Below are 70310 nucleotides of genomic sequence, written 5' to 3'. Positions count from 1 at the left end.
TGAAGCACCACAGCTCGCACTAGAATCAAAAGGAAGAAGTGCAGGAGCAAGTCCTAGCAAAGTCACTGTTCTCCCATGCCGAGTCAAAGAGAAAAGACATTTTCTGCCACTTCAATTACTCAGTTAATTCCAGTGAGCTTTTCCTGGAACAGATATCTGTGTCACCATTACTCAAGAAACACAAGTCTATTAAGATATTTTCCAAACAAAACTCTTCATAACAGCATGACTTGAAATAAATGCCCATTGTCAGCACAGCTCTACCAGAGCTCCCTCACCAGGACATTTGCCACTATCCTGAGTGTGCCTCCTCATAGACTTAAGTCCAGAGCCAGCTCCAGGTAACTCCTGCATTTGGTGGCAAATGAAGACATAATTTCTTTCAGTGCAGAGGGAAAATGCTTGATGTTTCTTGGCAGATCAGAAGTCCAAACTTGAAATGACTGCAACACTTCATTGAGCACAAGTCTGAGTACTTTTGCTTTCACAAAGAGGGGAATTTTTTTTCTCCTAATGTCCTATAATTCACTGTAATCCTAAAGTAGCAAAAAAAGAAGTGCGTTACTTAGAAAGTGGACCTTTTCTGCTTCCTTGGATTTTTGCTCCAAGTTCTCATTTAGTGGAGAAAATGTAAAATTTATCCTCCCAAATTTCTCTGAATCTTCCTTCCAAGCTTCCCCTGGTCTCATTAGGTTGCAGTAACAATCAAGTTTATAATTTCACAAGGACATCTGTTAGGCCTGTGCTCTCCTTACGACATCACATTTTCACTGAGGAGAAACACAGACACTTTAGGACCACTGCTAACACTTCAACTAATCTTTTCCACATATTTCTAACCTTTTAGATACTCTGATTTCGCAATTTAAGTCTTTGGGAGCATGCATTATTTTATGTCTTGATTTTCTCATGTTTTCTGCATGTTTTGCAGGGTTAAAATAAGAGTCCTTTCAAATCCTATCCAAGAACCCCATACTGTGCGCATGTCTTCTTTTTCAATCGTGAAGTCTGCGGGTTTAGGCCTATTCATTCTGGGACTTCAGCTTCTCTCTCCTTCAGCTGCTCCTGCAGACACCAACTTTGCTCTTCTTAGTAGTCACTTATTTTCACTATTCCCTTGAACAACCTTAAGAAGTTTCTCCACGTGGTTTTTCATTCTGCAATTTTTTTTAGGTATCTGCCCCCCCAATCTTTGCAGTGGGATAGTAACCACCTGAGTGTGCAGAGGTGCTCCACTGGAATGTATGAACATGCACATCTGATAGGCCCTGGCAGGTGTATTTTCAAAACTAGAGAAGTCATTATATGTTTTCACACATAATAGAGTTCACATCCTGACACCAAGACACCTCTTGGCTAAATCAAGTACAACTGCACCAGGCTGACAGACCAGGAGTGGATTTCTGGTATGTCAAAATTACACCATGTCTAAATTCACATTGGAGGTATGTTTATGTATGTACAGGTGAGACAGGACTGCTGATGTGTCAGGACACATGTCCTTCCAGGAGTTTCCTTTGAATGAGGGGTCCTGCTGGGGTGCAGAGCCTCAGCTGGGATGTCGTGCCACCACTCCAGCCTGGGATCCCCTAGCAGCCAAGAGGATGTCACCTGGCACAGGTGCTTGAGTCATATGTTGGGGAGGCACTCAGGGGGGACCAGCTCAGTGAACTGTAACACGACAGGGCTTGTGTGAGCAGGAGAGCCATGGACAGGCAGCAGCCTGCCCCAGTATGTCACATATACCCACCGTGAAATAAGCGTTGAGGATGCATGTCTGCATCCTCTGGACTTGGCAATGCTGTCATTTAACTCACACCTTCACTTTTTGTGTTCCCCCTTGTTCTGGTCCCAGAAAGCACTCCCTTGTGCCTTACTAGCCTTTTTCTCTTCCCTTCTGCCCATATTTCTTACCCAGAGCGCTGATTCTCACTCTCTGCCCTCTCCCGCAGCCCTCGGTCCCCCCACACGGCTCCCGGGCCATGCAGCCGCCCCGCTCGCCCCCGGTGTGCGGGCCTCTCCCGCAGCCCTCGGTCCCCCCACACGGCTCCCGGGCCATGCAGCCGCCCCGCTCGCCCCCGGTGTGCGGGCCTCTCCCGCAGCCCTCGGTCCCCCCACACGGCTCCCGGGCCATGCAGCCGCCCCGCTCGCCCCCGGTGTGCGGGCCTCTCCGGCGCCGCTGGCCAACACCTCCATCTCCCGGACACAGCGCACACGGTACCAGCCACACTCCTCTGCCCTCCCCTGCTCACTAACGTTATCGACACCTTATGCTCGACCCATGGGCTTCAGGGTCTCTAAGTTGTTAACTGAGGGGTTTTTAGACAGGAGACAAGACCTGTGGATTAAACTTAGAAGGGATCTTCACAAGACTGCTGGAACACAGAGACGGCAGTTCGCTTAAGAGGTTTGTGCTTGCCATGCTGAGGTCTTCACCTGCACAGGGAATATTTTGAAAATCTGTAAATAAATTTATAAAACCTTTGATTTTTGACCAGTGAATTCTGAAAATTTCATTTGCTAGCAGTCATACGCCTCTGTCTTCCTATCTGTCCATCTGTTCCTAGCTATAGTCTACCCGAGTCTGTTTCAAAGAAATCCTCTGTGCAGCTGACCATTGCTGAGCTAATTCAATACATCAGTACATTCTTGATTTCTTTTTCCTGCCTCAGTGCTGAACTATGTACCAAAACCACGTGCTGGGAACCAAAACCAGAGTTTGATACAGGCTGGAAGAGAGCAGCCAGCTCATAATACGGACATTTCCTATCTTCCGCCTCAGTTTTCCCATCAGTTTCAACTGGACGTTTGAAGCCTTTGTCAGCGAAACCGCCTCCTGATATCTGATACTAACGGAGAGCTTTGCGCCGTAGTAACACAAAGCAAACTGATCTGCATTAAAAAGAAGAGAGGAAAAAATTTCCACTAGGACCGCCCCGCGCCCCGCCCCGAGGGGAGGGAGCCGCGCCCCTCACAGCCCCGGCCCCGCCCCGCGGCGCCTGCGCCCTGCTCCCGCGCACGCGCTCTGCGGGAGCTCTCCCTCGCGTACTTCCCGTTCCCCGGTCCCGCTCCCCCGTTCCCGTCCCGTTCCCCTCATTCCCACCCCGCCGCACTGCCCGCGGGCGATGCGGTGCTCCCGGCGCAGGGCAGGCGGGCTGCGCCTGAGCTCCTGAGCGCTCGCAGCCGTTCCCCGCGGGAGCTCCCTCCCTCCGTCCCGCCATGGAGCAGCCGTACGGCGGGCAGGCCCTAGCCGGCGGCGGCGCGCTGGGGCCTGTGGATGTGCCCAGCGCCCGGTAACGGCGGCGGGGGGGAGCGGCCGCCCTGCTGGCTCCGGCCCGTCGCCGTCCCTTGCTCTGGGGGCGGCGGGCATCGCCCCGCGGCCTCCCGGGGGCTGAGGGGCCGGCGGCCTTCTCTGAGGCGCCGGGCCGGGGCCGGGCCCAGGCTGCGGCGTGGCAGGTGCGAACCGGCCTCTCTCCTTCTGCAGGCTGACTCGCTACATCGTGCTGCTGTGCTTCGCCAAGGTTTTGAAAGCCGTGGGGCTGTTTGAATCCTATGATCTCCTGAAAGTGGTCCACCTCGTGCAGTTTATCTTCGTAGTGCAGCTGGGGTGAGTGTGCAGGGGATGGAGCCTTGTCCCCCGTGCGTAATACTTTGGGTGTTCTTTGACAGCGTCAGGGTTGTAACCCTGCGTTGTTGCTATCGTTTACTCGAGAAGGAGAAGGCATAATAGTAAATCCAGGAAGCGCTTTATTCATACAGTGTTTTTGCTTCACATTTCTGTTCACTGTAATTTCAGTATTTTGGAATATCTCAAATTGGAAGTGACCCATAAGATCCATTGAGTTCAACTCTCTGCATCTCACACAGCTACCTGAAACTGAAAAATAAGATCAAGAGTGTTGTCCAGATACTCTTTGAGCTCTGGCAGACTTGGAGCTGTGACAGTCCTAGGGAGCCAGTTGCAGTAGCTGCCCACCCTCTTAGTGAAGAACCTTTCCATAATGCACAGTGTGAATCTACCCTGATGCAGTGTCATTCCATCTCATACCCTGTCACTGGTCACCAGATATTATATCTACTCCTCCCCTGCTCCTTCACTGTAGAAGGTGCCACGAGGTCATCCCTCAGCCTTCTCTAAGCTGAGCAAACTAAGCAACCTCAGATGCTCCTCTTGCCCTTGAGACCTAACACCATCTTGGCTGCCTGCCCCAGACACAGTCTAACAGTTTGATATCCTCCTGATACAGAGGCACCCAAAACTGCACACAGGACCTGAGCTGAGGCTGCATCAGTGCATTGCAGGGCAGGACAGTCGCTTTTCTTGATCAGCTGGTGATGCTGTGCTGGAATGCAAATGCACCCCAGGACACAGCTGGCCCTTTTTGTTGACCCATATTCAACTTGCCATCAACCCAGATTTCCAGATTTCTTTCTGTGGGGCTGCCATCCAACTTTTTGTCCCCTGCTTTGTGCCTATAAACAGGGTTACCCCACAACATGTGGAGAATCCAGCACTTGTTCTTTTCATATCATTGGCGGTTGTCCAGCTCTATAGTCTTTCCACGTGTCTCTATAAGGCCTCTCTGCCCTCGAGAAACTTCAGTGTTTTTCCAGCTTCAAAGCTGGGCCTGTTCTGACAGTGCTGTTGGTCATGGTGTGACTCTTGCTCCAGATGGCAATCCAATACCACACAAATGTGCTCTCACCTTCCCCCACCCCAGGGGCTGGGGAGGAGAACAAGGAGGAAAACAAAAAATAAAACTCACAGGCTAAGATAAGAAGAGTTTAATAATTTAAATTAATAAGCTAATAAATTATTAATCAGTTAATAAGCAAACTATAATAATAAAGGGAAGGGTGAGAGAGAACGCAATAAAAACAAGTGATGTACAGAGCAGCTGCTTAACACATGATGATACTTGGCCCATCCCCAAACTACAATCTGTCCCCTTCTGGGTAGCTCACCCAGTTTATATACTGAGTATATGTTATTTTGGTATGGATCATCCCTTTGGCCTCTTCAGGCCAGGTCTTCTGGCCATTCTGCTTCCCAGCTTCTTCTGCACCTGCTTGCTGCCAGAGCATGGGAAACTGAAAAGTCCTTGACATTGTGTAAGTGCCACTAAGGAACGGCCAAAACTGTGTTATCAACGTTGTTCTCACTCTGAATCCACAACAGCCCTGCACTAGCAGCAGCACTGAAGTAGCAACTACTGAGAAAAATTTATCTAATTTCAAGCTGCAACCAGGATGCTCAGAAATGTCCAAATTTTGTTAACAAGGGTGTAGAAGATAAGCTTTCTTTAGTTTCTACAGTTTCTGTTCCTGGAGTTCTTGTGTGATTCAGCTGCTGTTTTTCCCAGATTGAGGGGTGAGTTACAAAAAGGGATAGCAAATACACAGAAACAATCTTTGCAAGCAAAATCTTTCTTTCTGTTTACCTGATGAGATGTGGAAGAGCATTTATTTAATAAACTTGACAGAGTTGAACATTTGGAATTTCATTTTTTTGTTTTATTTCATATTTATGTACATTTATGGGCTTCTCTCTTGCATGTTCCCAAGCACAATAGTTTTTTTTTGCCCATCACTTTTGATCTCATTTGAAGAAGTTGTGTGCTATGTCTTCTATTCCTACAGGACTGTGTATTCAGTATTCTATATATGAATAAGCATTTTTGTATACCTATCTTGCTAATAAAAATCAGATATTATATCTCTTCAAAACTTCTGAGGTTATCTATTTTGATTTTTGTAAATTACCAGTTGACTTACCATTAGCGATTCTCTCAAGTACTGGCATTTGAAGTACACCAGAACTGAAGTTCACTTGTCATCACTGTAGTATTGTTATCTGACACGGGTAATGCAGCAGGAAAAATAAAACCAGTGACTGTTGTCAGTGTGGCCTGTTAATGGATAAAGTGTATAGGAAGCCATTAAGCTGAACCAGATATGAGATACCTAATTGTTTAGACCTGGTTTGAATAAAAAGCTGTCTGCTAATAAACTAATAGAGAAAACTTTCTCCTTTTGACAGGTCTGCTTTTTTTATGGTTTTGTTTCAAAAACCATTTTCGTCTGGAAAAGTGGTAACCAAGCGTCAGGTGAGTCGACATAGGTAAAGAGTGACTCACATCCTTGTAAATATTATTGGCAATATGGTTCTTGCCAGAATTGAAAGGCAAACGAAGATTATGCCAATTAGAAGATTCTAGAAGGTATGCAGCTAACTCAGTGTCTTGTGGGCTAAAACATTCAGTGTTCTTAGTTTTTCTCAGCTTCTTCTGAGAGTATAGTGAAGAGGCTTGTCCTTATTGCCATGCAAGCGTCTGCTCTAAGGAGTGGATTTTCGAAAACAGCTTAGTCTACTTAGCTGACTTGGACAGTTAGATGGTCAATTTCTGGACTGCCAAAATGGCGAAATGCTCCAGTCTTGTCCCTCAGAACGGAATAGTCCCTTCTGCACCTAATGAGGGCCTAAGCTAACTGCTCATCAGACCTTTGTGAGTTTCCAGTATCCCAGGGAGTTTAGAGTAGGGCCAGGTTGGAACCTGCTGATTTGTAAGAAATAAATTTTATTCACCTGCTTCCTACTTATCTTGGGTTTATGTAATTGTGTGCACAAAAACTTGATCCAGTGCATGCGCTAAGTAGACAGAATCTGAAGGATAGCCTCAAAGTATTCCTTCATGACCTAGATGTCTGCAGCAGAATTTTAAAAATGTGAACAGGAATAAATGGCATATTTGATTTGAATTCAGAAAAATCTGTGCATGTGTGTGGTTTTACTTTTGCTAAAAAATTTCACATTCTGGATTTTGAAGATGTTTGTTGTAGGTGCTGCATCTTGTTTAGCATATTTCCAGAAATAATTTCTTCCAAAACTTGCATCTGAAGTTAATAATGGATTGAATATCTGAGTTAAAGCCTGCTTCCTGAAAAAATAATATAACACGTAAATATTTGTAGACATAAGTCTTTACCTGAATTTGTACATTTTATCCAGTTCCTTTTATGTTTATCCAATATATACAATAGATTACAAAATAGGTAAATGGACACCAGATTTTTTCAACCATTTTCAGGCTTTTTGTTGAAGAGAACTCATACGATGTTACAGAATCTAGTACTATGATATAAGAAATTCTGGTTCATAGTATGTCCAAATAAATCTTAGTTGCCTGGCAAAGTATCTAGAAAGATAATCATACTTTAAGTTATAATTATAGGACTTGCAAAGCACATGCTTTCCTCTCAGTTTCTTCAGCTATTGCACTAAAACAATGCTAGTAATAGAGTGTTTATTTTGAAACTCCGTAGAAAATTATAATGAAATACCTTTCTTTTGTAGTGGATCAAAATTTTTAAGCATGCTGTTGTTGGATGTATCATTTCACTCTTGTGGTTTTTTGGCCTTACTCTTTGTGGACCACTGAGGTAAATATGTATCTACTGTAAATACTGTTTTTCTTTTGTGATCCTTCCCTGTCTTGCTCCTTTGTTTTTTGTTTTCTGTCTGTCAGACAATCCTGCTAGCCACTTGATGTGTATATCCAAAAACTCATTGAATTTTTATGAATTTACCTGTGAAATCTTTAGTGCTTGAGAAAATGTACATATAATTTCTCTAGAAGTAGTAATTTTCTTCTATCAGAAGAACTACTTTTATGAGATGCCAGTGAAATTCTTGATAGTGCTTAAAGACTTCATGTGAGTGATACATCAGGGTTGCTTAGGGCGGTTTTTTTGCTTCCCTACTCTCATTAATGTCATGCCAACTGTTTGTTTACCTGCTTGAAGTCCATGGCATGATGGCTAATGGTAGCAGCTGGTATTCCTCTGACAGGTGACTAGAACCAATTTCTGCACTTGTTACAGAGTACTTTTTTATCTGGTTGGCTGTGTGCTCTGTGTTGAAATTGAGTAATGTTAGTGCATATCCGGGTAAAACCATTTGTGCTGTGTGTTAGTATTAGTGACTAATAACAGAGTACCTGGACTTACAGAAATGAAGGTTAATATATTGGAAAGCATGTTTCACTAGAGAGAGGAAAGTAAAGCCTTAAATGATACATTTTATGAAGGTGAATTTTAATCACCTACACAGGAGAAGGCATACCTGAGAGTAATAATACTGTGATTAATTATATTAATGTAGTTAATACTCTCGTGTCTTTCTGGATGCTGGCAGTCCTCCCTAACAGAACCAGTTACATGGGTCCTAGCATGTTGTATTGCTATGCAAAGATTGCAAAAGCATTTGGTAAACTTGAGAGCAATAATTACTTTCATGTTCTGCTCAGGAAAGCTCTCAATATAGCTTGTTAGTTAGCCTTTGCTGTCTGAAGGAGGTAGTATATAAGCTCTAATTTTTTGTTTTCAGCAATTAAGAGGTTTTGAAATGTCATAAGCTACTTGGTCATCAGCATCTCAGTGAACAGGATGCTGTAGTACAGAACAGGACATCTTTTTTTCTCTAAGAGCAGAAACTGGTTTGGAAGAGGTATTGTAGTGGGAATAACTCCATCTTGAGCAAGTTGGTATCAACTTAAAGTTATCTATAAATGAATAGTTTTAAGCTGTTCCTTGAATTAGGAAATTCTTGTTTTATAACATATAGTTGTCTGCAGCTAGATCTATCCTGGTGAAGGCAAATTGATTTGTATTTTCTCTTTTAAATTGTTTAACTCTGGTGTTATAATCACAGGATAAATCTTTGTTGTGTCATTAGTTTTTGCTGAAATAGTGTATATCAAGGTTGTAGGTAAACTCATTGTAAATGGAGTATTTATTTCATTTTTTATAGGACCTTGTTACTGTTTGAGCACAGTGATGTGGTTGTGCTGTCACTCCTTAGTGTCTTGTTCACAAGCTCAGGTGGAGGACCAGCAAAGGTATTTAAAAATCTGTTTTACCAAATGTAAAACATACTGAATCCTATAAATTCAAGTACTTCTTTGCCTGGAACAAACTGTGTTTTGGATCCACATTCAGAGAAAATGTGGTTTTTTAGTTTAATTAGTGGTAAAATTGAAGCTGTACAACTAGAGATGATAAATATGGCATTGAGAGAGAGAAACAGTAGATGAAGCTCTTGGATATCCACAGCAGATACCTGAGAAGTTTTTCTGTTTATAGGCATAAAATAACCTTGAGAGTTATTTTTGCACTTCAGCATTCTTTGTAATGGGATTTTGGGTTCAAACTGGAAAAAGAGCGTCTGTGCATGTAGTGGTTCGGACCTCAGGTATGGAAGTCCAGCAACACTGTCTCCAGTTCCTGGCCTAGAATCTTCAATGCATTTAGCTTTTCATATACATTGTTTCTTTCTGCCAGAAAGTCGTCTAAGTACTTCTATGTCTGCATGAATCCCGTGTGTGCTAAATAATTAGGCTCTTTTATTTAATTAATTAATACTTGAGGCATGCTCTGTCTCAAGTCCCATTGCACATACTTTTGTAAGATGTTCTCTAAATGTGCCCAATCTGCCCTGTGTGGAATGAGCTCATCCCAATACCTAGTACTCTTGAGCACTTTCACTCAAAAAGAGTAACAGATAGAGGAAAATGCCTCCTGTTAAATGCCTCAGGCTAGAAGGGAAGTCCCACTTTGGTGCCATCTCAGGCTGGGAGTTCTGAAATCTGTGTCTCATCACTGCACTGGAGTCCTCTAAGCACTTTCAGGCAGCCCTTGAAGTAAAGTCACAGTCAGTCATCTGTACTGATACTCTGTGCTCACGCCCTGCAAACTGAGAAGCTTAAGGCTTCCAGCATGAACATCATGCTGAAGAAGACAAGATACTTTCTCCAGCAGGTTTCCAAAAGGATAGAAAAAAAAAAGCTTCAGAGAGATTCTTTGTCAGTCTGTATCTTAGTGGGCCACATTTGGCAATTAAGCTGCATATCTTAAAGCAGCAGAAATAAGGGAGCAATAATGCTTTCCTCTGAATGTTTAAGCTTTATGAAATGAACTGGTCAGCTGACTTTCTGCAACAAGAATGTGATAGGTCTATTTGGCTTTAAAAGATCAATTGTGATAGTATTTTTCAGACATAGAACTCAGTATCTAGCTAAGATGATGGATACCAAAAATTGCAGTCTAGGTAGTGAAAGCTCTAGGAGCTGGGATTTCATAGCTACCTCTGTCCTTTCCCCACAAAAGCACAGGTGTTCTTTCTCATATCTTTGCATAGTTCTTTAGCCTTTAGGGTCCTGTAAGACAAAATTAAACAGTTTGTACAGATCTTGTTTGTGGCTCATTGATGCTACAAAATGTTAAATCATGAGGCTGAAGTAGCAGTGCATTCTGGCAGGCAGAAAGACACCATGAAGAAAATAATCGCACCTTTCATAAGATACTGGCATCTAGCTTGCTACAGTGGTGATATGTCCTGAGTTACGTGGTAAGTCTGAAAACCAGAAAAAATATGAAATTATATTTTCAAGGTTACATTCTTTAAAATAATGGGGGTTTCTTTCATGATTTTCTTACTGAACTATGCTGATCAGGAAGCAGGGGAGGAGGGGAATGATTTCCTGGATTTTTTTACAGTAATCTGTTGTAGTAGTTTAGTAATACTTGGGGGTTTTTGCTGTTTCGCTGTTTATTGTTTGTTTGTTTGTTTGGGTTTCTTTTACAGACAAGAGGTGCTGCATTTTTCATCATAGCTATCATCTGCTTACTGCTTTTTGATAATGACGACCTAATGGCTAAAGTAGCAGAACATCGTATCCTTTCTTGTTATGTGAAAGAGCAAGTGACTCTTAGTACTGGAGCAGAGAAAATGTGAAATTGAGTGTACTGAATAAAATTATAATTAGAAGTCATTTTGAAGTAAGTTTTCAGTTGATCACCTCATCATAGTGTACTGACAAAAAGTGGTACATTTACAGATGGGCAGTAAAAATTAACCAGGTAAAAGTAAACTTTTCAAAGGAAGAATAAAAACATGGAATTACAGATGCAAATAGTATATTCTGGAACCTTATTGATGAATTTACTTAGTTTTCAATGAGTAGAACCCTAAAATAGAATCGTAGAATGGTCTGGGTTGGAAGGCACCGTAAGATAATCAAGTCCAGCTGTTTACCCAGTACTGCCAAGCCCACCACTAAATCACATCCCTAAGTGCTACATCTGTATGTCTTTTATGAACCACCAGGGATGTTCAGCCACTTCCTTGGGTGGCCTGTTTCAATGCTTGATAATCCTTTCTGAAGAAATTCTTCCTAATATTCAATCTACTGAGTGCTAATTCTAATATCTGATGCGAATTAAGGCCATTTCTTCTTGTCCAGAAAGAACTGACCCCTACCTGGGTTCAGCATCCTGTCAGATAGTTGTAGAGAGTGATAAGGTATGCCCTGAGCCTCCTTTTTGCCAGACTAAACACCCACCTCCATCAGCTGCTCTCTGTAAGTGTTCCCCAGCTCTGTTGCCCTTCTATGAACACAGCTCAGCACCTCAGTGTCTTCTTGTACTTAGGGCCCCAAAACTGAACAGGGTTTGAGATGTGGCCTCAGCAGTGCCCAGGACAGGGGGACAATCCCTGCCCTGCTCCTGCTGCCCACACCATTGCTGATCCAGGCCAGGATGCCATTGGCCTTCTTGGCCACCTGGGCACTGCTGGCTCATGTTCAGCTGCTGGCACCAGCACCCCCAGGTCCTTTCCAGCCTCTCTGTCCCAGCCTGTGGAACTGCCTGGAGGTGTTGTGACCCAAGGGCAGGACCCAGCACTGGGCCTTGTTGAACTTCACACCACTGGCCTCAGCCATGATCCAGCCTGTGCAGGTCCCTCTGCAGAGCCTTCCTGGCCTCCAGCACATCAATAACCCACACAGCCTGGTGTCACCTGTGGACTGACTGAGGATGCATTTGATCCCCTCATTCCAATCACTGATAAAGATATTAAACAGCCCTGGAGTCCATGCATGCACAGCTTTTCCTTCATTCACTAGGCAGGTCACTCCATCATAGAAGATCAGGTTGGTCAGTCAGAGCCTGCCTTTCTCAAATCCATGCTTAGGGCTGGGCCTGATACCCTGGTTGTCCTGCATATGCCAACACACCATAAAGCTCAGTTTGCTTACCTCTGCTTTCTGTGTTCTGCTACCTTTGCCTGTTCTTGTTCTTGGTTAAAAAAATAAAAGAATATTTATTGAAACTCTTCCTTAATTTTTAATTTAGCTGAGGGGCATCATGACAGTGCTCTTACTCATGTTCTGTATACAATCATTGCTTTCCTGGGAGTTGCAGATCATAAGGTAAATAACATATATTTTAGAATCTTTATCTTAAGTTTTGCAGGTAAGAACACCAATTCACCACCTCAGAGCTAATCCAGGCCTGAATCAAAACCAAAAGGTTGAACATCCCCACCCCATATTGGAACTGAACTAGCACTGTAATTTTTGCACACTGATTGGAGTGTGAGGAATTTCAATACAGCAAGCCAAACCATACAATATTCAACCTCTATAGCTGATAAGGACTTTGCTGTAATGCATAGCTTAACAAATCTCATTAAAATTGCCATTAAATACTCTGTCATCAGTGTTCTGGGTGTTTGTAATGCTTTGCCTACAATCGCTTCTTACTTCTGGGGCTGATGTTTAGTTACTGCATCTTTAGCTTTCCCCAGTCTCTCCTTTACCTTAGACTTGCATTTGAAGACACAGATTTTGATACTTCTCAGAGAAGTAGTCCCATTGCAATTTTGTTTCCAGTTTAAGAAAATCACATTAATATTTTCTCCTTTTAAGTGTCATTGTGTTTGGAGTTAGGTTTTCGGTACTTAAGAAGTGCTAATGGAATCGCTTTCTATCTCCAGGGTGGAGTACTGCTTCTGGTACTGGCACTGTGCTGCAAGGTTGGCTTCCACATGGCATCCCGAAAACTATCTGTAGATGTAGGTGGAGCCAAGCGTCTTCAAGCTTTGTCTCATCTTGTTTCCGTCCTTCTGTTGTGCCCTTGGGTTATTGTTCTCTCTCTGACAACAGAGGTAAGATAATAAGATAAATCGTTTTCTGTAATGCCTGTGAATTGCAGTTTAAATATTGCCTTTGAAATATCTCTAAAATTGCCAATGTTGCTGTCATAATTTTTGTAAATAGTAGTAAGCTTTGTTTGAAATTTATTTCTCATGCTTTTCTTCTATATTTTTTTATCTGTGTGATATTTAATTTCGTCTTCTGTATGATAACTGTATTTCATCCTTCTAGCTCAGATGTTATATCTTGGATTCATCTACTAACATTGCACAAGGGTTAATGACTACATAAATACAGTTCTCTTTTATCCCTAAGAAGTAGATAATTTATTGTAATTTTTTAAAATGCTCTTTATGCTTGTGTGCATAGGGGTAGTAGGCCATTGCAACCATGGCATTGTATATGGAATTCCTTTTACAAACGTGAAAGTTTTTAAAATAGAGTATTTTAGTGCATTTTAGATATATGTTTCTTTATATCTGGAATGATGTGTTTATATGATAAATTGAAAGTATAAAAGTATTTAGGTTTTATAGATTAGTGAAAACACTTATAATCCAAGTGAACTACATTTAATGCTGTAAATGCAATCACTGTTTTAGTAAGCAGTCCTGTTTAAAATCTGTTTTTTGTTGCAGAGTAAAGTGGAGTCTTGGTCTTCTCTCATCATGCCTTTCGTAACAGTCATCTTTTTTGTTGTGATCCTGGATTTCTATGTGGAGTCCATATGCTCTGTGAAGATGGAGGCTTCCACATGTGCTCGATACGGATCCTTTCTTATTTTCATTAGCGCACTGCTTTTTGGAAACTTTTGGACACATCCAATAACAGACCAGCTTCGAGCTATGAACAAGCCACCACACCATGAAAGCACAGAGCATGTTCTTTCTGGAGGGGTGGTAGTGAGTGCGGTCTTCTTCGTTTTATGTACGTATTCTTGTCTAAACGGTAGTAAATCTGTGGTCTGTGTGACTGGTAGGCCAATCAGAAAATTGGGGTGTGTGGAATTCTTTTGGATGAGCTTTTATGGATTATTTTGAGTAAGGCAGCCTGTAGGTTTTTGCTTTTCTACTGTTTATTTACAGAAAAAAAAACCGAATGTGATCTATTGTGGAAGGGATGATCTAATTTTATGTAGCAATGAAATCTAATAATAAACCTCAAGATGAAGTTGGCAATCAATTTGCTGCCTGAAAATTTCATGTAAACCTTGACTGCTGATTAAACACATTTTAAAATAGCTGTGAAGCTTAGAAACAGCAACAAAAACTTCAATACTTTCCTTGCAGCTGCCAATATCCTGTCCTCCCCCTCCAGGAAAGGGCAGAAGGGTACCCTTATTGGCTATTCCCCTGAAGGCACTCCTCTCTATAACTTCATGGGTGATGCATTACAGCAAAGCTCCCAGTCATTGCCCCGGTTTATCAAGGAGTCACTGAAACAAATCCTTGAGGAGTATGATTCTCGGCAGATCTTCTATTTCTTGTGCTTAAATCTGGTAAGTGCATGCTTTTTTTTTCTTCAAACCCAATCACAATAGTGCATATATAATACAGAAAGAAGAGATACTCTTTAAAAGATTCCTATAATCAATTGGTTTGGAAGTGACCTTTGCCAGAGCAATTGAAGTAGTCACTGATTTGTTGTCACAGTGCAGTACTGGTTCTATGTGTAAGGGTTATACTAAGAACTGAATACTTGTATGATAGTATGTTTAAGGTTGAGATACCTCAATGTTGCCAGCAGATAAGGTGAAACTGATAATGCCTCAGTTAAACTGATAAGGACTGGGACAACAAAATAGAAGATGTGGGATTGATTAGTGTTATATTGGAGCAGACTAGTTTTATTTTTTTTAGCTTCTCTCTTTCTTGAATAGGAAAAGGTGATGCAGTAAGCAAAATTGATAGAACCTCATTTGCAAATATCTCCAGGAAAATAAGGGGAGAAACTTGAAGTATCTATGTGAATTGTAAAGAATTCCATGATGGAATATGAAAGATTGGAAAAAATTTTTTAGGCAGATGGATTAATAATAGTAAGATGTACAGCGTACATGCAGATATTAAAAATGTTTCCATGTGTACCTTTCTCAGAGCCAATTCCTAAGATTTAAACACTCAGCTTACTGGTGAAGAAAATGTTGGCATAACAGATTTATAGACAGCATTGCTTTTACACTAATAATGTATCAGATCAGAGCTCTTACATTTTTAATGATAAAATGCCTGGAATTTTGTCTGCAGAATGTCAGTTCAAAATTCAAAACAAAAATTTTCTCCTGTAAAAAGTTGGTTTTTTATGTGTGAAGCTTTAAAGCAGTAGGTTCAAAAATGTCTCTTTATAGACTTGGAATGCATCACCAAAGAACAGAGAGAAAAAATGTCTAGAAATACGTAAAACAATATCCTTGAAAACTGTTTAGTGTTCTATGAAAAGAGTATCCTTCTGGCTACCAAAATATTAGTACACAAGTTGATATTTAAGGAAAATTTGAAACTCTGTTTTGTTTTAGGCTTTCACTTTTGTGGAGCTTTTTTATGGAGTATGGACCAATAGCCTTGGTCTTATTTCTGATGGATTTCACATGCTTTTTGATTGTTCTGCGTTAGTGATGGGGCTTTTTGCAGCTCTGATGACAAGATGGAAAGCAACTCGCATATTTTCATATGGGTATGTATCTTAGGTTCCTTAAGGACCATTTAGAGCTTAACTCTTGCTCATTTTCAGAATATCCTGGTATGTGTGGGATATTTTATTAATGCATTTTTCTGTAGGTTTTTTGCTGTGTCTCTTCTGTTCCATTTGTGCTCATGCTGTTCTTTGCTTACCTATGCAAAAAATGTGTCTGCTAGGCATTTATGTCAAACAAAAATCTGTGTTAAAAATCAGTGTTCATATGAACATTTAGATTTGGCTGATACAATTAAACTTTATATGCTTGTTTAGCAGTTTGAAGCCCTGAATGGGCAGTATATATAAGAGAATACTTCTATATTGTTTTATTATAATGGAGTTTGGAGCTTGGACAGTTGGAAAGTGGCAACCTCTTGATCTGAAAAAAATAACTCAGAAATTGAGGCATGATTCTGTGACATTGAGGAGAAAAATCACAACAATCTTAATACTGTATTGAAAGAATTACAAATTTATTTATTATTACTTTGATATTTGTTCAGAGAACCATTCTTCATTCTTAAAAATATATATTATTATTTTCAGGTATGGACGTGTAGAAATTCTCTCTGGATTTATTAATGGCCTCTTTCTGATGGTGATTGCTTTCTTTGTCTTCATGGAGTCAGTGGCAAGACTGGTAGATCCTCCAGACATAGATACAAACATGCTCACTGTAAGTTTTGTCCTGTTTCAGTGTAGTTTTACAGCTAATGGTTAATTTATGTTTTTTGCCAGGGCATTTAGTGGACAAGGGGAAATGGCTTCAAACTGAAGCAGGGTAGGTATAGGTTAGATATTAGGAATTGATTAGATATTAGGAAAGAATTCTTTACTGTAAAGGTGTAAGGCAGTGGAGCATGTTGGCCAGAGAAACTGTGTGCTTCCACAGTTTTCCTTAATTACGTGCATGGTATTTTTGGTTACCATGTTCTAGAAAATAAGTTTGAATACGTGTGAGGATGCAGTGAAGTTAAAGACTTTTCTCCCTGTCACAGCCGGTCTCTGTTGGAGGGCTGATTGTAAACCTTGTTGGTATCTGTGCCTTCAGCCACGCGCACTCGCACGGGGCTTCTCGGGGAGGCTGTCCCACACATGATCACAGCCATTCTCACCACGGCCACGGCCATGGCCACGGCCACGGCCATTCGCACACCGACCATGGCCACAGCCATGGACATTCCCATGGATCTTCTGGAGGAGGCATGAACACCAACATGAGAGGCAAGTACAGACTGTTGAATCACAAGTGATGTATGTGATTTCTAGGAGACTGAAGATTTTCAGGACCAGATTTATGCAGTATTATGCCTCAATCTAAAAATGCTCTCAGGGAGTAGTCTGACAAACATTAAATGCCCTTTACAGGAATTGCTCAAACCATTTATGAATTTAACTTGAAGAAACATTAAATGTTTCTGTGCATATGTGCGTAATGCATAAGGAACAATAAAAAGTAGTAATCTATAGTACTCAGTAACATTAATAAAGGTCACTGTAAACCTTACTCAAAAAGCTTTAAGTCCTTGTTTCGAAGTTCAAACTGGAAGTGAAAGTACAAGGTCTCTGTCTATAAAGATACTACCATGCTTCTAGCTATCATGTCACAACAGATTGTAAAAACACTAGGAAGGGGATAAGAATCAGGAGAACAAATACAGACCAGCAATAAAATATGCTTTTATTTGTGATTCAGAAGATAAAGTGGTAAAGAAAACCTTTCAAATCTGAAATAATAAGCTGAGAAGGGCACTGTATATGAAAGTTCAGCATAGAGTCTTTTCTCCAGTAGTTAAAAAGCAATTATTTACCAGCTGTCTGGATTACAAAAAAAATCCTTTAAAAGAGTGTTTTCTATGTAAGCTTGTCAGAATATGGTGAATAGTCTCATATTTCATAGGTTATTTTATATCTTAATTCAGTTGGTTATCCTGGTTTTCCATATTAATTACGTCTGTAATTTTTTTAAGTCTGCCTATACTTATGTTTCAATATTCTTTAAAATCCTTAATTAGCACTAATCACTTAACTAGCACTATCTTAAAGTTGGAGAGTGTTTTTCTATGCCCACTGAGAATGAACCCACAGTTAAAGCAATAGAAAGTAAAAAATTCATAGCAGTAGAACAAAGGTGATTCTCTTGTAAAATTGGAGTAGAATTGGCATACAGAAGAACAACCGGTACATTCATGTGTGTCCACATTAGCAAGTCAGTGCATGTACACTGATCTTCTAACTCTCTGTTGGGGATCAGTGAGTCTTTATATACAGAGTTAAATGATTATGCTATTTTGTACAAATCCCACTAACAATTTAAAGACTATTCACATATACTTTAGTCTGTGGATGTCTACCTAGATCATTGCCCCATAGTTTAATTTTTTTTTTACATGAATTTGCAATTAAACATTAGAAGAGCTAAATACTTACTGGGCAGAGAGTCATCTCTGTTTAGCTTGAGGATTTAGTAAGCCTCACTTAAGTTTCTGCTATTGAATATATACATACATTTTAGATAGAACTGTTAATCACTCTGTTTGTTTTGATTTTAGGTGTGTTTCTGCATGTGTTAGCAGACACTCTTGGCAGCGTTGGTGTTATCGTATCCACGATATTTATTCAGCAATTTGGATGGCTCATAGCTGATCCACTCTGCTCTCTCTTCATTGCTACACTGATTTTTCTTAGTGTTATCCCACTGTTGAAAGATGCCTGTCAAGTGCTTTTGTTGAGGATACCTCCAGAACAGGAGAAAGATCTGCATGCTGCTTTAGAAAAGGTACAATTATAAATGGTTTTGTATGCAAACATACAAAGCTGTAACAGTTTTTAGTGATTATTAGACTCAAGAAGTTCAGTCAGCTTCTGTTGTCTTAGACAACTTCATGTCTCAAGTTGTTTAAAATCTATATTGAGAGAAGTAACAGGACGACTAGCTCTAACTACAAAAGTTGGTTTGCAGCTAAAAAGACTTCCACTGGTTTTTTGCTTTTATGGGTAGCCCATAATTTCAGACACATATGGTAACAGTTTGGTAAATGTACTACACTGTGGTACTGAGAAAGTAATATGGCAGTTCCCCAAACTTGCAGCCCTTCTAAACTTGTTACAAACATTCAGGCTACAGGATTATATCATGAGCTTATGAATTCAAGTTTTCTGATTTATCCATATCATGAAGGGTATACCGGTTCACAGTAGGTGGGATGGAAAACTTAAGATTTTTTTTCTGATTATTTTCTCATTCTAGACTGTTCTCTTCCTGTCTGGTGCAGTATGGCATCTGCTTTGAGGCTGTACCTAGTCTTTGCTGTTGCCTCATTTTAAGTTCCTGCCCAGAATCATGGACCTCCATATGGAGAACTCCTCTCTATAAAAGAATGGGTTAAAAGTTCTTTGAGGGTGCCATCAACTAGAGGCTTCAAGGACGACTATACTTATGGTGTCCTGTCAGATACTAGTTGGGAAAATGTGTTCTTGTCTGCGTGAGAAAGAACAGAAAAAGTGAGAATTGTCTGGGAGAGATTCCTGTAGTGAAAGGAAAGTGACATGTGGAGTGTGGTTTCACTTTTTGATGGAAGAATACAGTACTTCTGAGAGACTGGGGGAAAAGAAAGTATTTTTTGAGAACAATCCAAGACAAATTGATTAAAATAGCAAAAGCACTTTAAAAATTACATTGCAATACAACAATATGCTTGCTGTAGGTTGACCCCATCCAGCAGCCAGGCATCCATACAGCCACTTGCTTCCTCCCTTTAGCACCATCACCACTGCCAGTGGGATGGGAGCACAACCAAGAAAACTCTGGGAGTAATATAACAGGTGAAGGAAGAGCGGTGGAAAAAAGAAAAAAAAAAAAAAAAAAAAAGCAGTGTACCACCTCCCACAAGCAAACTGATAGCCAGGCAGCCCCCAAACAACGGCCAGCCTGGAAGCCAAAATCCTCCCTTCATTCTCTACCCCAGTTTTTGCTGCTGAGCAAGGTGTTACAATGGCATGCAGTATTCCTCTGTAGAGCTTGGATCAGTTGCCCTAGCTGTGTCACCTCCCTGCTTCTTGGCCATTCCCAGCCTACCCACCCAGGCAAGTGGGAAAAACAGAAAACTTGCCACTGCCTGGTAGAAAAGAGAAAGCCTGAACAGTTCAGCAACAGCCAAATCATTGGTGTGTTATCAAAATGGTTTCAGACAGAAGTCCAAAACACAGCGCCTTATCAGCTGCTCTAAAAACCATCACAGCTAACCCAGAACAAAGATCAGTTTGAAAAAATTATATATTATGAAAAGAAATTGTATCTCTGAATAAAGTTCAGGTATGATAACTAAATATAGCTGCTAAACAATGGGGTAAAAAGTGCCCTGGTAGGTGCCAGAACAGTATTCTGATTAATCTATCCATTTATGTTTCTGTGATCTGTTCCTTAAATCAGACGATTTTTTCCTCATCCTATTTAGCACTGATCTTCTGAGGTCTTCATTTAGTTTGACTTTTACCTTCTAGAATTTTATAGTAGTAGCAAGGTAATATTTCAGTACAAGATATTTCTGAATATAGCTTAGTTGGAAAGCTGCTGTGCTACAGTTTTTTTTCCGTGTGAAATATTATCCACCAATAGCCATGTACATGAACAAGTTTAAAATTACTTAATTTTTGTTAATGAAATTTCTTCACAGATTCAAAAAATAGAGGGAGTTATATCCTACAGAGATCCTCATTTTTGGTGTCACTCAGCAACTGTTGTGGCAGGCACAATACATGTGCAAGTGGTATCCGATGTGATGGAACAGAGAATTGTACAGCAGGTAAAATGCAAGGTTTTTAGACTCTTAATTTCTTAATTTCCTACTCAGCATCTCCCTTTTGGTCACAGACTGAAGTTTCAAGCTGACATGTATGATTGTTTTTTTGTAGCTGTCCGTTATTGTCTCAGCTCTGTAGAGCTCAGAGCTTGTCTCTAACGCTGTACTGCCCCTTGCCTGCTAGCTTGAAAAGAGTGTAAAGTGTAAAGAATTGTTTGCTAGAACATCTGCCAAAACACTGACTGAAAGTGCCACTACATCTGCTTTTAGAAAAGGAGAGGTGTAAAAACAGGCCTGCAAAACAGGGAATAAACAGTAGAGGTATCTGGATGCAAATCACATACCTTAAAATTGGATTACCACTACTTATCTGCCGTGAGTTTTTCTTTTCCTCAAAAAGGTACATATTTCCTTATGTTAGACACTGAGAATCACCCAGTGTGCAGAAGTTGCAAGGCCATACCCTCTTAAGCTACCCTTTGTTTTCCAGAGAATTGAATTCTTCACAATGATATGTGGGGGTTTTTTACAGCATTGCAGAGCCAGCATGCGGCAAGTTACTGTGAGATACGTGTGAAGTGCAGTACTAATTTTACTTGTACCATTCTGTTCAGGTCACAGCAATTCTGAAAGATGCTGGTGTAAACAACTTAACTGTCCAAGTGGAGAAGGAAGCTTATTTTCAGCACATGTCTGGACTCAGTACAGGATTTCAGGATGTCCTTGCAATGACTCAGCAGCTAGAATCCATGAAATACTACAAAGATGGTACTTACATCATGTAATACAAAGTTGTATTTGCCAAAGGAGATGTAAATGGTCAAGCTGTTGTATTCCATATGTGTATTTTTGCCGGGAGATCTTGCACATACATGTACAGAAACAAATGTACTATATATTTGAATTTTTTTAAGTGTACTATCTTAGTTAATTGGATTGAGATGCTTTTATAAAGGAAATAAGGACTTGAGTACTTACTGTAAATGTGAAAATAATCAAAATCTTATATACTAGGTGTTTATTAAAGAGAAGTCTTGAAACCTGTAGATGAGCACAGATATATTCCACAGTTTCTCTAAAGTGGGGAACATCGGTATTGTAATTTCTTGTTAGCAGTGGGAAATAGAAGTAGTTTATATTGGAATGCAAACATAATCAACTGGGCAGTATTTTTCTTTCTTTCAAGGATAGCTTGCAGATTCTTGGAATGAAAAAAACCACTTTATTATGGGGAGTAAAAAACATCAAGTCCTGTGTTTTGCATACTTTGTTAGATAATAGAAATATACAGTTTTATATTATGTCTCAGCATACAAATCTGATTTTACATTTAATGCACCAGAAAAAATACATGTTACCATTTTACATATGTATTAAAGTACTTTTTTTAAAAAGCAAAATCCACAGATCTAACAGTGCGAAATAGGGAAGGGGTGAAAAATGAAAACACCTCTTCCTGGAAAGCCTCAGAATCGTAACTCAAACCACTCTGTAAAATAAAACTTTTTGTACTTTTTGTATGAATAACTGCAAATGCAGTGTTTGAAGTCTAGAAATAAATCAGTAAGCATCCTAGCACTCAACTAAACTTCATTTCTTCAAGATATGTTATCCTGTACTTTTCTCAGTTTTTTTAGTAATACCATGACAGCTGTAGGTACACTGTAGCCAACTACCTCCATGTATTACCTGGGGAAGAAGCTTAGGTTTAGAATGATAAACTGTGACAGTAGTCTTGGACTTGACAAATTGCTGAAATGAACAGTAAATTGAGACTTCTTGACTGGAAAGTGAAAGAGTGCCTTTTTGTAAGAATTATGGATGTTGAGGACTTAATACTGCAAAGGAAACAAATCTCTGTGTTTAGTGAAAATCTATCAATGAGGTAATAAAATACATCTTCAGAGGTAGTTGTGCTTGCATCTGTTTACAGGCTTCTAGTGCCCCCTCTTCTTGTCTGTAACATGTCAATTTTTTCCTTGAAATTTAAGAAATTAATTCAATGGTTAACAAGAACAAATACATCTTTGATCATCCCTTGTATCATAGCAGTATTGTTTTGTCGTACTGGTCTCTCTTTTTCTGGTATTCAGTGGTTCTTGAATACCATAATAATAATAATAACAGAGTTGGTATTAATGAAATTGAAGGACAGAACAGTAATAAAGGAATTATATGATAGGAAGAGATTTACCAGGAATGCAGTTGGGGCTGTCCTTGAACCATTCTACTTGTCTTGTGATCAGATTGTTTATACAACTTCTCTGGTTTGTTTTGTTACTCTTGAAGGAGTTCCTCTCATGCTATGTTAAAACACTATCTGCAGTACAAGAGTGACTTGGTAAAATCTGGTCAGAAAGTGTATAGAAGTTGCATTGCATTTCTGTAAAGTGATGAAGATTTAGTGCATAGATTGCAATCCCTCATGTCATGGGACAGCACTGGAGAGTCAGCCGCCTCCTCAAAGCTGGATCCTCTTTTCTGTCCATTTACACATTTGGTTTTCTTACCTTGCCTCCTCCAGAAGGCTCATCACTTGACGAGCTACAGTTATGCTCAATCTAGAACTAGGGTGATATTTTGGGTTTGAAACCAATTTCAAACAAAAAGCTTCAGTTAATGTTTACATGTGCCACTCCTGTTTTGAGCTGCTTGTTCTAGGCTTGACAGTATTTCAGCAAACCCAATTGTGAGATGAAGATGATGAGAAGGGGAGTGATTCTGTCCTTTAAATCATTATCCTAACATAAGTGTAAAGCTTTTGTGCTTGCCACAGCTTCCTCTGAGTAAATGGCAATTTCCTACTTCAGCTGGTAGCAGCAGAACCCAGAACAAATCGAGGTGGCTGGCACTGTGATAATGGCAGTGAAGATGAGCCCATACCTGGACACTTCACTGGCAAGTGCAAACCTGCATCATAGCTTGCATTTGACAGGTTTTTGCATGTTACCCAGCACACGCACAGTGTTCTTTCTGGCTCTCCTGGCAGGAAGACAATGGCAATAAGCATTGTCTATCTTACAATATCCATCTTAAACTTGTTTAGTCTGACAATAGTCCACCACAGAAGGGTTCACAAATTTCCCACAAGATCTAATGGAACTGTGCTGTGTGGGCAGGTTTTCAAACCACAGGTGCAGGCCAGTTGAGTCATATCTTAATACGGGGCGAGGACGTCGGAAGGTTCAATGTAGTTACCTGGTCTGTATGCAGAGTTGCAACAAAGCACTTTGAAAGATTAAACAGGTTTAAAAGGAACTCCGAGCGAGCGGTGCGTGTGTACCTAAGGAGGAAAATGCTAGTGTTTTCCAGTAATGTTTTATTCCCTAGTGCAGAAGCCACGGGGACGCGAGCAGGGCCCGAGTTGCGCGGCGCGGCGCGGCGAGCAGTGGGCGGGCGGTGGGCGGCCGGCAGCGGCGGCGGCTGGAGGCTTTAATGGAGCTGCTCTGTCCTGGCCGCCGGGCTCCCCTCGTACGGGTGCAATGGGGCCGGCGGGGGTGCGGAGCGGGGCGTTGCTGTGGCTCGCGGGGAGAAACTGCGCGGCCTTTCGTGTCCTGCTCATTCCTTCCCTTTCCCTCCATTGAGTTTGGCGGGCAGTGCGGGGTACAGCCCAGGGGCAGCCCGGTCTTCGCTGGCCGGGGAGGGTGGTGCGTGTGTGCCCGTTTCACTTTCTCCACCGGTTCCTTCACTCTCCTCCTCATCAACCCTCTAGAACGAAGCAGAGCAGACCTGAAGCCCCTCAGCTCCGCATCTACAGCCCTTCGGCTCCGGACCCGTGCGGTCCTGCCCCGGCTCCGCTCCTCCAGCCCGCCGGCGCTGCCTACAGGGCTGACCCGGTTTCCCCGATTCCGGGCGCGGCGGTGCAGCGCACACCCGCTGCCGTCCCGCTGACCGCCCTGCTGTCGCCTTCCTTCCCCGGCAGTCCTGCTCCGCAGCCGATCCCTCGAAAGAGGAGCGGGCCGCTCGTCCCCAAGAATGGGACGGCGACCGCCCCCACGATGAGGGGACATCGGCAGCTGCATGGCTGAGCCTAAAGCGCACCTGGCTGCCAAGAAGTCGCCAAGTTGAAAGAGGACCACAGGCAGCCGAGTGTCAAGTACGCCCCTGCTCTGGGGAGGATGGTTACCAGGACGTTGCTGAAGCTTTTGCCAAGGAAAACGTGCCTCCGGCAGCCCGGGACGCCAAGCTAAAACCCTCCAGGGGCAATGTCTGGGGCATTCTTGTGCCGTGTGCCCCTTACCCGCCCAGTTTGGCTGCCTCTGCATCAGAGTCGTGCCTTCCTCTGGTGCCCTGAAATAGGGCATAAGCCCCTGCAGTGCTTTCTGTGCATTGCAGCTTGGCTTACACTGGGCTGTGGAAGGACGTGCTGTCTGCACTGATTTTCTAAATTTTCTTGTAGTCAGAGCATCAGTCTCCAAACACTATGGAAAAATGTGATCCAGAAGAAGACACATACTGTGTCAGGCTTCTTCTCATATCTTATTTAAGTCTGAAGACCCAGACATGGAAGATAGTAATGAGCCAAACCTGTGTAGAAACTGTGTGAAGGGCATCTACAACTATCTGAGACACCTGGAGATCGGTAGGCATCTAATGACATTTGCAGTAAACCTGTCCTTGTAGGTATGGCTTGCTTTGGAATTTATATTCACTTTCACCAGTGATTTCTCCAGAGGCATTAGTAAGCTTCCTTCAACTTTAAAATACAGGATTGAACTCAGCTGATAAGGTGAAGATATGCTAGTTGTTAGACTAATCAACTAGTAATACTAGTTGGGCTCTTTCTAGCCCATGTCTAGAAAACTTTGCGCCCTGTAGTCTACACCCAAGGGCTATGTCTGTACCAAACTCCCAGATAAGTTCAGGAGAAGAGGAAATAGCCACAAGCTGTGCCAGAGGAGGTTCAGGTTTGACACCGGGAAAAATTTCTTTACTGAAAGGGTGGTCAGACACTGGAATGGGCCGCCCAGGGAAGAGATAGAGTCACTCCCTGGAAGTGTTCAAGAAATGACTGGATGTGTAGTTGACAAGAGGCTTTTACCCTGGCTAAAGCATGAATGCTGGTCAGTAACACCCTACGTGGCTGGATGCACCTTTAACAATACAGATGACCAACAGGGGACATTTGATTCTCAGCTGGATGTACTACATAAAGCTCTTGGGTATGAACAGTGAGTTGATGTATCAAAACTGCTTATTCTTCTCTCTGGTTTGAAATCAAGGCCTTCTAATACTCCGGCAGGTGCCAGCAGAGGTAACAGAGGATGTGTAGTTATTCTGTGTGAGTGGGTATGAATATCCTGCCATGTAACAAACCTTACACTGACTATCTTGAAATGCTGTGCTCTGAGCCACATCATTTAGATAAATCTCTACTACTGCTTTCTACAGGACAATGTTGTTTCCAAGATGAAGGTGCAGCTGGTCCATATCATAGCTATATACACTGCCAGCAAATATGAAGAGATTCTTCACCCATATATTGGAGACTTTAGCTATGTAACTGACCACACTTGCTCAAACATCCATATCCATCAGACGGAGATAAAGATCCTGAAAGCCCATGACTTCTCTCTTGTTGCAATTATTATGCAAGATGGACATGGCTGGTATCACCACCAGTCCTTTAGTAGCAAACTCTACATTCCTTCTTCTCTTAACAAACTTATTTCCTTATAACTCTTAGTCCTTCTTCCATAGACCTCTCTCATGTAACTGACTCCTCTTTTTATATAGGCAGCTTCACACAGTACTGGTTCCTTGTCTTACAGGCAGTTCCACATAGCTCTGACTCCTCTTTTCACTCTGCGTGACTGACTAAACTCAAGCCGTCCCTTTCCTGCCATGTAACCCTGACTGTCCTTCACACATCTTCTCACCATATCTGCCCTTGCACGACCACATGTCGTGCTCCTCCCAGCACAGCCAGCAGCCTCCTTCTTACTCCAGCAGACTCTCAGCCTCATACTCCAACTGCAAGTGCCTGTCAACAAGTGTCATCTACAAGTGGTCAGTAATCTCACTCCTTTATATCCTCCAAACTGATTGGCCAGACACAGATGTTTCCACTCCTTGGTAATCAGTACAGCGTCAGGTCATTGGGAAATATTCCCTCCCGCACTATCCTTTCAGCCTAGCTGCCCACACTCTCTGGGTTGCCCTCTCTCTCTGCTCTGCCTAAGAAGAGCTTCAAAGACTGCAGAAGTGTTGAGAATAGATGTTACTGTAAATTGTATCTGGAAAAGGCAGTACTTAACTGTGGCAACATGTTAAAATGGCTCAAAATTTTTGAGTGCAATTGAGCCCGCCTGAGACCTGTCTCCCATGTAGAAATTAGTTTTATTTATATGTTTCTGTGACATGAGTCTAACTTGTCAAAATTCAGAGTTAAATTTCAGCATGCCTGATTGTGACGAGCCATTTAGTTTTGATTTCGCTCAACAACAGTTGTCAGAGGCATGTGGAGAAGGGATATACCTATAGGAGGCAACTAGGAGAAGCCTTGTCTCTGGGAGGATTTGGCATGGCAACACCTCACATGGGATAGGCAGTAGGAGACACTGAACTCCCCAGAAGGGCTTCTCCAACCAGATGGCGAAAGGTTGGACTGGGCTAATGGTCTTCTGCCAGCAGACAGGCTTTGGGAGGAGCCAGGGGCATAAAAAGTAGCTGTAACAAGAGCCACAAACTTTTTTTGGTTTGGGGCTTTTCTGAGGCTGTGTTTTTGAGGCTTTGTTATTTAAGGAGTTTTTTGAACAGGACTGGGCCCAACACAGATCCCTGAGGAATACCACTGGTGACTGATCCCCAACTGGATGCAGCACCATTCACCACCACTCTCTGGGCCCAGACATCCAGCCAGTTCTTAACCCAGCAGTGCTCCTGTCCAAGCTGTGGGCTGCAGCTTTTCCAGGGAATGCTGTGGGAGACAGTGTCAAAGGCCTTGCTGGAGTCCAAATAGACAAAACCCACAGCCCTTTCCGCATCCCCCAGGTGGGTTACCTGGCACCTGTGGGTCAGGCGAGGCCTCTGGGGAGCGTGGCGACCCGGAGCGGGCGAACAGGGGCGCGGCACGTCCTTGGGGGCATGGCACAGCAGTTTGCGCAGGCAGGTCGAGCAGGAAGGGCCGCAGGTGTTCTTGCTAGTAAGATCTGCTGTGTGTTGTCTATGGTGTTTCTGTTGGCCGGTTGGTGTTAGGGTTTCTGTTAGTAATGGTTTTTACAGAATCAAAAGCTGTGTGCGTAACTGAGTGGAACCCTCATAAAAGGATGTGTCTGTACAGACCCATTCCTGTCCGGAGTGTTTGAGCTGATCAGTGGTTTCAGGGTATGTCGTGGAGGAAGCCTGCCTGCAGTGTGAACAGGTGAACGATCTCCTTTCACTGGTGGCCGAGCTTAGGAAGGAAGTTGAAAGACTAAGAAGTATCAGGGAAAGTGAAAGGGAAATAGACTGGTGGAGTTCAGCCCTTCCATCCTTGAGGGAGGCCTACCAGAAATCAGAGGACTCCCGTGGCTCCCACTGTCAGGAAATAGAACAGCACCTAATGGATGAAAATTCCACCTCCAAGCCAGGTGTCACTTCAGAATAGGTATGAGACCTTGGATCTAGAGAGTCAGCCAGATGATTTAGATGTTTTAGAAGAAAATTATCTGCCCAGTGAGCCTCCTCATTACAGTTTATCTGTCAGAGAGATCACCACCTCTTACATCAAAAAGAAAAGAAGGGTAGTAGTAGTGGGTGACTCCCTTCTGAGAGGAACAGAGAGCCCTGTATGTCAACAGGACTCACCCACAGGGAGGTGTGCTGCCTCCCTGGGGCCTGGGTATGGGATTTCACTGGGAGACTCGCCGGACTGATCCAGCACTCTGATTGTTACCCACTACTGATACTCCAGGCTGGCATTGATGAGATTGAAAAGAAGAGTGTCAGGGCAATTAAAAGGTACTTTAGGGCACTGGGTCAAGTGGTTGATAGGACAGGGGCACAGGTAGTCTTTTCCTCAGTCCCCTTGGTGGCTGAAATAAACAGTGAAAGGAATAGGAGAACTCCTATCATTAGCAAGTGGCTCAGGGGTGGGTGTCATCGGCAGAATTTTGGATTTTTTGATCATGGGGCAATATTGATGGCACCTGCCCTGCTGGAACTCAATGGGCTCCATCTCTCAGTTAAGGGCAAAAGGTTTTTAGCTCATGAACTGGCAGACTTTGTTGAGAGGGCTTTAAACTAGGTTTGAAGGGGGAAGGGGATGCAGCTGGGCTGTCTGGAAGCAGGCCCAAGGGTTAGGGGTGAAATCAGTACCTGATCAGGTAGATCAGGTTGGTCAAACACAACCTACCCCTCCTACACCCATGCTGGCTGGATCTGATGCCCCAGCCATCCTGTGAGGGCTGTGTGATGGCACTCAGTATAAACTGTTCCATTACCTTGCCCAGTACTGGGGTCAGGCTGACTGGCCTGTAATTACCAGAATCCTCCTTCCTACCCTTCTAGTGAATGGGAGTCACATTGGCCAGCTTCCAGTCACCTGGAACCTCTCCAGTGAGCCAGGGCTGTTGGTAAATGATGGAGAGTGGCTTCACAAGCTCATCTGCCAGCTCCCTCATCACCCTGGGATGGATCCCACACGGTCCCATAGATTAATGAAAATTCAAGCGGCTCAGCAGTTCTGTGACTGCCTCCTCCTGGATAACAGGGGGACCATTCTGCTCCCTGACATCATCTACAAGCAGGAGGACAGTTGTCCTGAGGACAACTTGTCTTTCTAATGAAAACTGCGGCAGAAGAAGGTCTTAAGCGCCTCTGCCTTTTCCTCATTTTTAATTACTAAATTCCTTCCCTCATCTAATAGAGAATGGCTGTTGTACTTGCTCGCCTTTTGCCATTAATGTATTTATAAAAATATTTTGTGTGGTCCTTTACAGAAGTGGCCAGACTGAGTTCTAACTGGGCTTTGGCCTCTCTAATTTTTTTCCTACATGACCTAGCAACTTCCTTAAGCATTTCCTGAGATACCTGACCCTCCTTCCAAGGGTGATACACCCTTGCTTTTTTCCTTAGTTCTTTCAAAAGCTTCTTGCCCATCCAGGCCAGTCATTTTCTTCATAGGCTCATCATTTGGCACAGAGGGACAGTCTGTTCCTGTGCCCTCAAGATCTCTGTTTTGAAGCATTCTCATCCTTCCTGGGCTCCTGTGTCTTTAAGTGTTGCTTCCAAGCTACCCTCTGAATAAGTCTCTTGAATAGGCCAAAATCTGCCTTCCAGAAGTCCAGTATGGAAGTTTTATTGATGCCTGTCTTTGTTTCACCAAATACCAAGAAGTCTATACACTGTGCCCCAGATGGCATCCAGCCACCACATCTTCCACCAGCCTGTCTGTGTTTGCAAACAGCAGATCTAGTGCAGTTCCTCCCCTGGCTCACTCACGAGCTATGACAAAAAGTTGTCCTCCACACTCTCTGAACCTCCTAGACAGCCTCTTTTCTGCTGTATTAAGTTCTCAGCAGATAGCTGGCAAGTTAAATTCACCTACAAGAACAAGGGCTGGTGATATTAAAACATTCTCCAGCAGCTTTTAGAGTAAGTTATCTACTACTTCATCCTGGTTGGGTGATCTGTAACAGACTCCCACCAGAATGTCAGCCTTGCTGGCCTTCCCCTGATTCTTTGCCCTGACCCCATCCAACCTTCTGGCTCTCCTGTCCTCACTGGCTCTTGCTCACCCTCGTGTCTGTTCTGCCTCTCTGTGTCCCTGCTGAGCCACCGGGGTCCAACCCTGCCCACCTCGAAGCCAGCCCACAGAGATCCTCACAGGGACCCTGTCCAGTCCTGGCCTTGCTGCCCCATCCCCTCACCCGTGTCCAGTCCCAGCCCTTGGCCCCATCCCCTCACCCGTGTCCAGTCCAGTCCCTCCTGCCCCACCCCCTCACCTGTGTCCAGCCCCGGCCCTCCTGCCCCATCCCTTCACTCATGTCCCGTTCAGTCCCTCCTGCCCCCTCCCCTCACCCTGTCCTGCCGCCTGTCGTGCAGCGGGCACCGCCCGGCACCGTGGACGACGATGGCACTCCCCGACCTCCAGTGGTATCTTTTTGTCTCGGCCTCCTCTCTTTCTCTCTCTCTCTCACTCTTTCTTCCCTCCGCCCCACCCCATTCCTTTCTCATTTTTCTTCCTCTTGTTCTATTTTTTCTAGCCCTCTTTAGCAGAATCACTCCCTTTGATTTTGTTTTTCATTATGAATAAATGGTTCTTAGATTCAGTGTTTGTCTTAATTTTGACTTAATTTTGTTCCTGACCATCCAATTTTAAAAGAACTCCTTGCAGTTTCCCACAGTGGAAGGTGTCACTGATACTGCAGGTAACTGCTAGATGGCCATTGGAAGGGCGGTCCTAGACTATGTGCAGCCCAATATGACACAGAAGAGTTCTGTGATTAAGCCACTTGAATTTCAACCCTGTACTCTGAAAGTGTTCTCTAAGGAACTATTTCTTCAAGGCTTGACAGGATGCTCTTGCCCTGGAGATAGCCAATATTCAACTCTGACTTACTGCAGATAAACTGAACAAAACATTCTGGCCTGATGGAGCTGTGCATTGTGAATTATGGCATGGTTCACTTCCCTCCATCCATGATTGCAGCAGCTGCCTTCTGTTTGTCCCTGAAACTCCTTGATGGATATTCTTGTCTCCCTGTGGACCACTAAAAGGGCACAGCAGTAGGGCAGTACCTTTGAAAGCCTCCCACTGTGAGACAAGAGGCCATAACTGTCCAAGCAAAACTCAAGATGAAGAAGAGCCCATTATACTTGGATTATTATAATAGGCTTATCTAATGGATTCCCTTCCTTTCAGTTACCACTTCTGCAATGCTACAAATCTTACACTGAGAGTGACATTCTCTCAATTATATGGTATATGGCAAAGAATGTCATCAATATGGACAAGTGTGCTGCTGAGAAAATGTAAGAATCTCAGGGTGCAGGGATGTGGGGGGGATATGCATGGTTATGTGGCACACTGGCTGGCTGGTTCAATTGAGTCACTGCAGACAAACTTAAATAAGAACTGCTCACTTCTGAGCTGAAGACCTTTATCTTGCTCAGGTGACATGGACCATCCATGAACGGGCTTTGTGTACTAGGATGGGCCTGGCTTGATCGTCAAGCCTTAAATGTGCTGAAACTGTGTTAGTGAACACAGTAAAGATAATCAACCTTATTTCTCTGCAGGCAGTCATGAAGAAATATGCCACTGTTGCCAGAATTATTTTTGCAATTATACTTCCTCCATATATATTCATAGCTCTGTAGATTATTGTTGTACACGGTTCCTAGCTAGCCCCAGTACTTCTCCCTACCTTTTCCCTACCTTGATAGACAGAAAGACAAAACACATTCCAGAGGCTCCAAATCCTGGGGGTCCAAGGCCCCTATCCTAACTTGGTTTTTCCTGGGAGCTGAGGTTGAAACCAGCTCTTTGAGACACATTTTCAATCACAAAGTTTAGCTCCTGTCTAAGAGTAGGGAGTGGGAGAGGATTTAGAGAGGTTTGAAGAGGTGGGAATTACTTCATCACTTGTGCTTCTAATTGAGAATTCTTGTCAATTATGTTAATTTGCTAAACTTTTAAAACTGTGTACACCTGGGACAGGGGGGAGGCACGTTTTTCCATGTCTGCCCCTGGAGGCCTCCAATAAAGATCAGCCTTTATATTATGTCCTTTATATTATTAATATTATGCTAATATCGCCTCAAAAGTGCGTTGATTAATTTCTAGGTCTTTAAGGCATCACCACCAACAGCACCAAGATAGCACCATTATACTCCCCTATTATATAGGATCTGGTTAAAATTTTTTAACTCCTATAAGAACTTAAGCAGAATGCTGCTCACTGTACATACAAAGTACCTTATTTGTATTAAACTTATTAAAGCTGTTATAATTTTTTGGTTTGTTTTTTTTGGTGGGGAGGCCAGCACAGTTACTTTCCTCCCACAGCTGAGGCATCTTCCTGGAGCCTGTGACTAGTTGGAATATGCTGTCCAGAGTATTGCGGGATTCAGTGTTTGTCTTAATTTTGACTTAATTTTGTTCCTGACCATCCAATTTTAATTTTTGGACCATCCCTGGGCACGTCCAAAAAAACCTGTGACTATTTTGAGGTCATGGTTTAATGGTGAACAGAATCCTTGTGCTGGACTGACAGCTGCTCTTGCTTTTAAACCCAAATAAGTCTCTGGTCCATGCAGTGGCTCTCTTCATTTAGTGTTTCCATTTTGCCGTCTGTTTTTTACTCCCGTTAGTAGATTGCACCTATTGTTTCTATCTCCACGCGAGCACTTGGTCAGAGGGAAGGATTATTGCGCTTTACCTAGTATTCTGCCAATGTTTTTTTTTGTTGTTGTTGTTGTTGTTGTTTTTTTTTCCCTGCACGTCCTGGAGCAGAGCCGCTGAGGGCTGCACTTCACCGCCCAGGGCCGCTGCTCTGCGCAGGCGCGGGGCGCGCGGGCCGCCGGGATCCGCGCAGTTTGAAGTGAGGCGATGGCGACAGCGGAGGCGGCGGCGGCTCGGGTCCCTGCTCAGACTCGGACCCCGGCCCCGGCCCCAGCCCCGGCCCGGGAGCTCGAGCCGACTCCGGCTCGGGCGGGGGCCCATGGGGGCGGCGGCGGCGGCGGCGGTGACTGTAACGTGGATATCCTCACTGTGCTCCGGTTAGTGCCGGCGGGACGGGACGGAAAGCAGCTGAGGGGTGGATGAAGGGATGCGCAGTCTCTGACCATTGTCTCTTTACTCCCACCACAGCACGAGGGACAAATTGAAGGAGCAGTTAATGGAGTGCAAGACTGCCGTTCTTTCCGGTAAGCATATCCCTCCTCGGAGTGGGATGTTGCACTAGCAAAGAATGCGAAGTCGCATATACATGTATATACGTATATATATATAGATGTATATGTATATTTAAATATTTTTTAAATTATTTATCGAAAGCTCTCCTTACAATGATGATGTTTTCTTTCCTGGCTGTACATTTTAGCGTGTTTTCTAGGCAGCTTTTGAGATTTATTTGAATGTTTACAAAGATGTCATATGGTTGTTGACCACTGCCCTTTCCCTTCTTTTCTTTTTTATGTCTGAACTTTAGACTCCAATGACATGTGGTGTTGGTTTTCAGAAATCTGGTCATTTGTGAGAGTCCAGAGTATTCCTCTGGCTTCCCTGGGAGGTTTAAGACCCCCCTGGCGGGGTCCCCAAAGACCCTCGAATGAGACCCAGGTGTCTCAGGGGCTGGATTTAGCTCCTTGGAACAATTTACCAACATTGAGAGAAGAAATGCAAGCTGCAAAAATAAATAGAGTGTAAATTAGACGGTTAGAATGTAGAATAAGTAGATTTCTAGAATGTTTATATTAAGGGGCTCGTGGCCAAGATGGAGAATTTGGGGCGTGGATACTTCTTCCTCCTTCTTCTTCATGTCATCCATGCTGGGTGACATGCTGGCACTTTTAGATTGGATGTGAACAAAGCTGGACCATGTTACAAGACTGAAGTGTATTGGGAGTCAAGTGTAAATACAGTACATAATTTAGACTATAAAAGATAAGTCCTTCCTTTCTCAGGCAGATTCTGCCCTGGACGTCTGGCGAGCAGACCGCTGTTTGCTGGATAAAGCATTCCTGAGATAAGGAAGAATAAACAACCATGAAAACCTCTGTTCAACCATGAACAGCCTCCTGCAGTCTCTCATTGGTGGGCATTGGAAAGAGCTGGGTTCCAAACCACCTGCATGTCCTCCAGAGGTGATCTCAGGTCTAAGGAGACACCTCGGGTTGTGACAGTCATCAGTGCGGAATTTTTGCCAAAAGCCTGCCAGTATTGCTCCTGTTAAGGAGCAATACTGATTTAAGGTGTTGCCATTACCTGTAGTCACGAGATGATTTGGGTTGGAAGGGACTTTAAACACATCTGGTTCCAAACCCCCCACTATGCACAGTGACACATTTCACTAGACAATTTTGCTCAGAGCCCTTTCCAACCTGACAACCTGATCTTGAACACTTCCAGGGATGAGACATCCACAGCATCTCTGGGCAATCTCTCTACCAGTGCCTCACCACCCTACAGTATATCTAATCTAAACCTACCCCCTTTCAAGTACAAGCCATTCCCTCTTGTCCTGTCATTACATACTCTTGTGAAAAGTTCTCCAGCTCTCTCATAAGCTCCATTCAGGGACTGGAAGGACTCAGCAAGATCACTGTGCAACCTTTTCCAAGGTGAACAGCCACTATGTCAGCCTTTTCCTCATAGGAGAGGTGCTCCAGCCCTCTGATCATCTTCATTGCCCTCCTCTGGACCTGCTCTAACAGATCCATGTCCTTATGCTGGGAATCCCAGGCCTGGATGCAGCACACCAGGCGGGGTCTGCCAGGAGCAGAGGAGAGGAGTAGAATCACCTCCCTTGACCTGCTGGCCACATTTCTGATACAGCCCAGTGTGCAGTTGGGTACATGATCTTCCACTGAACCATCCAGTGGCATATATAGACAAATGTAATGAACCAGCTCTAGCTCATCTAAAAAGTGCTAAATTAAAATATTTTAAAGCCTAATTATTTCTCTGATACAGCTGTAATAATTAACAGTAAAAGATAATAAAGCTTGGACATAGGAGTAAGAAATAACTTGTTCACACAAAAAATGCTAATCCTTTATCCTTATAGTTGGTATTTAAAAGTCTGTTATGCTTGTTTTAGTGACATTCTCTTTTGCAGAGAAAGAAAAATTCCTTGATTATCCAGCTGAAGAAAATTTTATCCAGAGGTATGTCACTGGATAACTTCAAAATTCTCTTCTAATTTTTCTTTCTTAGTGAATTGCTGAATTAACAATCAGTACTTTGGAGAAGATTGGTTAAAATAATGGAAAGTAAAAGAAAATGTGGGGAAGAAATGCTTTATTCATTCTCCCAATGTACTTCTGTATCTGATGTGTCTTTTAAATTTGCAGTTCATTATGTGATGGCTAGAATTCACTAATATAGTTCCAATGCTGAATTACTCCTGGCCCTAGTTATTTGTGGCTCACGTGAAAAATTCTTGTATTAGATATGTAGAAATCAAGTTAAAATGTGACGCTTTTAAACTCGGTTATCCTCACACTCAGGTTGTCTGTCTTACTGCTTTTTGTCTTTCAGTGCCACAGAAGATTTGCAAAAAAATATAGAGGAAGTAAAAGTCTCTTTCCAGAACAAGACATTGGCCTTGCAAAGGTAGAATTTTCTTCACCCTTTATTTGGAGGTTTCCTCTCTGTATGTGCATACATAGATGCATACATACATAGGTCTGATTAAAACAGGGTTTTAAAATTATATGGAAGATTGGGTAGATTATAAGTACCATTGAATGATAGGAATGCAGATGGATATGCTGTAGAAAATGAAACAAAAAAAAAGCCCACCGAAACTAAAGACTTAACAGTTAAAATGTGTAAACCCGCAAGTTCCTTTACAGTTGGGAAAGAGTCAGATCAGTAAGCATATTTCTCGACAATACTTTCCAAATGCCTATGAAAAGATGATAATGTTGGACATCTCTTGTGTTTCATGGTTGTTTATTTGAATTTATACCTTTGCCCAGCTTCCTTTCTGGAAACTCTGGGATTAATGGTGTCGAAATATGTTGATCAAGAGAAAAAAGGAATTGTCACTCTCACAAATAATTACTGATTCTTCTTCCTTGTCCTGAGAGTTAAGTGCCATTATTTAAGAAGAGTGATATTTAAAAGGTAGTGAGTGTTTTGTTTATACAATTGCAATGTGAAAGTGGAATCCTGGAAATTATCTTTTTCTATTACTTATTTAAATCTGTTTCTCTCTGTTTCCTGCTTCTTTCCATTTCTTATGAGTTCTCATCAGTCACATGTTATTTCTTACAATATGCAGAATCCAAATTATGGATGCCTTGAGAAAGAAATTGAAACAAAATGATGAGGACTCACGGTAAGGTGTTCTTGAGGGTCAGATAGCTAGAAAGGAATGAACCTTGCACAGTTTATTTCTAGATTATTTCATTTTACCTCTTGTGAAAGCAGGCTTCATTTTTCTAGATTTGACAGAATGATACACTGCCTACCTTCTGGTTCAAATCAGCATGATCAGACCTCATACATCCATGGTTACAGTTGGGCTCTGAAATCACCTACCTTTAATTACAGAAATCGTAACTCTTGATTCACTAGTGAGAACAGCTTGTAGCCAAGAGAGCTTTCTGTCTTTAGTGCCTGAGTTACCTGTGTTTATAATAGCTGAGCTCTTATTACAGGGTTGTAACAGGGCCTTGCCTCTTCTATGCTGCCTTTATTAATTAGCTATGTCAGAGCAAACTGTCTTTGAAAAAGAACTGAAAGCTTAAACATATTTAAAAGTAGCTTTTAATTTCCTACCCATTATTAACAGGTGGATGCATATGAAGTGCAATATGAGAAATTTAATTTCTGTCAGAAATACTGCTAAGAGATTGCATCTTCATGATTTAGGAGCTTTAATTCAGAGCCATTTCCAGATGGCTAGGCTTTCTTGATGCCTTCCAAACTCTGTGATGTAAAATGTTGGACAGATGTAAATGAAATCTTAGGGAAACTGAGAGATAAGTAAGGAAACTCTTTGGCCTCTATAATGATACTGTATATTAACTGCAAAAAGAAGTGTGCAGACATGGAATATTATTTTGCTGTTAGGATAAGTGAGAAATTCTTTATTTAACCCAAATAGAGTTGATTAAATCATTTATGATATTGACTTGTATTAGTAGTCTTAACTAATTAAGTAAAACTAATTAAGACCTACTTATATTAGTATGTCTTAACATTCAACTACTTGCTTTCTTAGGCTGATCTTGGAAACAAGGAAACGCATACTATTGCTTAGCCGGACAATAATTGAATATCAGGAGGTAAGTGGCAGTTGTAGCTTCTGTTACTGTTATGCCAGTCAACCAACCTCAGCCTGGGCAGGGAGTGCACTTTAAAACAATAGGATTTCATGAGTCATTCAAAGGTAAATATGGGGTGACATGATGCAGTTCCTACTGCTGTCAAAACTATTGAGTGGATTACCTAAAGTGAGCATGTAAGTAAGTCTGTTTTAGAGTTGCCCTTACCTGCTCATGTTTATTGAATAAGCATCTTTCAGTATTTTTGAAGACAAGAGTCTGGAAAATAATTTTATTTAATTTTTTTTTTTTTTTTTTTTTTTTTTTTTACTTTCAGCAAGCACGTCACAAGGAACAAGAGTTGATTGACATTAAAAGAAAAAGACTCTGTAAGTGTGTTATCTGTACTGACTTTGGTTTGTATTTTAATGTAGAGTTCCTATAGTTCATATTTTGAAGTTGTTCTTGTAGCAATATTAATTTACATGGGAAATAACAAAACTCAACACAGTTATAACACTTGTTAAAATAGTGGAAAGTACTGTAGAGATGAGCTGGGGTGTTCCCTACTTGAAGGTGAAACTGACACATTGGAATGAGATGCAAGACAGCACTCAAAAACGATGTGGCAGCATTTTATTATTTCATGTAAGCTCATCAGAAAGTTACACATTGTTTAGTCATTTAAATCAACCCTACAGCACATAAAAGATGCTCTTCTGTCACACTGCACATTTATGAGGTGTTTGCAGATTAGGGAGGGGATTTGCTTAACAAAGAAGTGTATGTATGTTAGTATTCAGTAGTTCTTCTTAGAGCGGGTTAAATTTAGATGTGACATCAGTATTCAGAACTTCATATGGCAAATATGTTCTTTGAATGCTTTCTTTCATGACCAGGTATGCCCCCAATATTAACAGCTGATTCGAGCTTAGGGATTTGTGTATATGCTGACAGTGATGAACAAACACAGTAAAATAACTGTTCACATGGGAAAAATGGACATACTTGATATCTTTGCAAATAAAGGAAGGAGTGCTCTGCCAGCACTCTTCCAATGTATGAACTGTCCCTAAACACTTTTAATCAGTCTAGTTTTTAGCCTGATTTCCTGTAAAAATATAATATTCACTGGTCATGTCCATATGCTCCTTGTACAACTTTGGAATTTAGTTTCAGTGAAAAAGGAGTAAGGGTCTTTAGGAGGTATGAAAAAGACCTACAAAAGTTGTGGCACTTGAAAACGGTATAGGACAGAGATGCAAATTGGTCCCGGTGTGAGGGAAATGCAGGCAGCATATCATGTACTTTGTTTTGCTGTTGGCCAGGGAGCCAATTGATATAGCTTGGTACCAGGTAGAAACACCATATGTTGCCTCTTTCATAAAAGAAATATTTTGAGGTATATTGGAGGGAAGGAGTGGAGTGTGAAATTAGGGTTATTTCAGTTGGAAGTGCTTTAGGCAGCTTTGAGGAAAAGGAATATCTTCAGTTCTATTGTTCACCTAACAAAGGTTAATTTTCCTAATAATGTAACAGTACTAAAAAACAGACTACAGAAACTACAGGAAATGCAGACCACGATGAAAAAGGAAAAGGAGAAAAGAGAAAGTGTGGATGGCGTTGAAATACAGGAGATGCTTCAAACATTACAGAACACAAGAAAGACAACTACAATACTTCAAAACGTGCTCCAGGTAATATTGTGTGGATTTTAGAGCCAAGTTTACAATTTTTTCATTACACTCAAGATAGCATACTATGTGGCAAATATTACTTAACAACACAAAACCTTTAAGTTTAACAGTGGTAATGGAAGAATGTGTATAGAAGGAAGACTTCTATTGCTTTAAAGGCTAAGAGCACGAAATTATCACAAGCATCTTTGCATTAATTTTTTGCAGAGTTTAGAAAAAATCTTTCAATCTGTCTTTGTTTCCTTAATGGTAAAAAAATAATGCATCTTTCTTGAAGAAGGTCTGTCACAGTAGTGGTTGTATTTCTGTCTATTCTGAGTCACCTCTGCACCCTACCAAATCAGTTTCCCCATCTCATGGTTAGAAAAAACAAATGGGTGTTAATCCCATGCTACCAATGAGCCTCCATCTGCCCCTTCTGACCACAAGCCTTCTCTGTTTGTGTTACCCACTACAGCCCTGTGAAAGCCTTGGCCTGCAGCCACAGCCACTCTCCAAATTCTCTCAGCAGCATAGCCTTTGCCCTTTTGGTTATCCATGTGTCAGGGCCTGCTAACTGGTCTGTATACATGCAGCTGACTGGTAGGCTACCTGGAGTGTGGAGTCATGCAAAGTGAGGAAGAAAACGTCATGGTTTGGATTAAGGTGGAAGGGTCTCTCAGGCTGCACAGGAATGTCAAGGACCAAAAGGGTGTTCAGACCTCTTGCTCTGCATGCTATGGCTGCTACTATTTTGTGTTGGTAATATTGTTACCAAATTCAGAATGAGAAATTAAACGTTTTACTAGTGTTTAGATTAGAGTCTGAAACTACCTCTTCCTGGTTTTGTACTCCTGAAGTTTTCTGAGCCCTAAGTAGAGCAAATCCTCTTTGGTTAAATGTAAATTCCCATTTTCAATCCAGAATGGCAGGGTAAGAAAGTTAACTCTTTTATTTTGTATGTGAGGCAAACTTTATTTCATATTCTCTAGGTTTCTATGTTTAAAATAGAGGTAGTATGCAAGCCTTTCCAGGAAATCAGAAAGCATGGATTTGAGGGGTTTTTTTTCTATGTATCAACAATAGGATCTAAGCCAATACTTCCCTTTCTCCTTTTTCTCCCTATCCTACTTCAAACACTTGTGAATTTCAAGGGCTTTCAAATTAAAAATTAAAAAGGAGACTTTCTTTGAGATATTTTACTAGGAATTGTCCTTTGCAAGGGCTTGTTTTAACCTGTAACTCTTTCTCATTTATAGGGCATCATATTTGGAAGCACAGTTAACTGGGCAGAAGATCCATCTTTAAAGGCAATTGTTCTAAAGCTTGAAAAAAATGTCTATTTTCAGTGAGTCAGGAGACATGCTATATTTCATATGTTTATTTTTACAGTGTATGCATTTGAACTGAACTCAATGGACTTTATTTCTCAAAAACACACTTCAAGAATTTTTAAATTTTAATTTTCTGAAAAGTTTTGTTCTCTCTAGAAAACTAGAATGTGTCCAAGCAATTCTTTGAAATTAAATTTATCTTCTGGTGGAACAAAAAATGTTTGAACAGGTAGTAGAGCTGATGAAAAGAAACTACCTGAAGACTAATTTCTCAAGCTGTCCTGTCTGAAGCATTCGTTTTCCTCTGAAAGGCAACAATAATGCAAGAAGGGTTTCAAGCTTTCATGTAGAAATGGACTTAAACTGAGGTATTGCTGTACCCCTTTCCTGGGGACCAGCAGGCCATGGAGCTCAATCAGGATGCATGACCCTGCTCTGTCCCAGTCAAAAGCTCAATCTGGAAAATTTATGAGCAAGTCTGGAATTGGGATTATTCTTGTTTTTAAGGTATTTTGTATAAACACCACAAAATTTGCGCTCTTGTTAGCAGTGACTCTTGTCTGCAAAAGTGAATTCACGCCATGAACTGCAGCTAAGCAGTCTTGACTAGCATTTGCGCTTTTCTCATTTGGTGTTGTTTGTTTGATGTTTGAAGGAAATGGACTCTTGGCATGTAGCACATTTTGGGAGGGTGTAGGGTCCCTTGTTGTCTTGGTTATGAACTTCATTTTCAACTTGGTGAGTGATCACTTGCTATTTTTTTGGGTGGGTGCCTTGATTTTATGATAAAAATAAAATGCTTATTTTCCAGAAAATGTTTTATTTGGCTTGGAGGTTTTTTTGATTCGTGATGAAGCGGTTTATTTGGCAGGCCGGGCCGCAGCTGCGGGCCCCGCCCACAGACGGAGGCCCCGCGCGCGCGGGCTGTGGGCGGGGCCCGGGGCTGCCCCCGGGCTCGTCACCATGGGCAGCAAGATGGCGGCCGCCACCAGGGCGGTGCAGGTAAGGGCGGCCCCGGGACGGCGGTGTCTGAGATAGCCGGAGCCCTGGCTCGGGCCGCGGTGCTCGCTTCTCCTGCTGCCGCCGCCGAGCAGCAGGTCTGAGGCGGCCGTGGCTTGAGGACATGCCGCCGGGGCGGTCGGTGTCCTTGGGGAGAGCCATGCAGTGGCGCGCACGCTGTGTCGCAGGTGCCCGGTGCTGTGCTAGCATCGGGTGCGGAGCTGGCTGGCAGCTCCTTCCTAAGATGGGCCTCTCCAAGGTGAAAGTGCTTTGTACAGGCAGAGCACAGCTCGCGATTCCGTGTGCTAAAGCGCTGTGGAGCCACGGCATGATTTGCATTGGAAGGGACCTTAAAGGTCACCTAGTTACATCCCCACCCCGCCCCCCCTCCTCCCTGCAGTGGGCAGGGACGCCTTCATTAGACCAGGTTGCTCAAAGCCCCGTCCAGCCTGGCCCTAGACACTTCCAGGGACAGGACTGCCACAGATGTTCTGGGCAGCTTGTGCCAAGGCTTCACCCTCAAAATAAAGAATTGCTTCCTAATCTTCCATATCTTTGTAATCCAAACCTGCCCTCTTTGGGTTGTAAGGTCTCTTCGTAGCCTTCTCCAAGCTGAACAAACCCAGCTCTCTCAGCCTGTCCTCACAGGAGAGATGCTTCAGCCCTCTGATCATCTTAATGGCTCTGCTCCGGACTCACTCCAGCACGTCCATGGTTTTTTTTGCTTCAGGGACCCCAGAGCTGGACACAGCACTCTGGGCGGGTTCTCACCAGAGCAGAATGCATTGTGATTGCCTTCATGCAATGGCAGTGGCTGTTTCTGCACACACACACGCTGATGAGAAAAGGAAGACAAAGACTGTACCCGCTCAGGACCTCAGGATGCAGGACTACTTTTTAAAGTAAAATTCTTCCTGGGGTGAATTTAGAACTTCAAGAAGTAGTAAGTGTATCAGAGTAGTGGCTAGAGAGCAGCTGTTGAGAGTGGTTGCTAGATACACTGTACATTCTGTTATATTCTTCACCGTAACCTGTGTCTGTTTCTCCTACCTGGTCTTATTCTAGGTAGTCAAGCCACATACTCCGTTAATAAAGTTCCCAGACAGAAAAAGTGGTCCCAGACCTAAAAGTAAGTATTTTGGGATACAGCTTGTGCCACATTTCTTTACATGGACTGTTTATTTAAGAGCCAGGACCCAGTTTCTCTCTTTCAGCTATACAACTGAACTGAGTTGGAGTGGGTTTTGAAACATGCTTGATTTAGTTTGAAGTCAACTCTTGAACTTTCTTCACAACTTCTTTTCTGTACAACTGTGTGTAGACACATAATGCATGCACATCTTTATTTTTTTACTCAAGAAGGATTCACAAAGATTACCAGTGTTTGTTTTCTACTTTATATAAAATCACATTTTCCCAAATACTAATATTTACTGAAATGACTGTGCTCAAGTCAGTTTGAAGCTTTAGTTATTCAGTGATATTTGAATAAATTATATCACATTTCCTTTATTTTTTCTTAATTGAAGCATACGATGTATTTTCTGCTGTATTTTCAAAACACAACTATAGCTGGGAGATCCAGCCCTCTGTAAGAAGTATTTTCTTTGGTTACTAATTAATGTTGATGAAAAAAAAATATTTCATTTGAATCTTTGACATTAACTCTTATACCTGTGTTAATATTTATGGTATTCCAAATACTATTATATTTAAATAACACTTTTATATTAGCAATATGTTAGTTTAGAAGTTCTTTTGGGTCAAAAAGCAGCTGAAAGAAAAGTAGGAGTTGTCTTTAAAAGCTCTGTTCTGTTATTCTCACTTCTTCTGAAATAATACTGGTTCTAGAGTATTTGCCACAGCACTACCAAGCCTGCAGTTTAGCTTTAAGTTTAGTTTAACATTTGAAAACCTCCACAGTGCATAGAAATGTCTCTTCTGACTTACCTGTGAACTCTTCAGGAACTATTTTCTGCAATAATTTTCTGTCAAAATTCTATACATTTTTCACAGTTCAGCCAAATATGCCACCTCTCATGCTAGTGAACTACTTTCTCAAAAGCTTGAAAATGTGTTTCTGACCTCTTGTTTATCTGTGTGTCAGAAGATTCTTGTGACTGTATCTTCTTTTCAGTACATTAGACTTTTATACCTTCATAGGATCTGTCATCTTGTTAGTAAACTGCAACCTACTTTGTCTTGCTTGAATGCTGTAGCAAAAACTGCATTTAATTGTACCAGATTGTTGCTCCCACATAGCTAAATGGCTCCTCAGGGCAACTAGGGATGTGAAAGGCCAATAAAATTCTAGTGGGCTAATTGCTACTGCAACATTATGGTCTCAGGGAAGGGAGGGATGTGGTAGAAACTGATAGAACTAATGCAGCAGTAGTAAAATTTCTGATTACTGCACTTCTGATGTTTTTAACTAGCTAATGAGTCTACTCCAACTACACTTCAGACTGAAACATACAGTAGAGAAAAATCCTTGATAAATCTCTAGACTTTGCTGTGCTAGATGAAACAAACTTGGAGAAACTGTTGTGGTGGGTTTTTTTGTGGTTTGTTTGGTTTTTTTTTTTTTTGTTCTTTTTTTAATATCAGGTGTATTATTTCTTGAAACAAAAATACTTTGTCCCCTATTCACAATATGCTGCTTCTAATGGGCTCACTTCTGCCTTGCTCTATTTGGGATCTTCCATTATTTCTGAACCACCTTGGGACTTTCAGACCCAGTCTTATGACTGACAGTTTCCAAATATGCCTCTCAATGCTGGCTTAGTCACAGTGCTGCAGGTGTTTGATTGCTTGTCCCAATCCTGCAACTACATCTGACTCAGTAAAGTTAAAACTGGCTCACTCTACTTTGTGGTGATTGGTCTTGCTAGAGCTAGGAAGGACAAAACCAGGCAAAACTGTAGTGTTGTAGCAGCTCACATGCTTTGGTTCATGCAGTTTCCATGCTGCATATTTTATAGTTATATAGAGCCCCTGTTCAGCTGTTAGATGTTGCACTTGTCATGCTCATTTTTCTGGATCACTGGAAGGACTTCTGTGGAAGCATTATTTTTAGGTGTTTTACCATTATACAGAATTACTAGGTTGGAAGAGACCTTCAGGATCATCAAGTGCAATCCATGCCCTAACACCTCAACTAAAGCATGGCACAGAGTGCCATATCAAATTTTTTCTAAAATGCAGCTAGGGATGGTGACTCCACCACCTCCCCAGGCAAACAATTCCAGTACTTTATCATTCTTTCCATAAAAAACTTTTTCCCAATATCCAACCTGTATTTCCCTTGGCACAGCTTAGGACTGTGTCCTCTGGTTCTGTCAGTTGCTGCCTGGAGAAAGAGACCAACCCCCACCTGACTACAAGCACCTTTCAGGGAGTTGTAGAGAGTGACAAGGTCACCCCTAAGCCTCCTTTCATCCAGGCTGAACAACCCCAGTTCCCTCAGTCGTTCCTCACAGGGTTTGTGTTCCAAGCCCCTCACCTTTTTGCCTCCTCATGTTCAAGCTTCTCAACATCCTTCCTAAACTGAGGGGCCCAGAACTGGACACAGCACTCGAGGTGCAGCCTTGCATTTTCCCATTCTTCCCCCAAGGGAAGAATTACATCCCTGTTCCTGCTGGCCACACTGTTCCTGACACAGGCCAGGATGCCATTGGCCTTCTTGGCCACCAGGGCACACGGCTGGCTCGGGTTCAGCTGGCTGCTGACAAGTGCCCCCAAGTTCCTTTCTGCCTGGGCACTGTCCAGCCACACCATCCCCAGCCTATAGCATTGCAGGGGTTTATTGTGGCCAAAATGCAGGACTCAGCACTTGGATTTATTGAACTTCATCCCGTTGGAGTCTGCCCATCCACCCAACCATTCCAGGTCTCTCTACAGGGAGAGGAGAGGGCAGAGCCCTCCTACCTTCCAACAGATTGACACATGTTCCCAGCTTGGTGTCACCTGCAGATTTACTGATGGTGGACTTAATCCCCTCATCCAGATCATCAGTGAAGATGCTAAACAGAACTGGCCCCAGCACAGACCCGTGTGGGACACTACTGGTGACGCCACCAGCTGCATGGAGCACCATTCACCACCCCTCTCTAGGCCCAGAAATCAGCCAGTGCTCCTATCCAAGCTGTGGGCTGCAGGTTTTCCAGGGAATGCTGTTGCAGACAGTGTCAAAGGCCTTGCTGGAGTTCAAACAGACAACACCCACAGCCCTTCCCACATCCACCAGGCAGGTCACCTGGTCATATAAGGAGACCAGGTTGGTCAAACACAACCTACCCCTCCTACACCCATGCTGGCTGGATCTGATGCCCCAGCCATCCTGTAAGTGCTGTGTGATGGCACTCAGTATAAACTGTTCCATTACCTTGCCCAGTACTGGGGTCAGGCTGACTGGCCTGTAATTACCAGGATCCTCCTTCCTATCCTTTCAGTGAATGGGTGACATTGGCCAGCTTCCAGTCACCTGGAACCTCCCCAGTGAGCCAGGGCTGTTGGTAAATGATGGAGAGTGGCTTCACAAGCTCATCTGCCAGCTCCCTCATCACCCTGGGATGGATTCCCTCCCATATTTAGGACTGAGTGCTGAAATGAACATATTGCTGTGATCTCTGTCCTGCCCAGTGGATCAATTGCATATTTCCATTGTAAAATCAGCTATGGTGGTGGGACAGACCTAAGGTGACTGTGACAACACTGCTCTTTTGTCATCTCTTCTATCTGTACAATCAAGGCAACGTCTCCATTGTGAATTCCTGAAGCTTAGCTCCTGATCCTCATCTGTGAAGAACTTCATGCACTCCTTGCTCTTTGCATTTCATTAACATTGATTGTTGATGCCTGATACTTGGTGTTCATTCTGCACATTATTAACAAAATGTGATAGGATGCTATTTTGTAATATTAAAAATGAGTACAGCACTGCATTGCATGTTGCGGCCTGCTGTGGTTTAGAGTTTTATCTTTCTATAAGCCTCTAGATCTTTTTCATTTGTCCGTCTTTTCAGTTGCAGTAAATGAAATATCTTTCTACATAATTGCCCACACACAGACATTTACATAACTTTATGATTTTTTTTCTCCAAGTACAGTGGAGAAAAAAAGCCATTGTTAGGGTATGTGCTGATACATCTTCTGTTTCCACATAAGTGTTTCTGCCATTCAGACTATTGTTAGAATTTTTAGATTCTGCACCTCATAAATTTAACAATAAAAGCCGATTGTGAGAAGTAGAGTGACTTAATTTTTTTAGGTGTTTGTTATAACGAGTAAGATTTTCAAGCAATGGTAGATTTTATTGGCTGCTTATTAATTTTACAGTCTTGTAATATTTCTGGTTTTGGAATCTGGGTTTCAGTACAGGAATCTCTACAAGCAAGTACGCCATCTCCTCTTGCTTCAAAAGCACAGGAATCTGTAGGAGGCATATCACCAGCCTTTCAAAATATTTCACCTGTTAGTAGAGTACAAGGTACACCAGACACTTCTGAATTAACAAGAACCTTACCTCAGAAATACAGAAGGAAACAAATGTCAGATGAAGAGATTGAATATATTCAAGTAAGTTTTCTTTCTTAGCTTTTTTCTACATCCTCTGGTGTGGTATTACATGGTAATTCTGTATAAGAGTGTGCTCTGGGTTTTTAGTTGTTTTCAGACGCAATACCCAATGTACCAATTCTGAAGGTATCCAACTTTCACTGTGGTACCACTGAGTAGAGAGATTTGGACTTAGAACAGATGTGCAGGTCAGCTGTGATAGTTACAACCTGCATTAACTGCCACCACTACCTGTTTTGTAACAGCTGTTTAATGTGTAATTTGACTGTGCTGGGCAAGAGCACAGAAGTCTGTTCTTAGACCAGGAAAGGCTATTACCAGGTGATCCAAGTCCAAAATATTTCTCAAACTAGTTTTGTAAGTTATTTATTAGTAAAATAATTCTTGTGTTTTTAATAGTGGAAACATTTTATTAAACCAGACATAAATATTTTTTGCAATACTTGTAAATATGGCATTGTACATGAAAGGCAAGAAAAACCTGCTTGTGTTCTGTAACAATTCTCAGTTGTAAAAACTGATGGTTCAAAAGGGAGAATGCACAAAATGTGAATAATTTGTGAGGTGATTTTGAGTTTGAGATTAAAAGATGTTTGCAAAGCTTTGCTAAATGGTAAGGACATGTATAACGTAATCATGTTAGTAGAGAAAATCAGTTTTCCTTCATGTATGCAAGTAGGCTGCATGTATATAGTAGAAATAAAATTAGTTCTTTCCCATAGAGATACATTTCCTGACTTTTTGTGTAAGTTTGTTTAACAGTGAGGTAAGTTGTAAAATAATTTTGGTGGGAAAATAATGAACTGAATACCTTTCTGATTTCTCATTAGGATTGTAATGAAGCAGCCTGGCTTTGTTTTTACTTTGCACTTGGAATCTAGGCAATGAAAGTTATTTTAAAATTTGTGTTTGTCAGACATTTTTAAGGTTAAGAGGCAGGTTTCTTTAGAGAAAGAGACATGGAAGCAGCTGTAACTGTAGGAAACGTATTGATTTTTTTGGGTTTTTTTCCTTGAAAAAAAGTTGCCATGACTAGTATATGCTGATATTTGACACTCTATACCTGAAATTAAAACTAGCACTATGTCTCTTAGTCTATAACAGTGCAAAAAAGAATTTGATCTCAGTTCTCCATTCTGTTAATGGAATATATTTAACTGTATGCTTTTCTTTTACAGCGTGGAGGTCCAGAATAAATGTAGAAGATAGTTTCTTGGCCATTGTTGAAGAATGAGATATCATATTCACAATAAAGGCATTTCCTTAATATTAAAAATTACTATATACTAAAAGCTTTAATAAAATCCCATCTGATGGGTGAGAAGATTGACACAACATACAAGATACTGATTTGTGACTGAGAAGGATTTTATGTTGATGGCTAATAGCAATTGAATATATATGATCTCTGCACCATTAAAATATTTTTCTAATTAGCCATTTGAAAATCAGCAATCTAACAGAGTAATTTTGTTTTTGCACTGGTTGAGATTACAAAACCACAGAATGGGTCAGATTGGAAGGAACCACAGTGGGTCATCTTTTCTGACCTTCCTGCTCAAGCAGGGTCATCCCAGAGCAGACGGCACAGGATTGTGTCCAGATGGTGCTTGAGTATGAGGAAGAATCCACACCTCTCTGGGCAATCTCTCCCAGTGCATGGTCATGTGCACAGTTACAAAGTTCTTCCTCATGTCTAAGTGGGACTTCCTGGACATCAATATCTGCCTCTTGTTCCAGCACCGCCAAGAATAGCCTGGTCCATCTTCTTGGCAATTTCCCTTCAAGTACTAATAGAAATTGATGACGTCCCCTCTCAGTTCTATCTCCTTGAGGCTCCATGGCCCCAGCTCCCCCTGCCTTTCCTCATAAGAAAGATGGTCCAGACCCCTCATTAAATTTGTTGCCCTCTGCTGGACCCACCCCAGGAGCTCCATGTCTCTCCTGTCCTGAGGAGCCCAGAACTGGACACAGCACTCCAGGTGAGGCCTCACAGAGCTGAGTGCAGGGGCAGGATCACCTCCCTTCACCTGCTGGCAATGCTCCTCCCAATGTCCCCCAGGATCCCATTGGATTTCTTGGCCACCAGGACACGCTGCTGGCTCATGGGCAGCTTGTTGTCCAGCAGGACCCCCAGGTCCTTCTCTGCAGAGCTGCTCCCCAGCAGGTCAGCCCCAGGCTGTGCTGGTGCCTGGGCTTGTTCCTCCCCAGGTGCAGGACCCTGCTCTTGCCTTTGCTGAATATCACAGGGCTCTTTGTCCATCTTTCCAGCCTGCCGAGGTCCTTCTGAAGGGATGCACAGCACTCTGGGGTATCAGCTGCTCTGCCCAGCTCTGTGTCCTCTGAATTTGCTGAGCAGGCATCTGCCCCTCCACCCAAGTCATGGATGAATAAGTTAAACAGCACAGCATTGAACCTTGAGGGACAGCACTAGGGACAGGCCTCCACCTGTGGCCAGGCCCTGTGCCACTGATTTTGACCCTCTGGGATCTGCTGTTCAGCCAGTTCTCGATCCACCTCACTGCCCACTCATCCAGCCCACAGCCTGAGCTGTCTGTGAGGATGTTGTGAAGAGATTGTTGGAATCCTTACTGACATCAAGCAGACAATACCCACTGCTCTCCCCTTACCCATCGAGGTAGTTGTTTCCTTGTGGAAGGCAGTCAGGCTGGTCAGGCAAGGCTTACCTCTAGCGAAGCCATGCTACTTTTCCTGATCACCTCCTTTCAACCACATAGAGATGGCCTCCAGTACGAGGCATACCACTACTTTTCCAGGGATTGAGGTAAGGCTGACTCACGTGGGTGTTTCACTGGGAATGATTTTACAGGCAGGAAAGAGACACTGAAGTGCTCTCAGAGATGATGGCTGTTCTTCACAGTTACACAGTTTCCTTGATCTTACAGACTAATTTAATAAATAACAGCAAAACTTGGGCATATAGGGAAATTAATTTTCAAGTGAGAATTTCTCCAGTATTTACCTCTGATGGCTATAGAATGGTAGTTTTAAGTACTATATTGTAGGTAATTGTTCATAATAAAAAAACTATACAAGTATAATTAAGAATTTCCAGTAGAACCTATCACAGTGCCTGAGAGCACGCTTTCTAGAAAATAATAATAATAATTTAATTTAAAAACTGTCTCTGTATGCAGAAGTGTCCCCGAATGTCAGGCGCGAGGTCAGGGTCAATGCAGCAGCAGCCGCCGGGCCGAGCCGCCGCCCGCCGCACAGACATGCGCAGTGCGCGCTCCGCCACGCCGGAACTGAGGCGCGATCCGAGCGGGAACGGCGCGTGCGCCTGGGCGGGGCCGCCCCGGGCCGGAAGCGGCGGGGCCGCGGGGTTAAAGCGCCGAGGAGGGCGGGCGCTGCTGCCGGGTGTCCCCGCCGCTCGCACCCGCATCCCGCCGGCATGGATGCTCGGGCCCGCGCCAAGCGCTACGAGAAGCTTGACTTCCTTGGGGAGGGGCAGGTGAGCGACTGCGCCGAGGGCCGCCCGCGGCGCTGGGTTTGCAGTCGCCCGGCTGGGCCCGCGGCGGAATGGGGGCGCGGGGGGCCGGGTGGTGCCCACCCGAGCCTGAGGAGGGCTCGACGGCCTCTCCCTCGCGCGGTCTGTCAGGCCCTGCTCACGGCAGCATCTCTCTCTGTTCCCTAGTTCGCCACCGTCTATAAAGCCAAGGACAAGACGAACAATCAAATTGTTGCTATTAAGAAGGTAAGTGTCAGAGTGTCTTCTTAGTGTCTCACCAAGTGTCTGGTTGGTCTTAAACTACCTAACGGCTTTTTTTTTTTTTTTTTTTTTTTTTTTTTTTTTTGCTACTTTGATGAGAAATGGCCTAATACACATATTTGTTTCTAGAGAAGTTTGTTTAAATTATCTGGTTAACCTGTCTGTAATACCCACCCACCCCGGAAGAGGGAGTGGCTTTGCTGTATTTCTGAGTTTCTGAACTTGAACTTCTGTGACTTGAAATTCTAGTTATTTGTTAGGTTTGTTCAACAAACAAACCAACACACACACATGTCCAAACTGCAGACTTTACTGTACCTTGACAGTGGCTTTTTTTCATTTATTTTAAATCTTTCCTGCTGCTGTGCCAGATTTCCTTCCATTCAAAATGTTATCCTTTATCAAGTTCCTTAACATTTATAGAATCACAGAATATGCTGAGTTAAAAGGGACTTACCAACATCATTAAGTCCAGCTCTTGTCCCTGGGCCTGAGACAGCTGTCCAAACACCTCTTGGTGCCTCATGGTTTGGTGTCACAACCACTTCCCTGGGAAGCCTGTTCCACTGCCTAGCCCTTCTGGATGAAGAATCCTTTTCTAATATCCAACCCTGAATCAGCTTTATGCTGTTACCTCAAGGCCTGTCATTTTTAGACAAATGGTTTCCTGAATAATTAAAATAGTGAAGCCTGGTTTCCTGCAGTTTTGTCCATTGAGGTTGGCATCTCATGTTGATTCCCTTTCTAATAAATACTGAAATAGCAAGCAGCAACTCTGTATTCTTCCAGTGTCACCTGACACTGCTTCCATTTTTACCTTACATTCAAGAGGACATCCCTGTTCAGCCAAGCTGGCCTTCCACCTCATCTGCTTCACTTGTGGCATTTGGGAGTTGCCTCATCTTGTGCCGTTAGGAGGTGACGTTTACAAAGTAGCCAGCACAGGTGGAGCCCAGCAGCTGTAGAAATATTGTCCCAGGGTACTTTGCTTACTAGTTCCTGATAAGCTTGAAATCTGCTCTCCTCATGTCCAGGGTTGAAGTCTTGCTGGCACTTTCCTATTGTCAGTAGAGATTTTAAACTCAATGGCTTTGTGATTGCTGTGGCCAAGAAGGCCCCAATTTCCACTTCGCTTGTGAGATTCTCTCTGTTGGCAAGCAGCAGATCAAAGAAGATGTCTTTTTGAGTTGGTTCCCTTAGGACCTTTTCCACAAAGTTGTCCAGTTTTCAGGAATCTTCTGACCCAGACTGTACCTGTTGTGTGATGCTTCCAGTTGATTTCTGGCAAGCTAAAGTTGCTCATAAAGAGAAGGACAGTTGATTTGGAAGCATCCCTTCATTCCTTAAAGAAGAATTCATTGGTGTCATTGTCCTGTCTGGGGGGTCTGTAGCAGACTCCCAAAATGACATTCACATTATTTGTCCCTTATTCTTATCTAGAGGCTCTCAACTGCACTATTGCCAACTGTGAGTCATGTATATTCCAGCCCTTCCATTACATGTGATGCCACCCCCCTGCATCTTTTATCCTGTGTGTGTCTCCTGAAGAGCCTGTAGCTGCCCAACAGGGCACTCCAGTCACCAGGTTTCTTTTAAGTCAGTGATACCAAATCTCTGGGACTGAGTCAAAGCTTTGAGCTGCTCTTGTTTGTTTCTCGTGCTGGGTGTTTTGATAGAGAAGCATTTCAGGTGTTGTACTTTGTAGCCAACACCTCAGGAGGCAGATTGAGGTAGCCCATTAGTGTTTATTTTCTTGAGGTTTGACACACCATCCTTTTGATCATCACTGGTGAGCTGGGTATTTTCCTTTTCTCCTTTCCAAGCCAGTTTAAAGCTCTGTCAGTGAGTCCTGCTAGCTCCTGTGCTAGAGCTCTTTTTCCACTCTGAGAAAGGTGCAGCTCATCAGATGTTGGTAGAACAGGTGTTAAATTGTTCCATGATCAAACACCCCAAAGTTTTTCTGATGGCACCAACCTGAGAGTCACATGTCAGTCTGATGGATCTGCCTATTCCTATCAATATTATTTCTTGATACCAGAAGGAAATCACTGTCTGTGCTCCATATCCTTCTGTCAATTGCCCAGAAGTCTCTTTTGAGTGCCCTCAGTCTTTTATTTGTTACTGTGTTGCTGCCAGCTCAGAGGGCCTTACTAGACTGGAGAGTTTTCCAGTAATGTCCCTTATCCAGCACGATATTTTTTGATAAAGTATGACAGAAATGATCTTGGATCTCCAGCATGTTTGTTTGCATACAAATGATGAAAGTTTTTTTGTTGTCATAAAGTGTTTCACTTGTTACTATCTGAAGGGATTGCAGGAAGTTTTTATATTAAAAATGTGTCTTCAGCTGTTCTTTTTAAGGGATGAGAATGCATATTAGTGGTTTCTTTAGTTAGAGACTCAACAAGTTGAATTATGTCAATAGTAAGTAATGTTGTTTAATGCACTAATCTCTTTTAGCACTGCAATACTTCTCTTTTATGGTTGCCACTGGTAGAGGCTGTGTTGAAGACCATTCTTTGTTGCATCAAAATATTTTCTTTTATCCTCTGGAAATATCAGTGGTAGGATTCTGGACTTGATATTTCAGCATTGGATGATTGAGACAAAGGACTTAGAGTCAGCCCAAGTTTACAGCCCATGCTAATTTTACTAGAATCATTCTAAGATAACTGTCAATTACTTAGCTCTCATTTCTCCCTGAGCAGAAAGTCATTAATGATAGCTTCATGGCTACAAAGCACTTTATACTGTCAGTTTGCATTATGTCTGTTTGTAGTGCTGTCATGGCTATTTTTTGTAAAAACTAATGCTGTTGAGACAGTTATTTTTTAGGGGGAAATAAACACCAATTAAAACCAACACAGCTGGTAAAATGCTACATTATACTAAAACGCATTCTGTCTTGAGAAATACTTAAAAATGTATTCCTCACCATCTTAATTTTACTTAACATGAAGTATTTATTTTCAGATTAAACTGGGGCATAGATCAGAAGCTAAAGATGGTGAGTTTTAAAATAAATTCATGCTGTATAAGCTGTGTTTTGTTTGCTTTGTTTTTGTGAATTGATACATTGATTTCACATACCGTTGGCTGATAAAATTGAGCTCAATGCCTGCTGTAAGGCTATTGCTTCACAAACTGCAGGGACAACCAAAGGCAGCATAGATACCTGCATGCATGGTGTATGTGTGAATATGAATATATAACTTCCCAATTTTAATGGAATTCAAACATGAATGTAGCATAGAATAATAGTAATAATAATTACTACTATACTGAGTTTAGAATACCTTTTTGTATCAGTACATCTCTCTGCCTTAAATATTTAGGACAAGTGAGAGTATCTGTGTCTGTTTTCAGATGTTTCCTTTGTTCTATTTTTGTGATATATGCAGCGGCACAAATGGATAAAAACAAGATCGAAACTCTTGTCTCTGTGTCCTTTTTATGTTCAGCGCTGTAGAGCATATGCTGTGACCAGCCCTGTGCCTCTAGGCATGGATATGGCAAACTGAAACCAAGTAATCTTGGTCTTCTCTCATTGCCTGTGTGGTGCAGCAGAATTTTGTGTACAGGCTGCTGTCCTTCAGGACTCCTTCATCAGGTTACCACCTTTCAAGTGAAGTGTCTTTGCTTTCAGCTCTCCAGTTCCTTTTAAAGAGAAACTGGTCACTCATCCCGCTGTTTCAAAATTGAGCCAGCTGCCTGAGTCATGATCCACCTGGCCTTCAGTGGCCTAATGGCCCTTGGGGACAGTATTACTTTTGGCCTCTACATTGTCTAGCTGTAGGTGAAAGAGATTATTAAAACTAATGATCATATCTGCTTTCCCTGTGTTATCTGATAGCATGGTGTACTTTTTGGTTTTCCTCTAAGACTCTGCCCACCCAAAAGCAGCCTTTGTTAATTTGATTCCAAAACAGATAATTAAAACTGGCAAAGCAGGAATGTGAAGTAATCCATGTGACTTAGCCCAAAACTTTGCTAGTCTTAGCATTGAATCATATCCCAGGTTTTAGGAGAGCACTGTTTTTCAGCTCATGTGCAGCATCTGCATGATATACCACAGGAACATTTGCTTGCCAGCTTTCATACAAGCCATGCATGCTAGCATTTTCGAAGGAGGAATTGGTACCCTGCAGGAATCATGGTTTGATACAGTGCCATCAGTTTGACTGCTGAAGGGCACCATTTGCTCACTGTTGGCCCCTGATTTTGTCCTCTATAAAATCTGCTTATGAGAAGATTTAAGCAATAGTAGCAGGTTTTAGTCACTCTCCTTTATGCTTTATATAAGCTATAGTATGAATATAGAAAAATATGTGTCTTGCATTGTTAGATAATGCTGTATCAAAAAGAAAAGAGATTTATTCATGAAGTTTGACAGTATACCTCCTTCGGGAAGTGAGACTTTTTGAGGGACTGATGTTTGCAAGATGGAACTTTTCTAAAAATGTGATTTCTTTATGGTTTTTTTTTTGTTTTGTTTTGTTTTGTTTTGTTTTTTTTTTTTGTTTTTCTTTTTTGGCATGTGAAATGGACTTGCTGTGGAAGAAAGTGTACGCCCACTTCTATTTTGCAGCAATTCACCTAGTTATGGCAATGCCCTTGTTATTTAGCAAATTGTTGAGTGTTAAGAATGTAATTTGTGAGTAGCAGAAGGACAGGTTTATTTGGAGTTTAATTCAAAGGTTTTGTTTTGTTCTTTCATCTTCTTTTCTTTTTTCCATCAATGTAGGAATCAACAGGACAGCCCTCAGGGAAATAAAACTGTTACAGGAGCTAAGCCATCCAAATATTATTGGTGTAAGTAAAATAAATGCTAGTTTTAGAATCAAGCTTCAAATAATTTCAGTAGTTCAACAATTATTATGGCAAAGTGCCTATTTCAATAACAGAGGCAAAGTATTTTTTTAAATCCTTTTAATTTTCAGCCAGGGCCTACATAGTGGTGAAAGAATAATGGTGAAACAATTGTGAAAATGTAGATCACTTGATTTTGCATCTCTGATAGAATTGCTAATGGACTCAGTGCTGTATTTACCTGATGGTTTGCTTTGTATGGAACGGGTGACAGTCAAAAAGCAAGCTTTTTAAAGCAATGGTAAAAGGGAGGTCATGTGGCTTTTTAGTCATATGTTTATTTTTGGCACACAGAAATGATGTTTAAAATCTCCTTTTGGAAGGAGTAAAACTAGTATCTTTTCAGTTGCAGGTGTATTTTGGTAGACTTACACCTGCAGATACCCAACTGGAGATAAAAGCATTTTAAAGTTAGCTTGTAGTGATAGTTAGAAAGTGTCAAATGTGATTAAGTACATGAAAGATGAATTTTCCATATACTTTTCAAAGTGGAAATGAGCTTCTCTTCTGGATTGTGAATCTACTTTCAAAGTGGTTGCTTTAGCTGTTGAGGTTAGAGAGTATGCAGAGGACGACAACTAAAGTGACAAAGGGATGGAGCGTATTCTGTATGAAAAAATGAGGAATTCATCACTTTGGATGGGAAGAGGCTGGGAATGGGGAGGTCTACAAAACCAAGATGATAGATAATGTCCGTGCTGAACTGTTATTTCCAAACTCCATTGTCCTAGAAATAAGAGATTCATTTAAAACCTATTGGCAGCAGGGGTGGGAACTGTACTGCTTCACTCAGTGTGTTGCCACGGGCCATGTAGAAGCAAATTGCATCAACAGTTCAAGAAAGTTAGACAAATTTATGGTCAGGAGTTCCATAAGCAGGTTCTACAAATGAGACCATGTTGCGCCCCTCTTAGTAGTCCTTACAAAACTTTTGTGGGTTTTGGGACTATACGGGCCACAGTCACTGTTTGACTATTCAAACAGGTATGTTGCAATTGGCCGGTTCGTGTGATCATCACACTGAAACTAAGGAATGAGCTGCACCAGGGAGAACATATCTTCCTCCTCTTGAGGGAAGAATACCAGCCTAGATAATCTCTTGCTTTTGCTCAATATCACAATTATGTTGTCTCAAACTAGAAGTAGATGTCATTACACAGCTTATTCCTACAAAAAGGCTGTTTGGATGTTCTTAAAAGAGTTTTACTTATCTTGGAAAGCTGGCTACCAAAATGAGTACACATCTAGAAATATTTGAAGCTAAGAAGCTTAACACTTAAAGTTTCTAAATACTGTGTGCTTACAGGAGACAGATACGCAAAGCTGAATCCATGGACAGACTTAGTCTTGTTACAGTAAAGGGTAGGAATTTCGTAGAACAGCAAAGTTTTGAAGACAAGGTGTACATTACATTATCTGTTTAGTTAACATGATAAAGTTAATTCTTTCTCTTTTTTCCTATCTCCAGAAAGGAAAGGTAATCATGTAAAATGTTACTTCCATACTTAATAGGGATTTTTTTCTGGTTTAGTAACTGAGTCAAGAAGCTAAACTGAGTAAGAATTTTTGTGCTACAAGTAAAAAGACTTAGACCATTTCTCAATAAGCTGAAAATCTGGATGCAGACTACAATGGTGTTGAATGTCAGAAAACTGGAAAAATCAGAACATGCTTAATCATAATGTATTTTGTTTTGCAGCTTATTGATGCATTTGGACACAAGTCCAATATTAGTTTGGTATTTGACTTTATGGAAACAGATCTAGAGGTAAGATTTTTTTTTAAGATTTTTTTTAATTTCAGTATCTTAAGATGGTTTATGAAAGTGCTGCTTTAACAGGCTTGTATTTGCCCATATTAGAAAGGCGACTTTTATTATGTCAGTTGATGAAGATCATGTCTTAAAAGTAGCTTGAGTAATTTCAGTTTTTTATGAGTTCTCATTTGATTTTAAATACTTGTCAGCATGATTTTAAAGAAACAAATTGTGTTTACTGTGTTAGTTTTCTGGAGCTCCAGTCTGGGTGTAGAACCCCTGGCACAGATCATTGCTTCTGGAATGTAATTGATAAGCATAATATCAGACATAAGGGTGCTCACATAAGTATAACGCTAAGATGTAGTAAGAGATGAGCTGGTAGTAAAATCACATTCACTTAAAACATGTTTTCAAATGTAACAATGCTAGCTTATTGCAAATCAGTACCTTACAGGCTTGCTGAAATTTATATGAATGCAAGACTTGAAAAGATTAGGTCAGATTTTTGCCAATAGGAGTTAATAATGAGCAGACTTAGAGGATTCATTCTGTTTGCATAGTAGTTATGAGAGATGAAGATCAGTGTACACAGAAAAATTAAAGACTCCTGTACTGCATGATGCAGTGGTGTGCAGTCTTTAAACTATATTGTGGTATCACTCAGGCTGCCTCTGAGACTGCTGCCTGTTGCGATTATGCATATGCTGCATACATGAAATTTGTGCAGTCTTAGCTCTTCTGTAACTCAACTTATGGAAGGCTATTCCTGAACAGGACAGTAGTATTAAACAAGCTTTGGGGTGTTTGCATTGAATTTTAATAACAAAAATCAAAGAATGTAGAAAACTTAAGTAGATTTAAAAAAATACAGTAATACAGTAAAGTGGGTACCCTGTGATCCTTTTGGAAATAGACGAGAAAACAATTGTATTTACAAAGATTAGTTGCTTAGGTTGCAAAGAGAAAGAAGGAATAAGTGGAAACATAATTTCAAGTTTACTAACACATTTATCATTTGTATGTGTTCGTTTTTGTCCTGGAAGTTTGGGCATCAGCATAGAACTGAGATTAAATAATAAACTTCTGTTTCCCACACATTTTTTCATTGTTGGGTTATGCAAAGGTCAAGGCTATCTGGACCCCCATTTCAATTTCTGAGCTCCAAAATTGACCTACCTTTCTGGAAAAAAGATTAAATAGTAAAGAATATGTGACTGCCAATTTAAAGCCTGTCTTAAAGGCTGGAATAACTCTTGAGCTGAAAGAATAGAAATAAGTTTATTTGTGTGCTGAGTTTTACCATGACTTTAACACTTTGCAGGTTATTATAAAGGATACAAGTATCGTGTTGACACAGTCTCACATCAAGGCATATATGCTAATGACACTTCAAGGATTAGAATATTTACATCAGCATTGGATTCTACACAGGGTAAGCATGTACTAAATTGACAGCCTTCATCCTGCAACAAAAATCACATTGAGTGGATTTAGAGTCTAAAGCCCAGTGAAAGTAGTTTTGGAATTCAGATATTCCCATCTCATAAGCATTCATATTTGCTGTTTCGGAGACATAATAGCAGTACCAGAAATGTTAAGATTAACTGATGTGATTATGACTTTGATACTTACACAGAAGATTCTCCAGTTAGATGTGACTTTTAATTATCACTGTGAACTGGGTCTGCCTGGGATGGATTGGGCTTTTTTCACAGCAGCTGTGCTCTTGAGGCTTTCTTCTTTCTATCAAGCAGTGTCAAGCTTTCTCTTTTTCCAACTCTGCCCTTGCCCTGATAAATAGGCTTGGGGCAAGAAGTAAGGAGGTGACATAGCCGGGGCAGCTGACCCAAGTTGTCCATAGGACTACTGCATGCTGTGTAATGCCTTGGTCAGTGGTAAAAACTGGGGTAGAGAAAAAGGGGAATTTTGGTTTCCAAGCTGGCTGGCGTTTGGAGACTCTGTATCACTCTCGTTTTAGGAGGTGGTGAAGGATTTCCATGGCCTTGCTTGTTTGCTTGGATTTTTAGTGTTTTCCTTCACCTGTTAAACTGCCTTTATACTGCTCCTAGAGTTTTCTTGCTTTTGATCTTTTCCCTGTACTGCTGAACATGGTGGATGGGATGAAAATAGAAAGAGCAAATGGTTGTATTGGTATTTTTCTGTTGGTCAGAATACCCACAATACCCACAATACACTGCTGCTGTATTGAACTATGTGACTTCTGTGATTTCTGCCATTATTTGAAGCATTGGCCCGTTCTTTTTATTGTTCGGTTGGCAGCTATGCACATAGGTTTTACCTTTTCTGCAGGTATAGCAGCTATCAAGAGGCTTTTTCAAACTCTGCAGCTTAAAGGTGTTAATATTCAAATGGGTCTGTCTTACTATGATTTTCATATATGATGAAATACTTCTTTCCTGGGGATTATAAAATTTTTTGCTCACAATGTACCTTTTAGGATAGAATCAAATCTTTCATTTTATAATAGTGTTACAACGTGTCTGCCAGGGGATTCATTTTATGCCTGCTTTTATCAGTACTGACAAATCTCTTTATTTGTTTTCTATACCTACAGGATCTTAAACCAAATAACTTGTTGCTAGATGAAAATGGAGTTCTAAAATTGGCTGACTTTGGCTTGGCAAAATCGTTTGGAAGCCCAAATAGAGTTTATACACACCAGGTGGTAACAAGGTAATATACTCTATTTTGTTCCTTACACAGAGATTGTTTAGTTGCTTTATAGGTGTTTCTTGAAATGTGTAATGTCAAATCAACATATTCAGATATCACATCTGCTCATGTGATGGGGCAAGAGCCACATTAAAAAATCACAAGGAAGCATTGTTTAATGAAGTCTCCATAAGATCTGCTAGATTATGCATCTGTGAGGGTGGTTCTCATATCTATCAAAATTATACTCTTTTGAAGTGTGTGGAAATAGTATGTGTCTGCTTATAAGCCTGGATTTTGGAGCAAGACCATTGCTACTTTCTGCTAATCACAAGAACCTAGAATCATTTTTGGAACTAGTCACATTACCTGTTTTGAGACAAACAACGTGAACCAATTAAAATATATATAAATTTTTTATGGCATGCTTATTTAAGATAAGCTATAAAAAGTGGGGCTGCAATATGTGCAATGTGTTGCTTTCTGACTTCTGATGCTAAAACTATTCAGGCAAATCTGGTTTAATCTTTATTCAAAAGACAGAAATTGTACCATGTCAAATGGAGTATCCTTTCATTAAACTTGATTATTCTTAGGCAGTGTGAGTAGTTGTTTCAAAACAACAGGCTCATTTCGCATAAAAGTAGTCTCTATACTTAGGTCTGTTGCTATGGAGATTGTTGGACAATAGGAGGAATTCTGTCTTGCTGTGATTAATTCAACATAGAATTTTAAGAAAATTTCAATTTATCTGCATATTAAGAACTTTCTTCCTTGCATGTCTGCAGTTCAATACTTGTAATCAGGTCACTTGAAACTGCAGTTCGTCTGTGATTGTATGTGACCCTATGGTGAGATGTGCAAAAATTTGCTCATTCTTTTTTAGACAAAACACTTTGCAGAATACAGCTCTTCAATATCTGAAAAGTATATAGGCAGAATTAATATTCTTTTTTTAACTTTTGCGTTGCTACAATATGTAGCATTTGATATGAGCAAAGCCAGGTAATTCTTCCAATATGTGTTTTCTTTTCAGGTGGTACCGAGCCCCAGAACTATTGTTTGGGGCTAGAATGTATGGTGTTGGTGTTGATATGTGGGCTGTCGGTTGTATTTTAGCTGAATTGCTCCTCAGAGTAAGTATTGAAATGTAAGCATTCTGTATTTGCCCTTCCATTCACTACAGCTTTTTATGGGTTTCTTCTTCCTGCTGAAAGCAGAAGGGGAGCACAGGCTTGAAGAAACTTTCCAAAAGCTTCTTGTCTGTAATGAAAGATGTTTTTTGGAGTAGACTGAGGCTTCATAAACCTCGCAAGCTCTGGGAGTCTTTAAAAACAGCTGAGTAAAAATGTTGCAACAAACTGTCAGTCTTGCCTTGGGAGAGGTCAAGTAGGTAACTCTTGCAGTCCACAGACAGCTGTTTTAGTTCACTACTCTTCTAGAAATGTAACATCATAGATACATGCAGTCCCTTATACACTGTTCCTCAATTATTATCACCAGTACCTTAATTATGGGTTTATTCGAAATGAATGGAAGACTGATGTTTTTCTAAACTGCAGTTAGTTGACAATACTGGATTGAAGCTGTACGTTAACATCAGGATAATCCAATGGCACTCCTCAGTGTGGTACACAAATGTAATGGTCCTTGAGTGTTTTCTACTGAAGTAGAATGTACAGCACTTTGGAGGAGACATTAAAGTGTGAGGGGAGCAGTGGAGGGCTGGGGTATAGACACAGCTGAAGGTATGAAGTAGCCTGCAGTGTAGTTTATCTTGCATTACTAAGTGGCTTCTACTTGGTTTCTGCACCTTTGAATGCTTTTGTGGCTGTATCATAACCAGACTGGAGAGCTTTCTGTGTGAAAGCACCTTAAAAGAAACTGCCTTGACTGGTCACACCGAATAGGTGTGCTGGTTTAATTTGGTTGGCAGTTTGGATATGGAAATGTACAATGGCTCTTTAAGCAGCACTGTTGATGGATACATAAATATGCATTAGACCTGCTAAAGTTGAATACATATAAGCAAAGTTAGTAATAATTCTTGAATTCAGTTGATTCTTTAGTTTGTCACAAAACAGTAAGTGTATTGTGGTTCAGTTTTTATTACTGTGATGTTTTGAAATGCATCCTTTTTCAGGACAATGCAACTTCTGGGAGCTTTTTATGAAAGTAGTTTATACTCAAGGGGCCTTCACGATGCCACAATTAATATGCTGTCTACTAGGGATATCCATTATGTTTTTCTGTCCTAATCCATTAGACACTGCCTCTAATTCTTCATAAATTTGCTTTCATCACCAAATTACTTTTTACTTTCATTGTATGCCTGATATGTGAGCTAGAAGTTGATCTGGGTAGATATGCGCTTTTCAGTCTTCTGCTTTGTTAAAATGACATGTAATTTTCTATCCTAGTGGGTCTCTATTCTTTCTCATAATTTCATTTCATAAGGCTAACTTGTAATCCAGTTATGATTCACTTTAAATATATATAAAAGCTAACTCCAGAGAACGGGTGGTGAAAAGATCGCCATGACCAACAGACTTTAGGCTGACAACTGAAATACAAAATCTTTTCTGTGTTTAGTAAATTTCACATTAATGTGGCTGTGGTGTAATCTTATGTTTAAGCTGTCTGCTGTCAACTCAATGATACCAAGCCTGGGTTCAGGAAACCTTCAGAATTTATTTGAGCCTAAGGAGAATGCCTCAAATATCCATTGTACCTCTTCGTGGGGAGATAGTATACAGAGGATTTTTGCCTTGTAATTGAGATATCACTCAAAGCCTCTTTCTAAATTTGAATTTCAGAAGTTCATTTAATCAGATGTCATGTCCTTCTTCCAGGTTCCTTTTTTGCCTGGAGACTCTGATCTTGACCAGCTGACAAGGATATTTGAAACACTGGGAACTCCAACAGAAGAACAATGGCCTGTGAGTCTTTTTGTTTAATGGATTGACGTTGGTTTTACTTGATACTCTGTTTTAGCTCTTGAAATTAAATTTTTATACCAGAATACTTGAATAGAATTTTTTAAAAGGTGGTTGCTTCATCTCATGAAGCAGCTGAGATTTGTTTTTCTCTTGGCAAACCTCTGGTCAATACCAACAGTACCAACATTTCTTGATTTCCTTTCTGAGTGCACAGTTTCCCGTGGCTACTGGTGTGAGATTGTTGCTGCTTATTGTTTTTGAGATGCTTGCTTAATTAGCATGCTTTAACCTGGAGGACTTTAATAGCTTTCAGAAGTAAGAACCATTTGTAGGGACCTAAGCTGGCCTTGGTAAATTATGGTTTGGGGATGGTAAGAAACACAGACCAACATCTTTTGGGATAAATGATTTGCCTCAACAATGATCCTGAAACAAATACAAATTAGTAGTAGAATTTTCTCTGAGGTGATAGCAAATTAATTAACACCAGGCCAAACTTACTGTCAGGTTGCATAATGACCTACCTAACCGTTGTTATTAAACAGTGACTGAAGTGGGACATAATGTCTGATGAGCAACTTGTGCCAGGCACAGGAAGTCCTGAATTCCCTGGTCAGACTGTTGTCTTTTGTTGCTGAGTTGTTGAAACGCTTGATTATTCACCTCTGCTCCCTCTCCATGCAGCTTTTCCTTAAAGTAAATGGTGTTAGAATGCTATGGTATGTGATGAAAAAATGGAGCTGTAGCCAAATGGAGAACTGCTGTGAGAGGCGCTGCTAGCCTCCCACAGTTCTGATATTTCTCCAGGATTCTAAATGGAACGCATGAAGGTTTTTGCAGTGACATTTCTGCTTCCTTTGGACAGGAAGATTTAAGATACGTGTGGGGAAAAGAGAGAGAGATTGGCTAACACAACAAAGACTATACTTTCCCAAGTAGATTTCCAAACACATACATTTTAATATTTAAAACTTTTACTATCAATATTATAGCTGATTGAACCCATTTTTGACTTTCCGTTAATATTTTACTTAGACAAACTTGAAGTGTGACAAGTAAGGCTTTAGATACTTAAAATGCTACAAACGCATTACGTTTGTGTTATTGTCTGTCACAATTGTCTGTGTAATTTTTATGCTAGAATGTGAACACAATGGGATTGATTTCATTCCTAGAGAGCAAAAAAAGTACACAGTTAATTTTTTGTTTAACTGCCAGGTGCATATCTTCCTTCCCCCCTCCCATTGTCTGTATAAATTTTCAGTTGTGCATTTAAAAATCAAAATGCACGTGATGTTCGGCTAACTTTTATTAAAGTCGAGAAAGTGAAGACTGATTCTTTTGTAAATATTTTCCCTCCCTCCATGTCAGTTCACTAAAAGAAGTTTTATTTAATTGGTCTGACCCAGTCTAAAATTCTTTCATACTTCCTTTAGCAGTTTTACCTTTTGACTGGTCACAAGTAAAGAAGGGAAGGACTGATCATTTGGAAAGTTGTTTTACTTTGCAACAGTTATTTTTAAAACGCTTTTATGACCTACTATTCCTATATTTATTTTATTTCAGTTACCAAGTATTAGCAATATGTTTTGAAAGATTAGTTGCTTCCGGTAAAAGACAGCCATATGAAGTTCCCTTTCTGTGAAAAGCTGAACTCTTTCTTAGGGAAAAACATATTCCATTTTTGGTTTTTGTAGGGGATGACAAGTCTTCCAGACTATGTCACATTTAAGCCTTTCCCTGGAATGCCACTTCAACATATCTTCAGTGCAGCTGGTGATGATCTACTCAATCTTCTTCAAGGCTTATTCACATTTAATCCTTGCACCAGAGTGACAGCTACTCAGGTAAAGTAAATTGGGTTATCTCCTAATGTTTATTAAATTACTGTTAATATCAGATAAATGTGTTTTGAAGCAAGTAAACCAGGTTTGAAATGAAATATTACATATATTACTAGAAACAAAATGCTGTTGTTTTATAGAGAGAACTGTGAAAGGCATAAATCATCTCCATTCCCAGTGTAGAGTCAAGGTGGACAACTAAAATGTGTAAAAACCACTACCTTCCAATAGTCATATTTGACATGCTAAATTCAGTCACCTAAAACTTGAAGGCTAAGTCTTAACATAGTTTATCTTTCTCCCTGGATTTGAAAGGTTTTTCTCCTTACTTCATCTAGTCTCTTCTTCAATGTTTTTTAAACTTCTGTTGTACTTTTTAAACATAAAATTCTGTGGTGATTAACCATCATTCTTTTCTAATTATCCTTTCCCATGATACTTTCAATTTCACTACTCCCTGATGAGTAGAAATGAAGGACTTTGAAGAAAAATCTTGCAGAATGTTATAGTTCGCAATATAGATTTCTGTGATGAGGAAGATACACCTGTTGGCAGTTAGAAAACTGTATTTCTTTATGTATATCACTTTACACTGGTTAAAGCTGAATCCAGGAGATTAGTGCATGTGTTATGTATCTTTTTACTAGAAGACTTTTTCACATCACATTCAGGCTGTTTTAGCCACTATCTTTAAGAACATTCAGTATAAGTTTCCAGATAATTAATTCTGCTATAGTTGAGAAATTGCTGTGGTAGTTCATAAAGTAATTTTTTGGGTCATATTGTAGGATAGTGACTTGAATATATATTACTTTTCTAGTCTAAACTTTTTACTGACAATTTCACAGTTTAAGACAACACATGTGTGCTTACTGTATTGGTTTGGTTTATAGATGACTTTGAATATCATGTTACTGGCATGAGTAATGATTACCTAAGAGACAGCCACTTTTTGTAAAACATGCCTCATGGTTTCTAAAATTTAAAGTAAGGTTTCATTCCACTACATAAAACCAATCTTGCTGACTGTTGTTTGTCTTCTGCTGTAATATGAGTGATGTCTTTCTCACAGTTTATGGAGTAGAAACAGTGCAGTTAAAGAAATATGGGGGAAAGACTCATCTTAAAAGCTAACAAAACAGGTGGTGTCGAGATCTTGAACCTGATCAAGACTTCAAAAATATTCCTTTAATTTTTCTTTATTCTTACTTTCTTTTTTATCCTCATCTCATCTGTCTATTCAGAATGTAAACTCTTCAGAGCTAGAAGCCACTTATACAAGACTTCTTACAAAATAATCTAGTTTTGTCAGGAGGTCTGGGCACTAGTTAAAAATAGGACTACACAACTGTCCCTTGTTTAACAGATCCATGTGGGATGGATAGTAATTGCGAACACAACCTTTATTTGCCCCAAGGCCACCCTGTAGTATAAATGTGTTCAAGTAGTTTTTAAGTCCCAATTAAAAGTGCTTGGTTTTACTATAATCCCTTTATAAATGGCATTTCATTCACTAATTACTTGTTTCTTTTTCTTCGATTATCATTAAGGCATTGAAACAGAAGTATTTCAGTAACCGACCAGGGCCCACTCCAGGTAATCAGCTGCCAAGACCCAACTGTCCTGCAGAAGCTGCAAAGGAGCAACAAAATGCACTTTTAAATTTAAAACGGAAAAGAACAGAAGGAATAGATCAAGGTAACTTTGTAATATGTCACCAGTTTTAAATAGGAGCTATGTGCTCAAGAGAGAATGGGATGCTTCCAGTGTTTTAGAAGAAGAGTGTGCTAAATGAGCTAATTCCCTGGGCACTGGCTGAAGCCCTTTAATGATATAGGGTTTGGAGTCTTAGTTCTGTGTTCTAACAGAATTAGCACAAAAAATAGCTCTTCAATGATGCTTAGGAGTCTATTAGACGAAATAACCCTATTCCATTAATTTCTGTAATGGAGAGTGGTACTCCCCAGTAAATTATAGGCTATTATGATGAACCTTGTTTTTTCCTGAGACATCTTACTCAGGTGGAAGTAATTTAACTTCACATCACTTAAAAAAAGAGAGAGAGTCTAAAACACAGCATAATACTCTGTGAAATGACAGGCTGGAGAGTGTAGATCAGATTCAGAGGAGAGATTTCTGCTCACTCTGTCTTAAGGTAAGGAAGTTAACAGTTAAGTCCACTCTGGGTAAGGAACATTAAGCACACTTCTGTGACCCAGCTCCTGTCTTCCCCAGACAGGAGGAGCATATAGCATGTATTTCATATCTTTGTGGCAACAGAAGTGCTCAGGACTCGAGACCTGTATCTGACACTAAATTACTCAGGCCTTCTATTAGAGAGGCAAATACTGTTCTTAAACTTGGAGTTGGTCTGCTTAACAGCTGTAATATGCTATATGATAGCTGTCAGGTTAGCATCAGCTCTTTGTTATTGCCAGTATTAGACTCAGTTTTAATGAGTGATTTTTTTAATTTTTTTTTAATGGAGCTACTTATGCATGAAATACACATGGAAGTGTATTTCCTCTTGAGTTCAGAGAGACATCTCCCTTATTAGGGTTCATCTTATTTTATAGGCACTTTAAATTGTTATTTCTAAGTCTTCATCAAATTAGAAGTAAAATGCATTAGGTTCACTACTTTAAGTTTTCAATCTCAAAAAAAAGTAATCAGCTGACCACTTGCACACTGTTTGCTGACCCCAGTACCATAGGTGACTTGGCATGTAAGAACTTGTCAAGCTACAATAGCATAGGAATTAATTTAAGCATTTTGGCTCCTTTTCCAAAGATCATATGGGGGTTTGTGATAAGTGTTTGGAAGTATACGCCCTAAAATACACCTGTTAACTAAAGGACAGAAAAAAGAAATATTTCCTTGATTTCTGTGACTTAATGATTTGAATTCGTGCATTTGACAATGAGCAGATTTCCCAGAGCTGTATCAAGCTAGAACAATAATTGCTTTAACATCCTTCCAGAAGTCTCAGCTTCAAAAAGAGGAAATCATGCTTCTGTATAAATGCTCGAAGTTTTGAGATTGGCTTTAAATGAGGAATTACGGATGTCAGCATTACTTTTTGAGACCTTTGTGTATTGGTTTGAAGAGCAATATAATTTTTACCAGGTGGAAATGGAGACATATTTTCTAATGTGGATTTTCCAGAATGTTCTGTTATTACCTTAGTTGGGCTGGCAGAATGAAAACGTTTCAAAGGTAGTTCCTCTGATGCCAAAAAATGAGAGAACCAATGATAGAGCTAACAAATCTGCTACCCTGGATTTCATTTGCTATTCTTACGAGGCATTACCATCTAAATTTGAAATCTGAATAGTGAAGAGTAATCCTCCAGTCTTGGTTTAAATAAAAATTTGAAGGACAACATTGCTACATGGGGGTGAGAATGTGCAAATGTAATTTTGAAAACAAATAAGTTGCATTCCCTGAAATTCTTAGAATGGTCCTGCGTCCTGCAGAGCACATTTCTTCCCCTAGCCCTTTTGAGGTAGAACTTGAAGTTGGCAGAATAGACTGAGTGCTCACTGATAGGTATCCTCCTTGAAAATATTGGCACCAGGAGCTGACTGCTGGGATAAAGATTCATGCCATCCCCATATGTGCTGCTTTTCCACAAGAACAAACCCCTATAGCCTGTGGGGTGTGTTCACCAAACTTAACTACTTCTTAGAAAACAACCTCTGTTCTCAGGGGAAATCTGCCACTAGATGAGTGACTGCCTGTGAAAAGTATTAAGCATGCATGCTTTGTATCTGTTGCTACCACTTATTTCTGATCAGTGAGGTTTGTGGAGATACTGATTCTATGATGATATAACTGCCCATCTCCTCTCTGTCACTTAACCAAAAGCAAAACTGCTTCCCCAGAACACCTATTTCTAGTCCTATTAATAAGCATTCCTACGGAGCTGTAGCAACACAAAACAGGCATTATAAAGGATGGTACATTGAAGTTTTTCCTATGTTAATTCAGCATAAGGAATCCAATATCAAAACTATTGGATTGGAAAAAACCCCAAAACATTATATTCATATTTAAGTTTAAGAATTTGTCCTAGATTTGACAGCACATAAGAAAAATCCTTAAGAGTTTGTGTATCTGGTGGGACACATTTAAGCTTTAGAGCAGCTTGCTTTTCTTGAGTTTCAAAGTAGAATTGGATACCAACAGTTGACTGGTTAGGTTTTTATGTGAACAAAGAGAAATATTTACATATATCTTAAATGCAATTAAAACAGAATTTGTGACTTTTGGAAAATACATACTGATGCAAGTGAACTTTGATTCTAGCACTCTCCTATAGATTTGTTAGAAAATATCATCGTGTACTGCCATTGTTGTAAACAGCATGTAGCAGTTAAGAGTAGATATATCTTGAGAATACCTTGAGGAGAGGGCTGGACTTCTATCCTTTGCTAACAATGTGATTTACATTTTTCAGGATTACCGAAAAAACTGATATTTTGATTGCTGTGGATGATGAATGAAAATGAGTGAAAATGCTCCAAGTCTCAGCCATTGATAAAATGCTGTAATAGTCACTGGATGGTTATTTTTTAATTTTGTGATATGTAAAATATTAATATACTATTTCCTTACTGACACAAAAGTTTAATTAACCCTTCTTTTTTCAATAAAAGCATTCTTGAAAAAAAAAAAACCTACTTTATCTGGTTTGCTGTCTTGTACTTCAAGTCGTGCTCTGAAACAATAATTGTTAGAACTGCCTGCAGGCTACAGGTGTAAACAGACTAGTTTTGTAGAACCTCTGTCTGAATTACATGCTGTCCTGTACAGATATATATCCTAAGGGTGAAAACTACAAACATTTTCTTCTCACATGCAACTTAGATGAACATATATAAATAATAAAAATGTATCCCTGTAAGGAAAAGGATACAGAGGATTTTTTTTTTTTGTTCCAGTTAGTTGGCTGAAATATTAACAAATGAGTTTGCATATGTTCTCTCAGCAGTTGTGCATTAAGACTTCTCCAAAGATACTTCCAGTGCCTTAAAAACAGGATGAAGTGCAGATTGAATATGAATTGTTTGGAGTGGTTTTTTTTTTCCTTATTCAAGTCTCGCAAGAGAAGTTACCTGAGAACATAGAAATACTGTTTCCTTCAAAGCCTTGAAGATTGCCATGAGAGACAGAGGGGGAAGATCCAGCTGGGGAAACTATACACTCTACCTGAGTCTGTAGAACAATCTATAGTGCAGACACTGGACTCAGTTTTGCCTGAATTCTAGCATGGAGAGGTAGCAAGGTTTCTGCTGGGTAACCAGACTTCTGTGGTGGAGAGAGCCAAGCTTATATATGTTGCATCTTACAACAGCAGTGGGCACAGAGGTATAGTGAATCTCAGGGGTACTGCTGAGCCAGTGTCATATTTCTGCCTTTGAACCACATTCAACATTCTCTTTTCTAATTCTGCAGCAAGTGTAGTAGTGCAAGACTTTGAGGCTTGTAGAGGAACAGCAGCCATCTCGTGTG

At 41.1% G+C, this 70310-nt stretch overlaps 4 protein-coding genes across 6 annotated transcripts; all 4 read left to right on the top strand.

Annotated features, from left to right (window-relative positions):
* The first annotated feature begins 2992 nt into the window (after positions 1–2992).
* On the top strand, positions 2993–22380 carry SLC30A5 (solute carrier family 30 member 5). The gene is made up of 16 exons (XM_056513984.1): positions 2993–3293; positions 3485–3607; positions 6041–6107; positions 7355–7440; positions 8810–8897; positions 10643–10730; positions 12190–12266; positions 12833–13003; positions 13631–13919; positions 14282–14490; positions 15508–15665; positions 16215–16344; positions 16667–16892; positions 18221–18447; positions 20345–20473; positions 21085–22380. Exons 1-16 carry the CDS (start codon positions 3220–3222, stop codon positions 21253–21255), a joined length of 2313 nt encoding a protein of 770 aa, XP_056369959.1. The 5' UTR covers positions 2993–3219; the 3' UTR covers positions 21256–22380.
* A 10625-nt stretch (positions 22381–33005) lies between these two features.
* On the top strand, positions 33006–41117 carry CENPH (centromere protein H). The gene is made up of 9 exons (XM_056514583.1): positions 33006–33175; positions 33267–33322; positions 35236–35284; positions 35658–35732; positions 36406–36462; positions 37351–37414; positions 37731–37782; positions 38933–39090; positions 40329–41117. Exons 1-9 carry the CDS (start codon positions 33006–33008, stop codon positions 40419–40421), a joined length of 774 nt encoding a protein of 257 aa, XP_056370558.1. The 3' UTR covers positions 40422–41117.
* Positions 41118–41307: 190 nt separating this feature from the next.
* MRPS36 (mitochondrial ribosomal protein S36) lies at positions 41308–48430 on the top strand. The gene is made up of 4 exons (XM_056513176.1): positions 41308–41405; positions 42468–42531; positions 46777–46979; positions 48158–48430. The coding sequence occupies exons 1-4, from the start codon at positions 41367–41369 to the stop codon at positions 48173–48175; spliced, it is 324 nt and encodes a 107-aa protein (XP_056369151.1). The 5' UTR covers positions 41308–41366; the 3' UTR covers positions 48176–48430.
* A 1711-nt stretch (positions 48431–50141) lies between these two features.
* CDK7 (cyclin dependent kinase 7) lies at positions 50142–69474 on the top strand. 3 transcript variants are annotated; one of them, XM_056513175.1, is made up of 12 exons: positions 50142–50454; positions 50638–50697; positions 53686–53719; positions 55457–55524; positions 57281–57349; positions 58662–58772; positions 59916–60034; positions 61050–61149; positions 62866–62952; positions 64650–64799; positions 66347–66494; positions 69256–69474. In XM_056513175.1, exons 1-12 carry the CDS (start codon positions 50395–50397, stop codon positions 69279–69281), a joined length of 1032 nt encoding a protein of 343 aa, XP_056369150.1. In that variant the 5' UTR covers positions 50142–50394; the 3' UTR covers positions 69282–69474. The 3 variants fall into 3 exon arrangements, with proteins under 3 accessions (XP_056369150.1, XP_056369147.1, XP_056369148.1); XM_056513172.1 differs by lacking the exons at positions 53686–53719; positions 55457–55524 and having other exon boundaries at positions 50284–50454; XM_056513173.1 differs by lacking the exons at positions 50142–50454; positions 53686–53719 and having other exon boundaries at positions 50636–50697.
* The last annotated feature ends 836 nt before the right edge of the window (positions 69475–70310 follow it).

Source organism: Oenanthe melanoleuca, chromosome Z, assembly GCF_029582105.1.
Source record: "Oenanthe melanoleuca isolate GR-GAL-2019-014 chromosome Z, OMel1.0, whole genome shotgun sequence".
NCBI lineage: Eukaryota > Metazoa > Chordata > Aves > Passeriformes > Muscicapidae > Oenanthe > Oenanthe melanoleuca.
This window is presented reverse-complemented; position numbering and strand designations above follow the sequence as displayed.

Coding starts and splice junctions, on each gene's coding strand:
- SLC30A5 (XM_056513984.1), top strand. CDS start 3,220: ATGGAGCAGCCGTACGGCGGGCAGGCCCTAGCCGGCGGCGGCGCGCTG. Junction 7,441..8,809: donor ACTCTTTGTGGACCACTGAG/GTAAATATGTAT, acceptor CATTTTTTATAG/GACCTTGTTACTGTTTGAGC. Junction 13,920..14,281: donor TGCGGTCTTCTTCGTTTTAT/GTACGTATTCTT, acceptor CTTTCCTTGCAG/CTGCCAATATCCTGTCCTCC.
- CENPH (XM_056514583.1), top strand. CDS start 33,006: ATGGCGACAGCGGAGGCGGCGGCGGCTCGGGTCCCTGCTCAGACTCGG. Junction 33,176..33,266: donor GATATCCTCACTGTGCTCCG/GTTAGTGCCGGC, acceptor CTCCCACCACAG/CACGAGGGACAAATTGAAGG. Junction 33,323..35,235: donor CAAGACTGCCGTTCTTTCCG/GTAAGCATATCC, acceptor TCTCTTTTGCAG/AGAAAGAAAAATTCCTTGAT.
- MRPS36 (XM_056513176.1), top strand. CDS start 41,367: ATGGGCAGCAAGATGGCGGCCGCCACCAGGGCGGTGCAG. Junction 41,406..42,467: donor CCGCCACCAGGGCGGTGCAG/GTAAGGGCGGCC, acceptor GTCTTATTCTAG/GTAGTCAAGCCACATACTCC. Junction 42,532..46,776: donor AAGTGGTCCCAGACCTAAAA/GTAAGTATTTTG, acceptor TCTGGGTTTCAG/TACAGGAATCTCTACAAGCA.
- CDK7 (XM_056513175.1), top strand. CDS start 50,395: ATGGATGCTCGGGCCCGCGCCAAGCGCTACGAGAAGCTTGACTTCCTT. Junction 50,455..50,637: donor ACTTCCTTGGGGAGGGGCAG/GTGAGCGACTGC, acceptor TCTGTTCCCTAG/TTCGCCACCGTCTATAAAGC. Junction 62,953..64,649: donor CAACAGAAGAACAATGGCCT/GTGAGTCTTTTT, acceptor TGGTTTTTGTAG/GGGATGACAAGTCTTCCAGA.